The 72,089-nt window shown below is 41.4% G+C and overlaps 2 protein-coding genes across 5 annotated transcripts; one reads left to right on the top strand and one right to left on the bottom strand.

The window, feature by feature from the left end:
- Window positions 1-15,547: 15,547 nt before the first annotated feature.
- Window positions 15,548-29,410, bottom strand: cdpf1 (cysteine rich DPF motif domain containing 1). Of its 4 annotated transcripts, none has more exons than XM_055650268.1 (4): window positions 29,117-29,252; window positions 23,526-23,653; window positions 20,750-20,861; window positions 15,548-18,355 (listed from the first exon to the last, which is right to left on the bottom strand). In XM_055650268.1, exons 1-4 carry the CDS (start codon window positions 29,135-29,137, stop codon window positions 18,299-18,301), a joined length of 318 nt encoding a protein of 105 aa, XP_055506243.1. In that variant the 5' UTR covers window positions 29,138-29,252; the 3' UTR covers window positions 15,548-18,298. The 4 variants fall into 4 exon arrangements, with proteins under 4 accessions (XP_055506243.1, XP_055506241.1, XP_055506242.1 ...); XM_055650266.1 differs by lacking the exons at window positions 15,548-18,355; window positions 29,117-29,252 and adding exons at window positions 19,689-19,951; window positions 29,285-29,410; XM_055650267.1 differs by lacking the exon at window positions 15,548-18,355 and adding an exon at window positions 19,689-19,951 and having other exon boundaries at window positions 29,145-29,282.
- Window positions 29,411-29,496: 86 nt separating this feature from the next.
- nampt1 (nicotinamide phosphoribosyltransferase 1) lies at window positions 29,497-67,087 on the top strand. The gene is made up of 11 exons (XM_055650269.1): window positions 29,497-29,682; window positions 37,150-37,306; window positions 38,987-39,090; window positions 46,470-46,598; window positions 46,754-46,912; window positions 49,488-49,624; window positions 50,906-51,131; window positions 53,507-53,626; window positions 57,033-57,173; window positions 60,890-61,024; window positions 64,036-67,087. The coding sequence occupies exons 1-11, from the start codon at window positions 29,629-29,631 to the stop codon at window positions 64,138-64,140; spliced, it is 1,467 nt and encodes a 488-aa protein (XP_055506244.1). The 5' UTR covers window positions 29,497-29,628; the 3' UTR covers window positions 64,141-67,087.
- The last annotated feature ends 5,002 nt before the right edge of the window (window positions 67,088-72,089 follow it).

Below are 72,089 nucleotides of genomic sequence, written 5' to 3'. Positions count from 1 at the left end.
TTTACATATAAACTTGCTTCTTGGGATGTCTTTAATCAAATTATACATTGCGAAAATGTGATTTGGGCCCCATATGAACCGGCAGTGTTTTTCCTGCCGATATGGGGTTCAAATTCATCGCAAATGCAATGTTCCAATCGATCGTGTTCCAGAAAAACCCACTCGCAAGATGATTTAAATGCTTTTTTTTGGACAATCATGTCATATGAGCATCTAAATCGTCTATATTTTGTGTTATTGTCTACCTATAGTCAATATATTTATACTAAATATCAGTTTTAGTCCCATGTATTGTGCAAAAAATTTGATTATATTGAGTGGATGTTTCTAGATTAATTTATGGGAATTAAACATCAAATTCCTTCCATCTGGCATATGAATTCATGACAGTGAGATTTAAAAATCATGTTATATTGTGAATTCTTGTGTGAATGGGATTAGTTTGTTATTTGGATACTTAGGCTATTTAAAAAAAATATCCTTTTCTTAAGAAATGGAATCTACAGGACATTCTTAATGGGAAAGTAGTGGACAGAAAGGCATGTCATGCGTAGTTTGAAGAACAAAAACTTGTAGTTTACAATGCCAACATTGAAAAGTTGAGGAAATACAAGGTGTACAGAGTTGCTTATAGATTACAATCTGAAGAGTATGATGATGCTACTGATTATGATATGCCAATGTACCAGCTGGCAACTGATCTTCTCCATAAAGGCCGTCTATTGCTAGAAATTGTAATTTATTTACGGACTTACAGCATATAATACAATAATATTAAAGTTATTAAAGTAAAATATTAAAGCGAATGGTATGTTAGCTTTCATTGCAAAAGGATTTGAGTATAGGAGCAGGGAGGTTCTACTGCAGTTGTACAGGGTCTTGGTGAGACCACACCTGGAGTATTGCGTACAGTTTTGGTCTCCAAATCTGAGGAAGCACATTATTGCCATAGAGGGAGTGCAGAGACGGTTCACCAGACTGATTCCTGGGATGTCAGGACTGTCTTATGAAGAAAGACTGGATAGACTTGATTTATACTCTCTAGAATTTAGGAGATTGAGAGGGGATCTTATAGAAACTTACAAAATTCTTAAGGGGTTGGACAGGCTAGATGCAGGAAGATTGTTCCCGATGTTGGGGAAGTCCAGGACAAGGGGTCACAGCTTAAGGATAAGGGGGAAATTCTTTAAAACCGAGATGAGAAGAACTTTTTTCACACACAGAGTGGTGAATCTCTGGAACTCTCTGCCACAGAGGGTAGTCTAGGCCAGTTCATTGGCTATATTTAAGAGGGAGTTAGATGTGGCCCTTGTGGCTAAGGGGATCAGAGGGTATGGAGAGAAGGCAGGTACGGGATACTGAGTTGGATGATCAGCCATGATCATATTGAATGGCGGTGCAGGCTCCAAGGGCCGAATGGCCTACTCCTGCACCTAATTTCTATGTTTCTATGTTTCTGATCTTGAGAATATCATATTTTTGAATTTTCAAGGTGTGTTTATTAATATTTCTGTCACAACGGTCAATTTTGTAAATGACTACAATTAGGTAATTAACTAATTATATGCTATAATTTCAGGTCATCCAAGTAAGATTGTTTCATATTTGTTTCAGAATGCTTCAATCTATAATAACTGAAAAATTCATTAAATTCTCTTGATTTTTAAGAAAGTTATGGGCTTTTGACTGTCCTTGATCACAGCTTTTGTGTTAAGTCAATGGAAAAGCAATAGGGAACAAGATGCTAATTTTCGAGTATGAAAACGGCCATAACCTTTTTAATACTGAAGATATGAAAGTGAATTAGGTGTCAAATTAAACTTATTTTTATGCTTTATCCGATGGGATAAATTGCAGACTTGATTTTTAAAATCTCAAAATTTTGTAACATTGCTAAATATTGTGATCAAAGTGGTACCTCCATATTTGATGCATGTTAAACGGCTACCATTTTTCAATGGTTTTCAATGTATCCAGTGTATATGGATCTGTATAATCAATCAATCAATCAATCAATCAATCAATCAACCTTTATTGTCATCTTGCAAGCAACAGTTGTACAGTGCAAAATGAAAAGACGTTTCCCAGGGAATAGCGGAGCATCGCACATGAAATTTAAAATATTTCACACATAATAACACTAAAAACAATCCAGTCCCTGATGGAACAGTATAAATAGTTAAAAGCAGGTAAAACACAATGTTAAAATACAATAAACCAATCATAAAAATGTCCGGGGCAGCTGTTTTGAGTGGCCAGTGCCAGTTATTAAAGTGGCCAGTGCCAGCCGCAGAATCAAGTGACTGTGAGTACAGAGTGACTGTTTAACAGCCTCACAGCCTGTGGTAGGAAGCTGTTTAGCAGGCTTGTAGTCCGGGCTTTGATGCTTCGATATCTCTTGCCTGATGGCAGGAGATCCAGGTGTATGTGGAGGGGGTGCAGTTTGTCCTTAGCAATTCTCTGAGCTTTTTTCAGACAGCGGCTCTGGAACAGTTCTTGTACCGAGGGTAGGGAGACGCCAATGGTCCTCTCTGCTCCCCTCACTACCCTCTGCAGAGCCTTCCTGTCCGAGCAGTTGCAGGTGCAGTACCACGTGTTTATGCAGTACGCGAGTACAGACTCCACCGTACCCCTGTAGAAAGTCCTGAGGATGTTGGTGGGGAGTGAGGCCTGTTTTAGTTTCCTCAGGAAGTGCAGTCGCTGATGGGCCTGTTTGACGGTCCCAGTGGTGTTCCTGGACCAGGTGAGGCTGTCTGTAATTTGCACACCGAGGAACTTTATGCTCTCCACTCTCTCCACTGTAGTGCCACTGATGTTGAGGGGTGTATGCTTTGGCTGCGCCCTCCTGAAGTCGACAACCATCTCCTTCACTTAAATTAAGGATCAGCATAAAACTAAAACTAATAATTAAACCGAGAAAATTATTGGGTTGGATATAGTTACAAACACTTGAAGAAATAGTGTCTGTGCAATAACAGAAATAACATTAGGGACGAATGGTATACAAGTGGTTTCACATTTAATACTACGGCATAAGCAATACAAACTGGAGATTATTACATTAGACTTCTATGCAATAAAAAGCATTAGTGCCTTTTGTTAATTAATTCACACTGCTGAAGACTCATTTGAACTGCAAAATTTGGCATTTTGAGATACATCATGGAAACAGGCCCTTCAACCAACCAAATCCATGCCGATCATTGATCACCCGTTCACACTGGTTCTATGTTATTGCACTTTCTCGTCCACTCCCTCTCATCCACACTAGGGGCAATTTTCCAAAGACAAATTAACCTACAAACGCGCACATCTTTGGGATGTTGGAGGAAACTGGAGCGCCTGGAGGAAACTCACGCAGTCACAAAGAGAAACGTGCAAAGTCCACACAGACAGCACCGGCGGTCAGGATTGAACCTGGGGTTCTAGACCTGTGAGGTCGCAGTTCTACCAGCTGCAACACTGTGCCGCCCTTAGGCAGTGACTTCACCCACTGAGATTATGAATTTGAGAGTGACAGTGACCTAAAGCCAATGGTGCCAAACTGGACCTCAGCAATGCTGTTTTATCTCTATGACTCAAGGCATTGGAAAAGTTTCACGGATGCTGTCTCCACAAGATTCGCCAAAGTCACTGGAAAGAACAGCAAACCAAGGTCAGTGTCTTCCCTGAAGCCAACATCCTCAGCACTGAGGCCCTGCTTGTAATCAGTCAGCTACATTGGGGAGGGCACGTTTCTGTATAGACTCCTGACCAGGACACTTCCGGGCGGACAGATGACTGCTACTGAACGGTTTTCCTTCCATTATTTATTATGTAAAGGTATATGTGTGTTATGATTGTGTTAATAATAGTTTGTTTGGTTGTTTGTCTTTTTGCACAAAAGTCCGCGAGCATTGCCACTTTCATTTCACTGCACATCTCGTATGTGTATGTGACAAATATACTTGACTTGACTTGACTTTAGTCAAGGATGTACTCATTGAAGAAACAACAGTGGGCACAGAGTGGCACAGCGGTAGAGCTGCTGCCTTACAGTGCCAGAGACCTGGGTTTGATCCTGACTATGGGTGCTGTCTGTACGCAGTTTGTAAGTTCTCCCTGTGACCGTGTTGGTTTCCTCCTGTTGCTCTGGTTTCCTCCCACACTTCAAAGATGTGCCGGTTTGTAGGTTAATTGGCTTCTGTAAGTTGTCCCCAGTGTGTAGGGTAGAACTAGTGTACAGGGTGATTGCTGGCAAACTAAACTAAATGCAACCAGCCCAGTGACTCCTGCGAATCCCTGACCCATGACCTCTCAATCGAAAAGAAGATGGAATTGAAAACCTCATCTATGATCAAAGGCGCACAGAAACCCTGCTGGAACAGTGTACCATTTCACAAATTATGCAGGAAACACAAGAGGAGACATGAGGAACTGCAGATGCTGGAATCTTGAGCAAAAAAACATTAAGAGCTGGAGTAACTCAGCAGGTCAGGCAGCATCTCTTGGGAACATGGCTAGGTGACAGGTCAGAACCCTCCTTCTTATTGATTGTAATAGAAGGGAGAAATCTGGGAGAGATGCGTGGACTGGATAAAGCCAGGTAAGTGTTAGGTGGATACATGTGATGGGAGATGATTAGCAGATGGGTGAACAAAGATCAGAGGTGAAAAGGAGACAAAGGCTGTGAGATAAGGAGAGAAGAGGCATGAAGTGTGAGGCTAGAGGAAGGGATGTAAGTGGAAGGGGACAGTGGAAGAGGGAAAGGTGCAATGGACTACATATGCTGGAACCTTCAGCAAAAAACAAAATGCAGGAGGAAATCAGCAGGTCAGGCAGCATCAATGGAGGAAAATGGACAGATGACATTTCAGGTCAGCACCAACGATCACTTGTCTATCCGGTGAAGCACCTTGTGCCCCAACTGTGGAAGTGTATGCTGTTCTCACATTGTAGAAAGCAGAATGTGCAAGAATTATTTCGCAGGTCAGGCAACATCTGTGAAGAGAGAAACAGAGTTAAGGTTTCGGGCGAATGGGATTTTATCCGAACAGGTCAAATTAAGAAAGAAGACATGTTTAAAGTTGCAGAGAAGGGCAAAGGACGGAGGAAACAAATGAGATAAATGTGGTAGTGTGGAGGACAGGAGAAGATAGATTATATGGTGTGATGACAACTGAAAGAGGATGCTGGTGGTTTGGCAATGGGAGCTTGTTTCTATTTAGTAGAGACTTCTTCTTCTTTCGTGTGGCGTGCACAGCCTAAAGTTGTAGGACAACTTGTTCTATTTGATCTTCCGTTTGTGCACGTCGAGTTGATTGCATTAGTCTTAGATTAGATTAGATTGCATGAAACAGGGCGGACCACGTGAAGGTTGCAATCTTCCACCCCTTAGTAGAGATGTAAATAGAGGAAGAAAAAAGGGGAAAATACAGTTTGCACAGGGCAGCAGAATTGAAGGAAGGCAGGTACTACTGTTATAAAGGCGGTGGCTGGTACAGACAGAGGCAGGGACAAACTCTTTGAGGATAGAAAAAGACAAGTTAAAGTTTTTAAGGCAAGACATCTTCCATTGGATCACTTCAAATTTTAGGCATACACATTTTCTTTTTAGAAATCTCATGTTATTATTTTTAACTAGTGCTTTTAGAAATGCAATTAACTTATGAGTGTCCTTATTGTTTGCAGAATGAATGGCATATTCATGGCGACATCAAATAATTTCCTTCTGTGCTTATGCCAGTTTTGCTTTATGATTTGTTTCAAATTTCTCAGGAGTTGAAAGCAATCTTTGAAAGTTTTAAAATTTGAATGTACAAGTTGCAGACGAAAAGAGTTAATGGGGTATGCGAATGATCTGTCTTCCTGATTGTAGCATGGAAAATAATTCTATGCTATTTTGCTACTACTTTCTGCTGTCTTGTCCTTCATAGCTCCTTTTTAATCCTGTCATTCTTTATTTTTCATTGATGTACTTTAAAAGAAGAAAACAAAAGGTATGAAGGGGAGACTAGATTTGTGGAGGGAAGTAAGCGCGGAGGCAGTTAAGACAGTTGAAAGACAGTTGTATAAGATGTTGGTGAGACCGCATTTAGAATATTGTGTTCAGTTCTGGGTACCATGTTATAGGAAAGATATTGTCAAACTTGAAAGGGTTCAGAGAAGATTTACGAGGATGTTGTCAGCACTAGAGGGTCTGAGCCATAGGGAGAGGTTGAGTAGGCTGGGTCTCTATTTCTTGGAGAGCAGGAGGATGAGGGGTGATCTTATAGAGGTTTACATAATCGTGAGAGGAATAGATCAGGTAGATGCACAGAATCTCTTGCCCAGAGTAGGAGAATCGAGGACCAGAGGACCTAGGTTCAAGGTGAAGGGGAAAAGATTTAATAGAAATCTGAGGGGTACCTTTTTCACACAAAGGGTGGTGGGTGTATGGAACAAGCTGCCAGGGGAGGTAGTTGAGGCTGGGACTATCCTAACGTTTAAGAAACAGACAGGTACATGGATAGGACAGGTTTGGAGGGATATGGACTAAGCGCTGGCAAGTGAGACTAGCGTAGCCGGGACATTTGGCCGGTGTAGGTAAGTTGGGCTGAAGGGCCTGTTTGCACACTGTATCATTCTCTGTGACTATGACTTACAGGAGGCAAAATTGAAATGGAACTTGTTTATTATGTGTAACATGCGTCAGTGAGAAAGCATCCAGAAAAGGTTGTTGAAACGTTGAAGCAAACCTATTCCTTCTATCCAGAGATGCTGCCTGTCCTGCTGAATTACTCCATTTTATGTCTTTCCTTCCTGCACAATTGTTGAAAAATGTCCACGAGAGCCCTGAGTGCCTACAAGCGGCCATTACCGTAATCTCCAAGTTCGAATCAGGGCAAACTCGGAAGAACTCTTGAATGAACTCGTACAGTGGGAGAGGGCTTAAACATAAGTTTGACTCCTGCTCCCTCTGCAGGATGGGGAAAGCAAAGACCGACACTCAATTGATCAAGGAAACCTGAATTTCTCGGGCTGCTAGCTAATGCTGTAGAATTGTTCCGACTGCCGTTCTGTGAATTTTTTTTTAAACCGAGGGACAATTTCAGCGCTGGAGAAAAATAAAAATCCGCTTCTAATGCTGTCAATGTCGACAATGGGACAGATCTCCCATACGGAACAGCTAAAGGTAAGCCATTTATTTTACACATAAACATGCATTTTAGGATTACCTTAATCCAAATTTTACATTGCGAAAAGGTGATTTAGGCCCCATATGAACCGGCAGTGTTTTTCCTGCTGATATGGGGTTTAAATTCATCGCAAACCGCAACGTTCCAATAGATCGCATTGCACAAAATCCCACTCCCACATTCCTTCCATTTGGCCTATAAATTAATGACAATGAGATTTAAAAATCAAGTTATATTGTGAATTCTTGTGTGAATGTTATTTGAACACTTTGGCTATTTAAAAATGTTAATCTTTTCTTAAGAAATGGATAGATGTTTAAATCTAGTAATTGAATTTTGTAATTAGGTACAATTAGGTAACTAACTAAATTATATGCTTTAATTTCAGGTAATCCAAGTAAGATTGTTTCATATTTGTTTCAGAATGTTTCAATCTAAATAACTGAAAATTTCATTCAGTTCTCTTAATTTTTAAGTAAGTTATGGGATTTTGACTGTCCTCGATCACAGTTTTTGTGATAAGTCAATGGAAAAGCAATAGGGAACAAGATGCTAATTTCCGAGTATGAAAATGGCCATAACTTTTTTTTAATACTGAAGATATGAAAGTGAATTAGGTGTCAAATTAAACTTCTTTTTGTGCTTTATCTGATGGGATAAATTGCAGACTTGATTTTTTAAATCTCAAAACTTTGTAACATTGCTACACTGAGTCCGCGCTGACCAGTGATCACTCCGTACACCAGCACTATCCTACACACTAAGGATTTTAAAGGATGCTAATACTCAACACAGCTCTTTAGATGTGGTCTCACCAATGCCCTCATTATGTCACTCAGCAAGTTTGGCAGCATCTGTGGAACGAGAAACCGAGTTAATGTTTCAAGTTAAGATTCTTTACCAGAACTGGGAACGTGAGAAAACAAGTTAGTTTTCAGTAGCAGGGAGAGTGGGAGAGGAATAGGTAGGATGATGAGAGTGTCTTAGAATGGTTAAGGATAGCTAGGGTGATGGCAATATCCATGATCTCAGGAAACTCATTTAAAACATTGATTGAGAGATAGACGGTACACGTGACAATAAAGTACCATTGAACCTTTGAGATTCCTAGATTTAAGGGTTGAGACCCCTCCTCCCTAACCGGCACGGTGACGCAGCGCAGCGCCTTACAGCGAATGCAGCGCCGGAGACCCGGGTTCGATCCTGACTACGGGTGCTGTCTGCACAGAGTTTGTACGTTCTCCCCCTGACCTGCGTGGGATTTCTCCGAGATCTTCGGTTTCGTCCCACACTCCAAAGGCGTACAGGTTTGCAGGTTAATTGGCTTCGGGCCTGCTTCCGCCCTGTATCCCTAAACTGAACACGGAGTTAGTGATTATTCTGTGATTTTGCTCCTTCTATGAATTGATGTTGTCAAGCCTCCCCGTGTTCATTGCCCGCTAATATTCTATAATCACTCCCATTGAACAGTCGTGAGGCCAAATCAGACCACTTGCCTTATGTCTCCCACTAAATTCCTTCCATTTGGCCTATAAATTAATGTAAATTAGATATAAAAAATCATGTTATATTGTGAATTATTTGTGAATAATCTTTGGACACTTAGGCTATTTAAAAAATGTTAATCTTTCCTTAAGACCCAACCCGTTACCAACATTTCCGAGTTCTGCCTTTTTTTAATACTTGAAATATGAAAGTGAATTGGTGTCCCAGGAATAAAATTGCAGACTTGATTTTCTCAAGTCACTGTCTCTCTCACTCTCCATCCCTCCCTCTCCGCTAATATTCCCTCCCATCTCTCCAAATCAGACCACTTGCCTCCCCAACTCCCTCCTTTTCTCTCCCCTATTTCCCCGTCTCCCTCCATCCCCCCCCCCCCCCCCCCCTCCCTCCCCCCCTTCCCCCCCCCCCCCCCCCCCCCCCCCCTCTCTCTCTCTCTAGCAGATCCATACTACCGTTTATGTCCACACCTGCCGTCCAGAATATCGACATTTCACTTCTACTGTTTGGGTAAGGGGCCGGAGTGGATTTAATTTGAGTTGTTATTTAATTTGAACTGAGCTCACGTACCGTTCACTGTGCGTTCGCCGCTTCAGTGGTTGTGTGTGTGTGTGTGTGTAACCTGCTCATGTTTAATCTGGACGAGATGCATTGTGCGTAGAATTATTGCACGGTCGGTATTCCTGGAGGGCAGCGTTGAACAGGCTGACACATCAAGCAAAGCCTCGGTGCGTTCCTGAGTTGTATAAATCGCCAAAATTAACCCGCGGGAAACAAAATAAACTGCAATGCTAGAATCTTGAGCAAAAAAAAAAGCCAAAGTACTGGAGGAACTCATCGGATCGGGCAACATCTGCGGTAAGAATTGGATCGAGAACAGTTCGGGTCGACACCCTTCTTCAAACTGATGGAGTAGAGGTGAAATGAAGGGAAGAGGTAGCGGGATTAACTTTTACACTGAATCTACATCGTGAAATTGGACCAGAATAAAACGCAGGTCTTCACCATTCCTGACTGACCAGTTTGTGATTCGAGGTTTGTAGATGGTGGTTTGCTGTTTGCAGCATCTGGGGCTTGGTGAATGGTTTTAGAGAATAACACGGTAGAAGGGCTCGGCCGGGTCAGGCAGCAGCGTGTGTGGAAATGAGTCCGGGGTTAGATCATAGCCCAGGTAGAGAAACCATGTGTTCCCCTTTCTACAGTGATGTATGGAGTGCAATGGGTTGGGACTCTCTCTGCAGAAACAAATCATAGCCGACGAGGGTAAGTGAAGACGGTAAATAAAGTGGCGTTATGAAAGGAAGGAACTGCAGATGCAAATTTCCAGCGAAGATAGACACAAAATGCTGGAATAACTGCGAATTAAACCATTTATCTCCCCACATCCGAAAGACCAGTATCGCAGGCGAGATAGTCAGTCTTTCAGCTACACCGGATTTTTCAACTTGCAGTCAATGTGATCTTGTAAGTTTAGAGATACAGCGTGAAACAGCGAGTCCGCACCGACCAGCGATCCCCGTAAACTAGCTAAGAGGACACAGGGAGACTGCAATCGGATGTTGCTGACTTAAATGGGAAGCATTTTGCTCAAGATTGGAGCATCCGCAGTTCCTTGCGTTCCTCAATCCTCAGAGTTATAGAGCGTGGGCCCAACTTGCCCACATCGACCAACATGTCCCATCTACACTAGTCCCACTTGCCCGCGTTTGGTCCATAATTCCTCGAAACTTGTCCTATCCATGCACCTGTCCAATTGCTTCTTAAACCTTGTGATAGTCCTTGCCTCAACTACCTCCTCTGACAGCGCGTTGTATACATTTCGTGTGGGTGAAACTTGGTTAAAGTGGAATTGTAATATTTAATTTGGTTACGCCATGAAGCTACAAAGCACACATCGAAGGAAATGATGTCGTAAAGAGAAACGGGAAGCATTGGGAATTCTCAGAAGTGATAGATGAATGTCAATGTGAAATAGCAAAGCTTAAAATGAATGTGAATCCTACATCAAAAAGGGAAAAGAGTGAAAACGTTTAGAAATCACGAGGTAAACGTTGGCATATTAAAAACAAAACAAACATCAACATTAGACACTAGGCAGTTCTGATGACCGGTGAATATTTGAGATGCAGGAGGAAATTTGCAAGTGCAAATTCCAAAGAGCACTGTCTAAGGTCAGGATTGAACCTGGGACACTGGAGCTGTGAAGCTGGGCTTCTTTTTAAACAGTAGACGGACACGACACAGTGGGACAGCACAGCACAGTTGGAGGGGTGGGTTTCGGAGGTAGAAACAAGGACCTGCAGATGTTGGTTTGCGAAGAAAAAGGATACAGTGCTGGAGTAACTCGGCAGGTCAGGCAGCATCTCCTAAACTCAGCCACTCAGCTGATGATAAAAATTTGGCTCGGACCCGAATGTCTGACCTGCTGAGTTACTCCAGCACTTCGTGGTCTTTTGATGTTTCAGAGGAGGGTTTAAAAAAAAACACTGAATTCCAGATAAATATATTTTCTCATTTTGAATAAGATCAGTGCTATAGTGCTCATGGCACACAAAAATACAACTATAATCGTTTAACATTAGATCAGCAACATGTTCTCCTTGGGTCTTTAGCAAACAGCCCTTTAATCTCTGAATGCCCATACTAAATCTTATGGGAGTGGAGTCTGAATCATAAGAGGTGGTCCTGGAGCGGAGGATGCTGCTCAAACTGCGGAGCATCTTGGACAATACAGCTCGTCGCCTCCTTGTCACACTGGTCAACCTGAGGAGCACTTTCAGCAACAGACTGGTTCCACCAAGATGCAGCACAGAACGCCACAGGAGATCCTTTTTCAAGTGGCTATCGAACTGGACAACTTCTCCCCCTTCTGTTGTGGGGACTAGACTAAATCCAACTCCCCCAACCCAACCCCCCCCCCCCCAAACCCAATCTTTGCACCTCTGCAATCTTTGCACAGTCCCTTTTCTGGACTTTCCACTTGTCACTTTAATTTCATGTTTCATGTATCTTGTGTTTTATGACTGTTGACAGACCAATTTCCCTCCTGGGATAAATAAAGTTCTATCATATCGCATCCCACCTAAAGCCTACAAAAATACACTCCTATCCATATTCCCCAGAAATGCTGTCTGATCCACAGAGTTACTCCAGCACTTTGTATTTTTTTTTCTAAACCAGCACCTGCAGTTCCGTGTGTCCACCTAAAGCCTAGTTTTACTGTGTACAAATTTGGGGTTTTAATAATTAATTTGGTTGCGCCTTGAAGCTACGAAGTGCACTTCCAATGAAATGAAGTCAGTAAAGAGGGACAGAGGCATTGGGAATTCTCAGAAGCAATACATGAATGCTAATGTGAAATAGCCAAGTTTGAAATGAAGTTTAAGATCTAAAAGAGAAAGGGTGGGAACTTGTGGGCAATCATGAGGAAAATGTTGGTACTGTACATTAAACACAAACGTACATCAATATTGGGAACTAGGCAATTCTGATGACCCTAGGGTGAATTTGGGTTCCTCTGTGTGAACTAAAAAGACAATAATGACAAGGACACACATCTAAATCATGCCAACATAAACAACACCGACTTAAGAACCAGGAGAGCAATACGTGCCCCAGGGTGAAGGTGGCTTCATCAAAGATGTTAATCACCAAGACAGCATAACACCAGTGTATTCCAGCAGGTGATATGAATTTTTATGTTAAAATCAGATACATCTGTTGTTACATCTCCAAAATGATGACTGGTGTGAAACATTGCAATTTAACATGCTGGATCAAAATAAAAACACAATGACATGCAGATGTTAAATTGTCATAAAAATGCACACAGTACTCAATGCCCTGTAGGGAGCAAAACACTATTCTTGTTGCAAGTAACATTAAAAATTACCTCTCAATTGCTCTACAACCTTGTTTAGCCACTCAACTAGACGTTTGGCTGGGTAACATCAGAGAGTATGCATAAATGGTTACTTTGCTGGTTAACAAGATATAATAAAGTGCTAGGGTCTCAACGTTTTACTATTTATCGTAGACACAAAATGCTGGAGTAACTCTGTGGGACAGGCAACATTTCTGGAGAGAAGGAATGGGTGACGTTTCTGGTCGAGACCCTTCTTCAGACTGAGAGTCTATCTTCGGTGTAAACCAGTATCTGCAGTTCCTTCCTACATATTTACCATAAATAACTGGGTACATGGGGGACGAAAGGTGGTGGTTAAGTTGTTAAAGTATGAACGGTGAGTTGACTGAGACATAGATCACAAGGGATTTAGGATGCCCGCGCCACCCCTGGCTTCCCCCACTGCATAGACATCGACTGCTCACACCATCCCCAGCACGTGCCATCTCCCCGCTGCTTACTATGCCGGCCGTTCACACCACCCCTGGCTCACACCAGCAGGCCAGACGCATCAACTCACCTGGATTCCAGGCCCAAAGTCTGAAGAAGGGTCTCAACTCACCTGGATTCATAGAGAAACATAGAAAACAGGTGCAGGAGTAGGCCATTCGGCCCTTCGAGCCTGCACCGCCATTCAATATGATCATGGCTGATCATCGAACTCAGTACCCTGTACCTGCCTTCTCACCATACCCCCTGATCCCTTTAGCCACAAGGGCCACATCTGACTCCCTCTTAAATGTAGCCAATGAACTGGCCTCAACTACCTTCTGTGGCAGAGAATTCCACAGATTCACCACTCTCTGTGTGAAAAATGTTTTTCTCATCTCGGTCCTAAAAGATTTCCCCCTTATCCTTAATCTTTGACCCCCATGCTCTGGACTTCCCCAACATCGGGAACAATCTTCTTGCATCTAGCCTGTCCAACCCCTTAAGAATTTTGTAAGTTTCTATAAGATCCCCCCTCAATCTTCTATACTCTAGCGAGTACAAGCCGAGTCTATCCAGTCTTTCTTCATATGAAAGTCCGGACATCCCAGGAATCAGTCTGGTGAACCTTCTCTGTACTCCCTCTACGGCAAGAGTTTGAAGAAGGGTCTCAAACTGAAACGTCACCTATCCATGTTCTCCTGAGAAACTTGCTGCCTGACCTGCTGATCCAAACGCTGAGTTATTCCAGCACTTGTGTCCCTTTGTGCATTAACCAGCAGCTGCAGTTCTTTGTTTCTGCTACTATTCCAATTATACCTTGCTCGGTTATAGCGGACAAGTGGCAATAACGGGCACCATTCCCACCCCCTGTGGTCCGTTATAATGAGGGTTTACTGCAATTCCTTTACTCAATGTCTTACTATTGGATGTGGCCAATTTCAGATGCTGCTGCAGTGTGAACATACTCACCAGTTTAAATCCTCAGCTGGTGCAGCACAGGGCGACAGGGGTTGGCCATGACCTCCAAACCCATCGCGGTTAAGTAGACAGAGTTTGCATCCTTCCAGAGAACCGGCAAGAACTCCCTTCTCATTCATTAAGCTGATGTGGGTAAATAACGTCCCAGTTTAATCATGTACTATGAGTTGAGGCAAATTGGATTGTTATATTCAGGGGTAATAGAAAAGAGTAGGGCTATCAGGAAAAGGGATGAAAGATTTGGATGTGGATGGAAAGGTTAGAAAGGGGAAGATAAACATTGATTGAGTTCAAACAGAGCAAATTAGCTTTTGTATTTTTTGTCTGTAGAATCTAAACTTCAAATTGACACATCCACTTCACCAAGGTCAAAGACATGAGCCAATATTCCTCAAGAATGATCCCTGAAGGCGATCGTAAGCAGCAGTGTCCTTTTCGTAATCAATGTTTAACACTCGGGAATACAGCAAAGAATCACTTTTGGTTTAAGTCGTCCATGTATATTTGATTCCACTGGAGTTGGTTTCTTTGATGGCGTTAATGCTTTACTACAGTTCCAAAGGGGGTGAGCAATTTCAGGTTGTGAAGTACAGGTTAGGCTGTTGGCACTGATTACGGGGGAAATGCTTCCTCTCCCACTGGGAGTAATACTACTATTTTCTTTGTGGAGACCTCCAAACGAACCAGTCCTGCGTTTCTGACCACATGTTCTGTGGAGTCTGCTGCAAGGTCCCACCTCACATCCAAAGTTGTATTTTTCATTAAGGGTCTTTCAGCTACAGGCAGTACGCACATTCTTGGAAGGGTCTTTCAGCTACAGGCAGTACGCACATTCTTGTGGGAATATTTTACCAGAAACTGAACTGTTTTCCCCTTCGATGTTGAGGTGATCAAACTCAGTATCAATAGATTTAACTCCCTCTTAAAGAATGAACTGGCTTTCTGTGGCAGATACTCCCACTCTGTGTGAAAAAAGTTCTCTTTGGTAAAGGATTTCAATCCTTAAGCTGAACCCCCATGGTCTTCCTGGCAACCCTATCTCATACCAATCTCCTAAATCGCAGATCCAGCTTTCTTCATAAGCAGTCAGGAATCAGTTGCCATAATGTCCTTCCTCAGGGGAAAAACTATGGTGGGGTCTCACCAATTTACTTGGACACTGACATCATTGTTCTTAAAAACCTGCTAAATCTCAGCGACAGCATTGGCAGAGAGCAGCGGCATTTAGTAAACACTGCCTTCTTGGCTTTCAATCAGCACCACAACTTTATTGGGCGTTGTTTGGAGAATTTTGTTGAACTAGGCACCACTTTGTGTTGGTCTATCACATAAAATCCCAATAAAATACATTTACGTTTGTGGTTGTAACGTGACAAAATGTGGAAAAGTTGAAGGGGTATGAAAACATTTGCAAGCCACTGTAAGTTATTAATCTCATGTGTGTAACTTTGACAATAAATAGTGTCGTTTGGCAAAGCCAAATTTTGTTTTTTAAGAAGAGCATTAAATATTTGAGACATTACAAATTAATTGACAAATTCTAATTCTTAAAATATCTTTACTCGGATTGTTACACTTAGTTTACAGTCTTTGCTCTCTTTAACTTGCAGAGCATTGGTGTAATTCTCCATGAATATGTTTAATGGCTTGTTACCTAGTGACATTTTTACTGTTGGATGAAGAATCCCAAAGATCCACACTTTGAGGGAAGAAATTATTTTGCAACCGAGTCTGAAATATATATTCCTAAATACCAATATTGTCTTTCTTGTACTTGATTTCCCCCCATCAGGGAACTATCTTCACGCCTTCTACTTTTTAAAGCCCATCAGAAGCTTGTGGATCAATGAGATTGTCTCTCATTCTCTCAGACTTCAATGAGTGCAAGCTCAACTTTGTAATGTAACGCCTTCATACCTAGAATCTATCGAGTGAATTCTTATCCCACTGGGACTCCAGGGAACATATATTCTTGGAAAAGGAGAACAACGCTGTATGCAGTAACCCATGTGATTTCACTAAAAATAAACCTTTTTGACTATTGTATTCCACCCATTTTCTAATAAAATCATAAGACATGGGATTAGAATTATACCATTTGGCACATTGAGTCTCCTTGCCTGATCTTTTTCTACCTCTCAATCTTATTCTCTTGCCTTCTCCCCGTAACAATTGACGCCTTTACTAAGCAAGAACCTATCAAACTCCGCTCTAAAAAATGCCCTGATCGGCTGCGGAATTTGGTGGGCCGAAGGGCCTGTTTCTGCGCTGCATCTCTAAACTAAACTAAGCGACACCTTCTTTTGGCTGAGATATTAAACCAACACCCAAGCTATAAACACTAGAATAGAAGCCATCTGCTTCTTTTGATATTTGATATGGTTTGATAGGTTCTAAAGTCACATTCTATAAGTTACCCTTTATCAATATCTGTGTAAACATTTGATTGCCCATTGAATGACGTGTTTGTGGTCTGTTACTCACCATGGTCCATTACCAGTTGAGAAACATTGGTTTCTAGGTCAGTGACAACTGAGAATATAACTTCAATCTTTTTCAGGGTCAAAACTGTGTCATCCTGGAATGACATAATTGTAACTTTTCTTTCTTTTGACGTAATGAATTGATTTCTCGCTTCTGCCCTTTTTTTTGCAGAAAAAAAGTTTCCTTCGTTTTGACGTGCTCGTGTTTACAGAGACAGATTGTCACTACAGAAACTGAACCCATTTCCACCTGTACATTAAACATAAACTGCACCGGGAAAGATTGTGCAGTGCGTGTTTTGAAATGTTTGTACCGATTTCCGGTTGAATCCCAGTTGGGATTCACCCTGTTGCAGCCTCAGCCCCGTACGTCATGTCCCAGGGACAGATACTGGATCGAAAGGTCGTGACTGTCCTTGACAGTTCATTCACAATTAAACAAGAAATATCTCACACGTCAGCAACCACTGAACCCCCGTGTTGATTTCCATGTGCTGTCTTTTACACGTAGGCAACACCGATAAAGACTGCAGGGTCACATATTGCAATCCAGAGATCCAAAGGACATGATCTGATCTGCTCGCTCTAGTGATGGGAGACTGGTGGGGTTGTATTGGTATAGGAGCCTTGTCTCAGTGCTCTTCCCACATTTTACTTCATCTCCACAGCAAATTTGCCTGTACGGAGTTTTCAAGTTCTGCCTGTGACTACGTGGGTTTTCTCCGGGTGCTCCGGTTTTCTCGCCCACTCCAAAGACATACAGGTTTGTAGGTTTTTAAGAAGGAACTGCAGATGCTGGAAAATCGAAGGTAAGACAAAAATGCTGGAGAAACTCAGCGGGTGAGGCAGTATCTATGGAGCCAAGGAAATAGGCAAAGTTTCGGGCCGAAACCCTTCTTCAGACTGATGACACCCGAAAACTAGACACAAGATAAAAAACTATCCTCTCTGTTCTCTTGTGGCAATTTGACAATGTTTTCCAGGCAAGATTTTATGCTTAAGTACTTCGAAATCTTCGAAAGACTCGCTGCATCTTACCGGATTCCTCCTCAATCTAGACACCCAGCAAAATTCTATGTACACATCTCTACTAGGCTGTACTAGCATGAGGAGCACATAAAACCGATCTGAACAGCAGGTCTGATCCAGCACAGTCCCAACCCATGTCCTGACGTGCTGTGCATTTGGAGAGAAATGTTAAAAGCAAAACTGTGTTGAGACTTTGCTGCCACCTAATGGTGTCAATTTATTGAAACTTTGAAGCTTTGTTTTGTGTAAACCAAACATGCCCTATCCTGAACACATAAAATTAGAAGCAAACTTGTCAAACCATTTACTCATGAATGAAAATTGTTTTTTTGAGGTGAAATTTAATCTTACCCTTTAAGTCCTTTATTTCCCTTCCTGTTTCTCGGTACACAACAAGGTCAGAGGTGAACAATTCTCACATTTAGTGTTGATATTCAGCTGGGATGGATAAGTCATGAGCAGCAAGGTATAATGTGCACAAATTCACATTTGACTGCTCTGGCATCCTTTGCCACACCAACATACATTGCCTTGAAATTATTTAATGTTATTCTTTTTGAATTTATAGTTAGTCTTTTCTCCCATTTAGGATTTCCTTGCAGTTTTATCTCATGGTATATCATCATAAACTGCTTCTGTGTAACCAACCATATATAAAAGCAGTGGGTCTCTTTCTTCTACTTTTTCCATTACATTGCCTTGTTGCACTTATCAAATTGTTCACAATTAAGCATAATTTTCACAATAGTTCCAGTTTCCTTCTGAAATTGTGGTTTGCCTGCTGGACCAGGTCTAAAGGGAGAGTTGTGCAAACGCTAAATATAGAGTTCTGCAAGAAGATATTCCATCCAAATTGACCTATAAAATGTTGCCTGTAAGATGAAAATGTTGATTACAAGGACTGCCAAATCACCTCGGGTATAAATTTTCATAATTAAGACAGTTTTAGCAACTATGTTGGGAAATATTCCAACAGACTTAATCATGTTGTGCCTGACCATACTGTTGAACATACTTTCACATTGTATCAGCTTGCGCCTCTTTTCTTCTCACCTTCAAGACTGTGTGTTTATCTTTCCATCATGCTCATTAAGCCATCCCTGGCCAGGCTTTTCTGTTTGTGAATTGTTCCTCTTTGCATCTTGCGATTGAATTCGGATGAGGTGGATCACTCCATCGTCTTTCATTGACTTGCCTGATGCAGCTAAGTCAAGAAAATATTGTGGATAGATGGCTGAATGAAATGCAGGTCGTATGTTTGGATCTCTTACTGTGCCCAAATAAATTTGTTAGAAATACTGACCTCATTTAATTCTTCATAATGTCGCTATACTTCGAATTCATTCCTCTCCGTAGATTTTTTTTTCTTATCAGGACTTTCTTTGTAGCTGTAAAACTATATCCTGCTCTAGATTATTTTCTTTTGCACTACCTGATGTTTTCATGTCTATGATTTCCCTAGTCGTACACAAAACAAAGTTCTTCACTGTATCTCAGAACACGACAGCAATAAACAAATACCTTATGGATATTATCTTTGTAGAGTATGCAGCTGCTGAAAACATCTCTTAGACTGGCAGTGTGGCTTCATTGCTTCAGATAATATTTTTAAATACCAAAATCACTTTATTATCAAAGGAATATATCATCGGCGTTGCCGATATTCACACCATTAATGGTATTCCTTTGGTAATAGAGGCTATTTTGCAAGAGGTTGTGAACCATAAGAAAACTTTAGCATTGAAAGAAAACTTATATTAGAAAACTTCAGCATTGCTGGTGATCCAATATATCTTATTCCGAACAGTATTCTTGCTCAGCACCATTTTCATATTCAGCAAGTAACAGTTCTCATCAATTCTGTCATGTTGGTGCTATCTGTCATAATAAAGAGATCAGTTACTAGTAGTTTCTCATGCACTCTGTGCATGAGTAAAAGCATGAAAGGAGTATGTGGAATAATAGTGATGCAACATTGCAAACCATGCATTGCAGATAAACATAAGTTTTATCCCTCTATTGAACCATAGAGCTGTCTTTATACTTTTTAATACCTTTTTAATACTTTGTAATTTCTGTCCATTGATTGGAAGTAAATATTCCTATTTACATTTGCAGCAAGGAAAAATGGTTCTGTTTGGTTCATTCATTTATTTGTTCCTATATATATGAAATCATTTATAACAATCTTTCTGCCGATGTTATATAGCATAATTTTTATAGAAATTGTTTTAAAAAGATAGCACAATCCGTTGAATTTGTATTCACAAAAGAAAAGCTTCAGTGCAATGGATCGGCTCCCAAGGCTTCTTGTTGAAGCCAATCTTGTGCTGTGGTCAACTGGAGGACTGAGGGTTTTGCTGGTGTTTTTTCTTCCGTAGGTCCGATTGAATCTCTTCAGGGAATTGTTCAATGTACTTCTTAACACAGGGAATACAGAAACGCTTTGTGTAGAAAAGGCTACATTCCTAAAAGGGATTATTGAACAGTAATTATGGAGAGAAGTCAGAAAGTTGACAGCAAGTTTTTTTTAAGCATATGATATTGCACCCCTGCCCCATCATTCTATCTTTTCCCATTTACACACATCTATGTTTACTGACCAAGGTATTCAAGGTATTCTGATTTTTCAAGTTTTGAATGGCTGAACTCCTTACTGTTGTGCTATGTGCAGTCCTCTGAACTCTTGTTCCAAATGATTTTTTTTTTAACTTTACAATGCATCAGACATTAGTTAAAGTTTTGATTTGGAAGAACTGGAGTTTTTTTTTAAAAGGTGTCATGGTACCATGGGCGGAAATCCCCGGGACAGACAGACAGACACAGACACACACACATGTCCCCTCCATGTTTTGAAAGATGGGGGGACAATCCCTATTAAGAAGGGCATGTTTTTATGCTGTATCTAATTTAAACTAAACAAATGGTGCAAATAGACAAGGATAGAAAAGTGACAAGCAAATCCTGAGAAAACCCTCCCAAGTTGTCAGGGCAAACAATGGCCATTAGAGTAATGCAAAGCAAGGTCAATATAAGGGATTCCAAAGAACAAGGCAAACCCCTGCACGGCTTTTGTAAAAACCAAGTTGGGTTGTGCAAAAAAAGGGTAAGGAGAAATAATGAGAAGGCATAACTTCAATCCTAAATCACCAAAATACCAACAGGAGATAGGAATAAGAGTCATGGTACACTTTCAACAATATATTCTATTATGAAGTAAGTGACTTGCAACCAATGATGAGTAAGTAATGATGCAATATACTTACTTGCCCAACACATACAATTTTGTTGCACAGACTACAATGAGATCCAATTGTAAGAAACCTGTCCTTTTGAGAAATGAATGGATCATTCATGGTGTAGCATTTCTCGAGTAGTCTATAGAAAAAAAGGACATAATTTGTACAAAGCCTAAACTGGATGAGTAAACTTTTAGTTTTAATTCAGCAGAAATCACAATTTTTTAGTAATGCTAATTTCCAAAGTTGGTTTGGCTGGTATACATTAAGCTAATGCTACTAGGTCCATTACTTATAACTGTCATTATCCAGCCAGCCTAGTTACCTAGCATTATCTTGTCCAATAAAGACTATAACAATATTTATCAATGGGGTTATATTCATCCTGTCCATGTCTTTCATGGCTAAATACCCCTTTCACAATAAAGTTTCAAAATAATTTATTCCTGACATTTATGGCAGGAGTTTATCACTATGAGGTTCTGATGCAGACAAATAAATGTCACCACTATAAATCTATATGATCTATTGGAAGAAAATGGAATATCATGCATTCCAGTTTTCTGAAGATTAAAAAATTAAAAAACGATTTAATAATGAGGTGTGCGTTTTTCCCAAGTGCACATTTACACTTTTTTATTCTCACACTCTCATCAATTCTTCCTGGATTTTATCACTCGGTTATATACTATGGGTAATTTACAATGCTAATGCTGATACCTTGTGAAAGGAAACCAGAGTACCCAGAAGAATCCCACATGGTCACAAGGAGAACATGCGATACCCATGCAGACAGCAGGAGTGGTCTGCATTGAACTTGGGTCATAGGAACTGAGAGGCAATAGCTTGATTACCCATATTGATTAGTACGCGTGTTAGAGGTTATGGGGAGAAGGCAGGAGAATGCGGTTCGGAGACCGAGGTAGATCAGCCATGATTGAATGGCAGAATAGACTTGATGAGCCGAATGGCCTAATTCTACTCCTAACACTTATGATCTTATGAGCTGCATGACTGCCTGTCTCCACAGTTACTGCAATTGTGCACACAACATTTTCACAGGCAGTCTAGGTAGGAATCATCCTACTACAGGTGCACAACCTTTTATCCGAAAGCCTTGGGACCAGACACTTGTCGGATTTCGGACATTTTCGGATTTCAGAATGGAAGATTTTTAGCGTAGATTAGGTAGGTAGCGCGGGCGGCTTGAAAAGTCTGGAGCAGCTGCCTCCTCCCCGGAGACCGGGAGAATCATTGCATAAATGTTAGTCAGTTAGTTTGGAGGGATTTTATGTGGTGGTGGTGGAGTAGGGGTGAAGGGGGAAACTTTAATTCTTAGTCCCCTACCTGGTCGGCGACTCCCAACCTCGCGGAGCTGGGGGCTGCGTCCGGCCGCGGGCGGCGCCGGTTGGAGCTCCGACCCCGGCAACTCTACCCCTGGCTGCGTGGCTCCAAATCCAGCGACGCTCCGCGAACGTTGGGAGTCGGCGGCCACAGCGCTCCGGAGCTTGCCGCACGGCGACCCAGTAAGGCATTGCCCGCTCCCCGCTGGTGTCCCAGCGCTGCGACGCTGCTGACTCCCGACATTCGCGGAGCTGGGGCGTCCGGCTGCGGGCCGCGCTGGATTAGGAGCGCCTCGCAGCCAGGGGTAGAGTTGCTGGGGTCGGAGCTACAACCGGCGCCGCCCGCAGCCCCACCGGCCACAGCGCTGCGGAGCTTACTGCACGGCGACCCGGTAAGGCATTGACCGCTCCCCGCCTCTCCGACCAGGTAGGGGACTAAGAATTAAAGTTTACCCCTTCACCCCCCCCCCCTTCACATAAAAGCCCTCCAAACTAACTGACTAACATTTAAGCAATGATTTACAGATGTTTAAGTGTCTCCCGGTCTCCGGGGAGGGGGCAGCCGCTACAGTAGTACAGACCTGGGTTGACCGTGGGTCGTTTCGAGTCAAGTTTGGCGCCAAACGCGAGCTTTGGTGCGCAGACGACATCTGGAAAAAATGGCCGGTTTTCAGAGTTTTTCGGTTTCCAGAACTCCGGATAAAAGGTTGTGCACCTGTACAACTAGAGAGCAGCCCTGAGCTGCTATCAACCTCATTGGGGACCCTCGGACTATTTTTGATCAGACTTTATTGGAATTTATCTTACACTAAACGTTATTTACATTTTTTCTTCATCATGTATCTGTACACTATGGTTGGCTCGATTGTAATCATGCATTATCTTTCCACTGCCTGTTAGCACGTAGCAATAGTTTTTTCACTGTACCTCGGTACATGTGACAATAAACTAAACTCAAACCTATCACCTATTCCTCAGCCGTTTGTATTATTGCTGTGCCTTTTGACAGTTATGCAGCAGGCCATCAGGCATCACAAAATCCGCGCTGTTGGAAAACCACAGCGATCCTCCAAAGTACATCATTACAGGACATCAGGAGCTCAAGTGCAGCTGACATAGTAGAATAAAGGCATCATCAGCGACACTGTGAAACCAAGTACTGACCCGAATTAACAATTCTAGCGGTTATGCCGAAGGATTTAATTTATTCACAATTTCCAAACTACAATGTGCAGAGTTAATGGCACCATGTTGCAGTCTTACCAATATGGAGTTTGGCTCCATCAGTCCATGGATACCATGAACACCATTATAATATCCAGATGCTACCTATAGTGCCCAAACAACAGATGGAACAAATCCATAATTTGCATCTGTGATGTCTGAATAGCAACTCTATGCTCTACATCGATGTTAAGAGACTGCACAGTGTTTGGCCCTAAATTTCAAAAGTCACTCACACAATAGAACGTGCATTTGGAGGTTTTTGTCCATAGTAGTTACACGGTGCTCTGAGTCCACATAAGCTGCATTCAAATACCCCTGGCCCTGGCTCTGACTTTGGCACTTGCTCTTCATCGCAATTCATCTGAAACAAAGATATCAAGAATCATTAATACTTAATTATATTTGACACTTAATCCGTTCAGTGCCACCCCAGAGTACACTCGGGTCAGAGTATACAACTCTTCGCAATATCTTGCTCTTCTATTCAGAGCTGTTACCAAACCACGGGGATCCTTTCTACCATGTTAAAAAGTTACTCAAGAGTCGTTGGGGACATGCCAAATTTCCTTAGTCTCTTGGGAAAGTCGAGGCATTGATTTTCTTGGCCCCAGCGAAAATGCCGTTGGTGATATTTACACTTAGGAACTTGAAGATGTCAGCCATCTCCTCCTCAGTACCATCAAGTATACCACCAAGTATACTCAGTACCATCAAGTATATGGAGCGAGTATACCATCTCGTTTTAACATAAGGTATTTGCTCAAGATTCCAGCATCGGCAATTGTTGTGTCTCCAATTGCCCCTCTATCTTGCTGTTAGCTTGACACCATATTACTAAACTCTCTATCTCATTATTCAAGATCCAGCCCATGATGTTGGTGTAATCTGCAAACTTGTAAATGGAGTCAGAACAGTATCTGGCCAAATATTTGTGAATGTATAAGGAGAACAAAGCAAGGAAATGCACAAATAATGAGAGGATGCTGAGAGATTAGGAGGAACAATCTTGTTGGGCGATACCACAGATTGCTCAGGTGGTTAATGTGTGAGACACAGAACCAAACTGCCTTTTGATTGTTAAACCATTAACCCTTACGAAGGTTTGATTCACAGTGGTCAATAATCCTACCAGTTCTATTTCAGGATGTAGGCTGTGGGCCGAGGGGCTTTTTCGTTCAAGTTCGGGACCCAACTCACGGAACTACCTGAATTTTTAACATATAGTGTAAAAATATTATATAAATCATACCTGAAACTCGTCAAGACCAAAACCTGCACTTTTTTTTTTAAATATGGGAAAAACTGCCAATTTTCCGAGTAGTAATTGTCCAATCGTTGCACGTGTGACATTGAGGTCGGACGCAAATTGACCAATCCCACACTTTGTTTTATGGTCGCTAGGCAGCGAGCACTCTGGGATCATGGCTGCCTCCTAATTACATCAAAACAATAACAAGGTTTCCAAGGAATAAAGGTAATGCTAACCTTGCTGATAATTTTGTTTTTCAATTGATTTATCTTTATAAAGTTATGATGTGAACTGTTAAATAAAAATGATAAATAACAAATGTAGAGCTAGGATTAGGATTAGGGTCAGTTGGTAGGCCGGTGAATGCTGCGAAGGGTCGGTCGGGCTGTCGGCCGTTCGGTGGTGTTGCAGCGAGTGTGCGGGCGGAGCCGACGCTATGCGGCTGAAGGTGGCCCGGGCAGCGTGCAGGGCAGTGCTGCTCCCCACCATCATCACCACGATGATCCTGAAGGACATGTAGGCCGAGGTGGACTTGCTGAGCGGCCACACATACGGAGCCTGCAGCCGGTTCCAAAGCGGCTCCAGCTCCAGCCATGGGCAGCTCTGGAAGAGGGGAGAGTTAGGGTTAGGCATTTTCCTCTCAGTGGAAGATGCATTAGCCTTCCCCCAGCCTGGCACTGCCCCAGTCCCACTATGGCCGTGACCCCCACTCTGCTCACTGGCAGTCAGTGGGGTTTAGTAAACGGGTGAACTGTCCTCACCCATTAATTAGGCTGGTTCAGGAGCCGGACCTCTGCCATATAAAAATATATGGTTTAAATAGACTGCAACACAGAAATAGGCGCCCCATGATGTAATATGGGCATTGGACACTAGATGGCGCTTACTTTTTGATCTAATTTTCTAATTAGTTTAATTAATTAATGTGCAACTTTTGGCACCGACGAGTTATGACTTCCTTCTCAATTATATTTTATTTAAATCTGTGCAAAATGTCATGTATTTCCGAGAACATGGGTCACAAAAGTTGATTTCTAGACACATTTTTGATGCTCGGCCCACAGCCTAAGGAAATCTACACAGTTATGGGGAGAATGCAAACTGCACAGTGATAGCAAAAGGTTTTGTTCAATCTCAGGTCCCTCGAACAATGTGGTAGCAGCAATACCCACAGCACGACCCAAAATGCCTTGATTGAAAATAAGAGAAAGGCTATTCAATGAGAAATGTCTTTATTCCAAGGGAGGTGATTTTTTTTTTTGATTTCATTACCTCTGGAGGACCATGGAACTGCAGTCACACTAAACTCAATATCGAGATAGCTAGATCAGAGGAATAGAGGGCTATCTTTAAATGGCAGGAGAGTGGGTTGATGATGTTATATACTATTGAATGACCTACTCCTGCTTCTCATGTTCTTAACCAATCTGCAAAAAATAAATAAATTGCCCCCGGAGGAAGCAGCTTTTTGCAGCTCTGCTGTTAACCCCGAGGTTTATTAAACTTAATAGAAATGAAAAGTGATAGAAATGATTAAAAAAAAGAGCAGATACTGGTAATTTGACTTGATGTTTTATCTCCGTTCTGCTCCATAAATGTGGTTTGGCCTGATCTGACAAGTCACAACAGCCTCCCTCAAGTTCAAATGGCAGTCCTTTCAATTTCAAACCTTGAGCAAAAAAAAAAACAAAGTGGTGGAGCAATTAACAGTAAAGATAGCATGAGGAGGGAATGGATAGGCGGAGCTTAGGGTCGCTGTGTTACTCGGTAACCTTGCTCTCAATGTCAGTGAAACCAAGGAACTGATTTTGGACTTTGAAAGAGGAAAGACGAGGATCTACAAAACTGTCTTCATCAACAGGATGGTGGTGGAAAGACTCAAAAACATCAAATTCCTGGGCATGCATAACTCTGAAGATCTGTCCCGCACCCAGCACATTGATGCAATTGATGGAAGTAGAGGCCCACCATGCTTCTACTTCCGGAGAATGTTGGGGAGTTCCAGTATGTCACTGAATACTCGAACTTCTACAGGTGGACAGTAGAGAGCACATTGACTGGTTGTATCACGGCTGCAAAAAGCGGTGAACACTGCCCAGTCTATCATGCGTACTGACCTCCCCACCATACCAGACGATAGAACTTTATTTATCCCAGAGGGAGATTGATCAAGGGGTCTATAGGAGGCACGCCCTCCAAAAAGGCAGCCAGCATCATCAAAGACCCACATGACCCTGGCCAGAGTCTGATTTGACTCATGCCATCGGGAAGATGAAATATATAGGAGCCTGAAAATTGCAACATCCCAGTTCAGGTGCACCTACCTCCCTGCAATAATCAGGCGATTAAAAACTCCAAATAAGCTCCAAACTATAGACTTGGGGACATTGTTTTTGCACTACAATTGTGTGTGTGCGCGTGTGAGTGTTTTACAGATAAACATACAGATAAATAAATATTTTTTGTTGCATATTATGTGATTTGCAGAGTACCCTGTTTACATAGTTGTTGCTTTATTGCATAAGGATTTAATTGTCCGGTTTCGGTACTTCTGGCAATTAAACACTTGACCATTGACTCCAATACTTTGTATCTTATTTTTTCCAGACTGAGCCAACTATTCCCAGACACAAAAAGCTTGAGTAACTCAGTGGGACAGGCAGCATCTCTGCGGACGTTTCAGGTCGAGACCCTTATTCAGACTGGTATGGGATAAGGGAAATGAGAGTTATAGAGGATGATGTGGAGAAATAAAGAACAAGGAATAGCCATTGTTAGCTGTTTGTGGGGTGAAAACGAGAAGCTAGTGCAACTTGGGTGGGGGAGGGATAGAGAGAGGGAGGGAATGCCAGGGCTACCTGAAGTGTGAGAAATCGATATTCATACCATTGAGCTGTAAGCTGCCCAAGCACTATGAGATGCAGTTCCTCCAATTTGTGTTTAGCCTCAATCTGACAATGGAGGAGACCAAGAACAGAAAGGTCTGTGTAGGAATGGGAAGAAGAATTAAAGTGTCCAGCAACCTGGAGATCAGGTAAGTTCAGGCAGGCTGAGCAAAGGTGTTCCGCGAAACGATCGCCCAGTCTGAGGTTGGTCTTGCCAATGTACAAGAGTCCACATCTTGAACAACGGATAGAGTAGATGAGGTTGGAGGAGGTGCAAGTTAACCTCTGCCGAACCTGAAAGGGCTGTCAGAGTCTCTGGACAGAGTCGAGGGCAGAGGTATAGCAACAGGTGTAGTTACAGGAAGGGGGTGGTTTGGGTGGGGAGGGATGATTATCCAGGGAGTTGCGGAGGTAATGGTCTCTGCAGAAGGCGGAAAAGGGAGGAGATGGGAGCATGTGGCTAGTGGTGTGGTCCCGTTGGAGATGGCAGTAATTTCGGAGGATTATGTGTTGTGATAAAAGTCCATGACTTCTGCATGGGTGCAGGAGTTAGCGCCAATGCAGACATAAATGGATGAAGTCCATGAGTTCTGCATGGGTGCAGGAGGTAGCACCGATGCAGTCATCAATGTTTGAAGTCAATGCGTTCTGTATGAGTGCAGGAGGTAGCACCAATGCACTCATTAATGTTTAAAGTCCATGAGTTCTGCATGGGTGCAGGAGGTTGCGCCGATGCACACATTAATGTTTAAAGTCCATGAGTTCTGCATGGGTGCAGGAGACACTATTCCCATGTGTGGTTCCTCTCCACACCCCCTACACTAGGTATGTTACAAAACCTACCTGAATCGTCATTAGGAATCTGCCCTCAGCCATGTCGGCGATTTTGGCGCTGTTTGGAGGGGGCGGGTTTAAAACGCGATTTTTACTAGGCTGTACTAATCGCACATGTTCAGCCTAGTAAATCATTAACGAAAAATCGCTGCAAGACCCGGTCGCAAAAGGTATTATTAGTTTTATAGGCCTCGATAATATAGTTCTAATAGTTTTAAAATTACTGTCTGATTCCGCAACCTCTCGCAGCCCCAGGGTTTTATAGAGCAAACAATTAAAGGTATGTACCTTATTTTTACATTAAATGGGGCATATATATAACCCTGTATATCAAGTTATCTATAGCGAGTAGCTCATTTTGGGCTTTTTATATCCCGCAGTATTTTTCTCGGCATTTGAGGGCACTAATCCAGCGCTATGTCAACGTTCTAAACCAGCGCATTCCACATGAACCCACTAGAAAGCCGATTTAAATGGGCATTTATTTACAGCAATTGAACACTAAATTCCTTCCATTTGGCCTATAAATTAATGTAAATTAGATATAAAAATCATGTTATATTGTGAATTATTTGTGAATAATCTTTGGACACTTAGGCTATTTAAAAATGTTAATCTTTCCTTAAGAAATGGGAGTTTGACTATCCAAGATCACAGCTTTTTTGTAATGTCCATTGAAAATCAATAGGGAACAAGATGCTAATTTCCGAGTATGAAAATGGTCATAACTTTTTTAATACTTGAGATATGAAAGTGAATTTGGTGTCAAATTAAACTTATTGTTATGCTTTATCTGATGGGATAAATTGCAGACTTGATTTTTTAAATCTCAAAATTTTGTAACATTGCTACCTACACTTTCTTCAGACTGATGCATTGCATACCCCTCATAGATGTTGCCGGAATCTTTGAATTCCTCCAGCGATGTGTTAGATTTTTTTGTGTGTGCTTTATATCACAACTGCAGTGCTCCCTTTTTCAAAGGTTAAACTTCACACACATCACCGTGCTGTCAGCTTCCTACCTGCGGCCCGACAACGCCGCCATTTTGCGAGCCCTGATCACATCCTCCCTCCCACGCGGTGCCAAGACGTCATGCCGTCCCCGATCACGCGTGACGTCGGGTGGCTTGAGGGTGGCGATACGTGACGTCGGGTGTTTTTGGGCGTGGCGATGCGTTACGTCAGGCGCCCGGGGGCGGGCGACGCCGTCTCGCGGTAACTACGTGCGTCCTCCCTCCCTCACTCAGGAGACCATAGGCCGATGCTGGGCCATTCAAGGTAGCGGCGTCAAGTGGCGGGTCGGTCGGCTTCTCTCTCTTAGCTCTTGAGCGGAGTGGCCAAACCGGTTGCTCGCTCTCGGCCTGAGATGGACAGCCGCAACGGGGATTTCAACATCCTGCTGGCCACCGACTCCTACAAGGTAGGGTGGCCGGGAACGGGGCGCTCGCTGCAGGTGTCGCTGAACTCTCACACCCTAGGCCGCGGTGCAGAGGTGAAAGCACCATCGGTCAGGCCAATCCTTCCTCAGCCGCCCCAAAGCTCTCGGGATCCGGAGGGTCTAGGCCATAGCTGCCCGCCCACCCATCCGTCCGTCCCTCCCCGCCCATCCATCCATCCCTTCCCCCCCCCCCCCATCTCCCCATCTCTCCCCCCCCCCTCTCTCCCCCCCCCCCCCTCCCCCCCACTCTCCCTCTCCCCCACCTCCCTCCCCCCCCCCCCCCCCCCCTCCCCATCTCCACCCCCCCATCTCCCATCTCCCCATCTCTCCCCCCCCCCCCATCTCCCCTCCCCCCCCCCTCCCCATCTCCCCCTCCCCCCCCCCCCCCCCCCCCCCTCCCCATCCTCTCTCCTCCCTCCATATCTCTCCCTCCATATCTCTCTCACATCACTCTATCCCACTCACTATCTCTCTTACTATGTCGCTGCCCCCATCAAGCTGCGATGGGGATACGACAGCTATTACTCTATGCTGCCGCGATTCAATGAAACGCAGTAGGAAACGGAGTCGGGGAATCAAAACCGAAAGCTCCAGATTACCGAATAACATGCGACTGAATCATGTAACTCGCTTTCATAATGAATCTTATGCCAGAGGAAGAGGATTATTGTATCATAGCATGTATTGAAACAGGGTCCCGACCCGAAATGTTTCCTGTTTACATGGACTACGGTTTGCGATCTCTCGGTCAGCTGAACTTGAATGACACAAAACGAAAGTTATTCACTTATTTCGCTGAGGGAGGATATTCGGAATTTCGGTAATGTAGTAAGAATGAAAATGTAGTAAATCATTATATAAAACAAAGTCAAACATTGCCACAGTTTAAAGATCGATTGAAAAGTTAAGAGTATTGATGGTTGTACCATTTATTTTACCTCAATTCAGAAAGACGATGAGACCATTTAAAAAAGGGCAGAGTTTCCAATTCCTACGTGCCCAGTTACTGGTACTCGACCCACATGGAAAAAAGTTGCCTAACCTTAAAATCCCGTAACTTGCCATGCGGAGGCAGTATTACTGTTTTAGCACATTTTATTTAACATACAAAATATAAGCGTTATGGGTGAACCCATGCATTTTATTTCTACCCATAGATGAAATGTTATGCCTTTCATTCATTCATAGCATGGGAATTATTAATTCACACTTTTTTTAACTTTAAATCTCCTGTGATTCTCACTACGTTATAATAAAGTGTAATGCATTTTTCTAAAATAGTTTAAATACCATTTTTTGTTTGTTTCCTTATCATTTGCTCAATATAGATGCTCTCTCATCACTGTCACTTGTTTTTTTTGTGTAGGATTGGGTTGATCATTCAAACCCCTTTTGAGGGGAGTTAATATACTTTGATTTAATTTAAAGCACACTTGGTGTTGAAAAGGAAAATACACATTTCTGACATGCTTAGGAAGTCTAATTTTCTGCTGGTATTTCTTGTCTCCACGAGGGATTCGTTTAGCCACATCCAGAATGTTTAATTGCAGGCTTCTGAGTCAAGAAACTTAAAGTTCATTGCTGGAATTTATTCACTGGAATAGATTGGTATGATTCTTTGTCCCACTCATTAGGGTACAGGCTTACAAGGTTTGTGTAAGGAGCTGCAGATGCTGGTTTAAACCAAACATAGACGCACAAAGCTGGAGTAACTCGGCATGACAGGCAGCATCTCTGGAGAGAAGGAATGGATGATGTTTTGACCCTTCAGACTTGTTCTGATGAAGGGTCTCGACCCGAAACGTCACCCATTCCTTCTCTCCAGAAATGTTGCTGTAGCTTTTTGTGTCTATCTTAGGCGTGCAAGGTTTATTGTTTACAATGTAGCATTTTTGTAAGTAGTCTTACTCATTACCGCCTTTGATATAACCAGTTTCCTACATGTTTAATTCTAGTGTTAAATAAAAACATAGAACAATGCAGCAAAGGAACAGGCCACACAGCACAATATTTGTGGCGCACATGATGCCAACTTAAAATAATATCTTCTGCTGGCACATGAACAATATTCATGTGCCTATCTAAAAGCTGATTAAACGTCACAATCATATCTGCCTTCACCACCAACCCTGGCAGTGCATTCCAGGCATCCACCGCACTCTGTAAAAACATAAATGTCCACCTTAATCCTTAAGGGGACCATTACTACCTTCTCCTTGATCTCAAAATGCCCTTGCATATTGGTATTCCCCACACTGATCTCACTCTCCCTCCACGTCCTTCTCTTTGGTAAACACCAATGGAAAGTTCTCATTTATAACCTCTCCTGTGGGTGGTTCTGCCATCCTTAGTTACCCTCTTGTTTTTAATATATGCATAAAAAGCCATGGGATTTTCTTTAATTCAGCTTGCCAGTGGCATTTCATGGCATCTTGCAGCATTCCTCAGTTCTTGAGTTCTTGTTTTTTATATTCCTAAAAGGCCCTGTCTGATTTCAACTTCCTAAATCTTAGATATACTTCCTCTTTCATTCTGACCAAATTTATCACTACTTGCCATCCCAGGTTCCCCGAGGCTGCGAATTGTCAGTTTAATTACGAGGTTCATTGTACTTAATTTGATTTTCAACTCCTGCTCTGGGGAGGATATCTTTAAAATGTGTTTAAACTGTCACTAGCATTTACCAAATTGTTTATCATTGTATACTTACTTTTGGTAACATAGAGAGAATATACTAGGTATTCTTTGATCGCCAACTTGACCTTCTGCATATCTGATGCCAAATATTGAAAACTGTGTTTGTGTGCAAATAACTGTTTAATCCAGCGGTTTAATGATCTGAGAAATATTCAACTTTTTACTTACAAACCAACAGATTGCGTGTATCTCTTCTCTCCCCCCCCCCTGAGAATAAACTTATGATTTGTGAAAGCTATTAGTTTGATCCCAGGTCATGGATGTGGAGTGGTGGACATCTATCATTCATACCCTCATGCTCATTTTTGGAATACAGACCATTTTGAGCTAATAGTTCTTGGAAAGTGTGGAATCCATTCCAACTACTGATTTACAAGTCACCCGAGGGCTCCAACTGAAGAATGGTCCCGTCCCAAAATCTACATTTAGTAAGCTACATTACAATTTCAACCAGTGAAGTGTCTACGCAGCTGAGGAAAGTTACTATTGTTTGTTCCCCTGGGACAGATGGCAAAAGCTTCAGATGGGGTTGAAGAAGGACACGCAGTGCAGGTCAGGCCGCGTCTCTGGAGAACATGGATAGATTTCGGACTGGACCCTTCCTCAGTTGGAGTCCTCTGGTTAATGGTCAATCAGTAGTTGGAATGGGTTCCACACTTCTCAAGAACTATTTTTGGCTGATATGTCACATTTGGAGTTGCCCATCACTCTACTTTGAATCTTCTAGATTGAGTGAAAACCATTGCATCTCCAGGGAGTGGGCCAGTGGCAGAAATTTTCAGAAGGTGGCAATTGTTTAAAAAATTTGTCCTTTTTACGTTTAATATACTAAAGTAGCCAGTGCATAAGTGATCTTTGGCAATCCTGTCTGACATTTCCATCTGAAGAAAGATTGTATAGTATGCTTCGGGTTCTGAGTATTGCAAGGAGGTGCTAACGTTTGCTGTGGACATTATTTTCCTAGCAAGTTTAGGGTTTATGTGGAGCCAACAGTGGAGTACAAATTTGCAGCAACTTCCTAGTATTTGAGTGGATCTAGGGACAGAGAGACCATTCATTTGACTGAAGGGGAACAATTGCAAGGAAGGGATTTTTTAATGGCCAAGTATCTATACATAACTAAAGCTTTGATCTTGTGCTCTTCCGGTTTGCAAGTACTTTCTATTTGCGCGAAATGGTACGTGATAGCACTATGATATTTTGCCAGGTTACTCACCTTCTCCTTTGCTGCAAGTGCAACATTTTTCGTTCTGATCCGTGGTATATTGTAAAAGTTATTGAGGTTTAAAAATCGTTTGTTTTTTTTTAAAAGAGTGTGCGCAGATTCCTTCTGTCAGTGCCACGCAGATTGGTCTCTTCTGTCAGTCAGCGCCACGGCCGGGATGGTAACGCCCCTTCCTGCCCCACCGGCTGTGGCCTGTCCTGCCTCACTCACACTCCTCTCTCCCCTCCTCACAGTAACTTGTCTACCGTCCCCACCACCACTGGCGGCGGGGGGGGGGGGGGGGGGGGGGGGTATGGAGGTGCCGAACACAGACTCCATTCTCCCCCCCCCCCCCCCCCCGCCCCAGGTGGCGACAGTAGGCGGATGGGCAGGGCGGGGATGGGCCGAGCGGCAGCAGCGGGTGGTCAGACAGGACGGGGATGGGCAAGCGACGGCTGAACCAGAGTGGGCAGAGGGAGGATGTGAGAGACAGGTTGCAAGGCGGCCGAGCAGTTTGCGCGCAGTTTGAAACGCGTGTGCACGCACAAGACCTAAACTACAGCTAATAATGAATGACCTGTGGAGGAAGGAACTGCAGATGCTACTTTTTATGGGGGGGAGGGATTATGGGTAGGGGGAAGTGAGGGAGGGAGAGGGGTAAGATCCTGGAGAGGTGAGAAGGGAGAGTATGGAGGATTTATTTTTATTTTATTTACTTATTTTTATTTATTTATTTGCCACTCAACCAGGGTCAGTGGAATTTGGGTTGTCTGCAGCAGTACAATAATAAAGAACACACAACCACAATAAAAATGTAACACAAACATCCACCACAGCATTCATCACTATGGTGGAAGGCACAAAATCTTGCCAGTCCTCCTCCATTCCCCCCCCCCCCCCCCCCCCCGCGGACAGGACCAGAGTCCAGAGTCAGTCCAGTATCGGCTCTTCCTCACCGGAGACCGTGGCTTTAAGTTGGTGTAGGCCGCCGCCGCAGACCCCCCCCCCCCCCCCCCCCCCCCCCCCCCCCCCCCCCCCACGAGAGATCCCGGGCTGTAGACCGCGACTTCAGGCTGCCGGCTGCCCCGGGCCAGCTAAACGGAGCACTCCCCTCCAGCGAGCCCCAGCGAGTGCTCACCAGCTCCATGACGAGAGTCCACGCTGCGCCCGCCGCTGAAGCTCCAAGAGCGTCTCCGGGAAAGGCCGTGCCTATCATTGATGTTAGGCCACGGGGGAGGCGACCTGGAAAAAGTCGCCTCTCCATGGAAGAGGCGACCAAAGCGGTTTCGCCCTTACCTCCCCACACCCCCCCCCCCCCCCACACAAAATACACCGAGAAACATCAAACACATACTTTAAAACATACTTAAAAAATAAAAAAAAGTTGAGAAAACTAACGCGCTGCTGACATGGCTGCTGCCAGAGCAGCACCCCCTACATCCCTCCATACAGGGAGATGAAGGGGGAAAGTGGGGAAGGAGGGGAAATAGAGGAAGTGGAGAGCGGAGGTAGGGAGAGGGTGAGGAGGGCAGTGGGGAAGGTCAGGATGGATAGTGGGGGTGAGTAGAGGATCGAGGGATAGGAGGGGGGTAGGGAGGGGTGAGTGACTGAGGGTAGGGGAATGGAGAGGGAGGGAAAGGTGAGGAAGGGATTGGTCGAGGGGAGGAGGAGAGGCGGGGGGGGGGGCAGGGCCGGGGGATGAGGGGAAATGAGCCGTGCCTGGGCATTTGGGGGCTATGCGTGACTGGTGCAATATTGTGTTGGAGGGACGGGTTGCATTGGGGAAACGGGTGAATGGTGGAATATTGTGTTGGAGGGACGGGTTGCATTGGGGGCCAGGCCTCCTGTGTGACAGGGAGCCAACAGGTCCCACTTAGTCTGGTAGTTAAATATTTTCCAATCATTTCTGTCTCTTAATTTTATCATGCAAGGCCCAGCCACAGCATGGTGCTTTGCTATTAAGGAGCTGGCATGTTTAGAAATGCAAATCAGTCGTGGTGGATCCAGAAATGGCAATATCACACATGCCATGCAGGTCAATGATGAGTTGGCAGCAATTACTGACCTTTGCATTTCGCTCTGATCTCTGTACCTAACTTCAAGAAGCAACGTCAGAAAAAGCCTTCAATTCTCTGCTATCTCTAAAATCACATTATCCACTATTTCAGAGTGAGTGAAATTAAAACCTGTTATTTTTAATGTTTATACATCTCTCACTGCATTAATGCCACTGATCTGGTTGATTGTTTTGGGACCTACTGGATTTAAAAATACTTAAAACTGGCTGAGGCACAGATTAAGTCACTAAACACTGCCAGTGATTGGTTCTTCCAAGATTATCATTATTGTTCTTCCGAGCTGCTGGCTTGTAAGTTTATTTTTGCAATTTAGTGAATATCACCCATCTGTCGCCAATTATTTGCTGGGTGATGGCATTAAACTGGTCTTTTAATTAATGGATCTGTTCAACATAATATACAATGCCAAACATTCCTCGTTAGATGAAATATTTCTGAACCATTGTGTTACAAATCACATTTTGCCTATTATTCCAAAGGGATCTTGTGTGGTTGACACACTGTTTTAAAATAGTTATGGAAAGGAATGGGAGTTTTAGGACAAACTAATCAATTTGAGGGTAGTAGGCCGGGGTTTTCAGGGGGTGTTATTTGCAAGTAAAAGGTCGTCCGGTAAGTGCGAGGGCTTTAAACGTGATTTAATGAGGGTTCACAGCCAGCATATTCCTGTTAGAGTGAAGGTCAAGCTGGCAGGAGTGCGGAGCCCCGGATAAGGGGGATATACGGAAGCTCTGTCAAGTAAAAGTACTTCAGTAAAAAGTACAAGTAAAAATTTGACACTGGTCTCATATTAGGTTATACCTGTTATTAATGTAATCCTGATCCCTATATATCAATATCATTGTTATGTTTATCATTATTCTTTTTGCTCTTTTTTATGTTTTATTTTTGTTTTTTTGAAAAAGAAAACAATAAAAAGATTTTAAAAGAAAATTAGTCAGCATTAGGCAACAGGGATTGAATGAACCTTTTGAGGAATTGAGTTTTACTGAATCTCATTGGAGACCCTCAGACTATCTTTAATTGGACTTTACTGGACTTTATCGTGCACTAAAGATTATTCCCTTTATCCTATATTTGTACACTGTGGATGGCTCAATTGTAATCACATATAGTCTTTCCGCTGACTCGATACCGCACAACAAAAGCTTTTTACTGTACCTCGGTACACATGACAATAAACTAAATTAAGCTAAAGTACTCCACCCCGCTTCCTGAAAGTGTTGACCAGCTCCTTTGTTTGCTAACATTGAGGGGCGGGTTGTGAACTTTGCTTCATTTTATTTTTGGCATCTGTTATGTTGTAAATGTAATATGCAATATGAAATTGTAAGGAGTGATAGCTCTGAATCCAAAGATATTTACAATAAGGGGGGAGTAGGTGCAACATTTCTTGTTTTCATACATTTTTTTGACAATTTATTTTCTGTATTTATATACTGTATTTACTGTCTTCCATTGCATCCATAGGTGACTCACTATCGGCAATACCCACCTAATACAACCAAGGTCTATTCTTACTTTGAATGTCGTGAAAAAAGGACAGAAAATATTAAATCCAACAAGGTGCAATATGATGAAACTGTCTTCTATGGTTTGCAGTACATTCTGAAGAAATATTTAGCAGGTATGACTTTTGAAACATGATCTTGTCAAGTCTGTGAAATGTTTTTTAAACCTGTATTTGTGTGTGTGTGTGTATATATTATAGTCTCTTGATTTGACCCTGTGGGAGATGACTTTATTTTTCCAGTTGCATTCAAATTAGCAATCTTGATTGATTGTTCAAAGGTGCAGGTATTGGAGCCACTGCCTCATGTGCCAGGGACTTGGGTTTAATCTTGACATCCGGTGCACTCTGTGTGGATTTTGCATGTTTTCTCCTGTGGCCACGTGAAGTTTTTCTCCAGGTGCTTCAGTTTCATCTTCACCCCAAAGATATGCGAGTTGGTAGGCTAATTGGCCACTGGAAGCTGGCCCTTGTGTGTAGACTAATGTTATAAATTAAGGGAGGGGAGGAAGTGTTGATAATATTGTGAGAATAAAAGTGGGATTTAATGTAGCTGGATGGTTGCTACGTATCTAAGATAGGTTATTTACTAGCTCCCCAAGAATCTCTTTGTATTTTGCTATAAAAATTTACGTTCCTTTTAATTTATCATAGATTTCCAGCGTCTGCAGTTCTGTTTCTTGATTTATTTGATGGCCTTGCATTGTTTGTTTTGCCACAAATTATAATATACTTCCTCGATCAGATCAAACTAAAGCTTAATCATTTTTAAGATCTCTTAGCACGGCTTCCTTTTTATAGAAATAAACCCAATTTGTTTACCTTACTGCAATTTAGCAGTTGAGGGTATATCGCAGCCTGCGAACGTGGAGTGTATCTTTTGATTTCAAGGCTTAACTGTAGAAGTGCAGAACACAGGAAGTTGCTATATGATTTGCCACATCATGATAAGTCCCCAGAGCGCTGTCATTATATAGAACAGTAGGGGCACTGAACCAGGTGTTTTGGCCCACATAAGGTAAAAATCAATGTCAAGTCAAGAGTGTTTTATTGTCATATATCCCGGATGGGACAATGAAAATCTTACTTGCTGCAGCACAACAGAATATGTGAATATTGTGAATATGTAAACATAGTACATAATGAGGGAAGAGAAAAAAAGTTCAATAAATAACAAAAAATAGTGCAGTAATAATAGTCTTGCAGTTCAGAGCTCAGAGTTTATTTGTTGTGTTTAATAGCCTGATGGCTGTAGGGGGAAAAAGCTGTTCCTGAACCTGGACATTCTGGCTGATCCCCTTAAATGTGCACCATTGCATCTCAACTGACTGATCCCTGAACGTGCCAGTTCACTTTCACCATCTTTGCTTTCATGCTCTCAACATTTCCCCGATTTAAGTTTAAAATTCTAAACATCTGTCTTTCGTCCAATCAATTTGCTTCATAATTTTCCTCCAGTGTTTATTTTTAACTTTCCTTTATCATTGTGCATTCTGATTTGTTTTTTGTGGAATGATATTTGTGTCTTGAAGTTCATGCAGAATATTGATTCACATTCCATGTGTCATATTCATTTTGAATATGGTAACTTGAATTGTATGTTTAATATTCTGATTAAGTGTGATAAATATCTTGACTGCTTACTTTGTTGCCTGTTTAATAATTCTATTATGGAAATAGCTCTTGGAACATTTATTTTTGAAAGTTTGATCTCAGCAGCTTTAACGTAAGCACATTGGAAATACTCACTTGGATCAATCTCAACATGAAAATGCTTTCATCTAAATTTTTTAACAGGCAAAGTTGCAACAAAGGAAAAAATTCAAGAGGCAAAAGAGGTCTACCGGGAACATTTTCAACATGATGTGTTTAATGAAAGTGGCTGGAATTACATCCTGGAGGTAGGTACCTTGTCGGAACTGAATTGGCAAGAGATAGTTGATTTTTATTTGAACCAACTTTAAGCTGTTGATTTGATTATTCACCGTTATACTTTCGCTCCCAAACCGCCACACACACCTCCCTATCTCAAATCATTTAATTAGTACTAGAATACAAGTCTTGACCATTGCACAGATTGTTTTGCATACGCAAGACTTTGTAGACATCCTCGGCTCTTTGATAAAATAAAACGTGGCAACATTAATTACTCAAATCTAGATAATCTTTCTTGACAGCAGTTGAGTTTAATGGTACTCAAGTGTTTTGGTTTACCCTATTATATGCTTAGTAAACAGTTTGTTGAGGTCATTGCACATTTGCTGTCGTATTTAATATTGTTTATTTCTGCCCAGAATAAGGACCTGTCCTTGCTGATGTTCACTCTATATAGTTTATATTTACAGATACAGGTCCACCCATTTTTCTGGCACCCTTTGCTCCAGAGCTTTTCTGAATTATTATCTGTTTTGCCAAACCAACATAGGTCATGGCCTCGGCGTGATTGAACGGTCCGCCTAGCTGAGGTACCGGCCCGCAAGGTCGGTGTCAGAAGTTGGTTATGGGAATGGATCCGCCAGCTCTGGTCGGGCCGGAGTTCTAGGGCTCTGGCAGCAGGGGGGGCAAGGTTGACCTGCAAACTGAACGCGAAGTTTCAATGCGGTGGAGATCAACCGCCTCACCTGGCATAGGTGCACATTATTGGAGAAGGGGGGTTACAGATAAAAGGAGGTGCCAGACCATCAGTTGCCGGAAAATTTGTGGTGGACATGTTTCTCAGCATCATTGTGTAGATCCTTGATATTTATTTCTTGGAGTTTTCCCTTTAAACAAACAAGTTTATTTTTGTTCTGGAGATAATATCAAAGAATGGACTTTAAACATGAAACACTTGAATGTGCAGAAGCACTGGGTTAAAAATTGGTGAAGTGGCACGTAAACTAAGCTCGGACTGTACTCTTGTCACTTGCGCAAGAAACTGTTTACTTTTCAACAAAAGGACAACTTGCATTTTTCATGATCATGAATGTTCCAAAGCTGTCTGGCCTAATTAATTCCTTGCACTGAGTCTTGCAATGGAAGAAGTGCTCATGTAGTTACATTAATTCCCACAAACAGGTGTGCAATAAAAAACAATACTTATTTACTAATTTTTCAATTGATGAAAAAATATTATTTGGGACATTGGAGATAATTCTACTCTTAAAATACGACACAAAAGCGGGCCATTAGTGCCAATCAGATAAGAGCTTCCCAACCTAATCTCACCTTTCACCATCAAGTATGGAAACCTGCAAGTCATTACTCCAAATGTTCATACAATTCCTTTTTAAAATCTGCATTAATGATTTAAGTCACAATGGAGTTAACATGGTAAGTAAATTTGCGGACAACCCAAAAATTAGTGGGTGAGCGGACTGTTGAGGGAGGCTGCCAGAGTTCACAAAAGGATTTTGATCTCTGGGTGGGCCAAGAAATGGTAGATAGAATTTAACTTGTGTGTGATGATGAATTTTGGTAAATCAAACCAGAGTAGGACTTAACCAGAGTAGGACAGCAAATAGTACGGTCCTGGAATTGTAAGAGTGGAGAGACCTCTGGATGCAGTTACGCATTTCCCTCGACATGGGGACACGGGTAGACAAGTGGTGAAGAAAGCTTTTGGAAAGCTTGCCTTTGGTCAAGGTATTGAATGTGTACAGGTTGGTGTAGTCAACGACTTTGTTGAGTGGTGAGGGCTGAGATCACAGGCTGCAGCTCAACACTGACAAGACTAAGGAGTTAGTGGTGGACTTTAGGAGGAGAGGAACGCCCCTGTCTCCATCAATGTGGATGTGCAGTGTACCAGGGAGTACAAATACCTTGGAGTGTACCTGGACAGTAAACTAGACTGGTCCAGGAACACTGAGGCTCTGCACAAGGGACAGAGTTGGCTGTACTTTTTAAGGAAGCTCCACTCCAACGATGCTACAGATGTTCTACCAATTGGTGGTAGTCGGTGCCACCTTCTTTGCTGGGGCAGCAGGGTGAAGGCCGCGGATTCCAATAGGAACGAAACTGATCAGGAAGGCTGGCTTCGTCCTGGGGACGGAGTTGGATTCATGGGAGGTGGATTTGGAGGAGAAGACGCTCCTCAAACTGCAGAGTATCCTGGACAATACAGCTCACCCCCTCCATGACACACTGGTCAACCTGAGGAGTAGCTTCGGCAACAGACTGGTTCCACCAAGATGCAGTATAGAATACTATTGGAGATCTTTCTTCCCTGTGGCTATCAAACTACAACTCCCCCTTCTGCTGTGGGTAGATTGACTCCCCTCTCCCCCCTCCAATCTTCGCACATCCCCAATTCTTTCCAATCGTCACTTTAATTTCATGTATTTTGTGTTTTATGACTATTGGCAGATCAATTTCCCTCCTGGGATAAATAAAGTTCTATCGTACCGTACTACGGTGTTGGGACATTATGTCACAGCTGTACAAGACATTGATGAAACTACATTTGGAGTACTGTGTGAAAATCTCGTTGCACTGCTTGCAGGAAGGATGAAATTAAGAGAGTGCAGAAAAGACATGCTCCGATGCAAACAGAAATTGAGTTATAAGGATAGGCTAGATAGGCTGGAGGCTTTCTTCCCTGGAGTGTAGGAGACTTAAGGCCTTGGAGAGACCTTGTAGAGGTATATAAAATCACGAGGAGCAAGAATGAAATGAATGGCTGCTGTTGTTTCCCAGGGCAGAGGAGTCCATAACTAGAGGACATAGATTTAAGGTGAGAAGGGAGAGATTTAATTGATCTGAGGGCAGAGGGAGGTGCACATATGGAATGAGCTGCCAGAGGAAGCAAGAGAGGTGGATGTAATGGTGAAATTTAAAAGACCTTTAACAAGTATATAGGAAATGCTTAGAGGGATGTTGGCTAAATGCAAATAGATGGGACGAGCTCAGCTGGTTGGCATGGATATTGGACCAAGAGGCCTGCTTCCATGCCGTGTAACTAGACGTGAAGAGGATTTATTTGCGCTCCTTTCTGGGTGGAAAGGCAAAATTCCAAATGTACACTGTATCCTATTATCACTAAATCTGTGTCCCCTTGTTTTGATCCTTTGCAAAAGGTCAGGTCTCTCATAGTTCAAAATACCTTGACCGAGAATCCCCACAGCCTCCTTTCATATCATTTCACAACCTCATCTAGCATATTGCGTAGACTGAAGGCTGATAAATCCCCAGGGCCTGATGGTCTGCATCCCAGTGACAAAATCATGGACGCATTGCTGATCATTTTCCAATGTTCTATAGATTCAGGATCAGTTCCTGTGGATTGGAGGGTAGCTAACGTCATCTCACTTTTTAAGAAAGGTGGGAGAGAAAAAATGGAATTATAGACCAGTTGGCCTGACATCGGTGGTGGGGAAGATGCTGGTCGAGTATAAAAGATGAAATAGCGGCACGTTTGGAAACAGGAACAGGATCGGTTCGAGTCAGCATGGATTTACAAAGGGGAAATCATGCTTGACTAATTTTTTGAGGATGTAACTAGGAAAATGGACTAGGGAGAGCCAGTGGATGTTGTGTACCTGGACTTTCAGAAAGCATTCGATAAGGTCCCACACAGGAGATTAGAGCACATGGTATTGGGGGTAGAATACTGATATGGATGGAAAATCGGTTGGCAGACAGGAAACAAAGAGTAGGGATTAATGGGTCACTTTCAGAATGGCAGGCAGTGACTAGTGGGATACTGCAAGGCTCGGTGCTGGGACCACAGTTATTTACAATATACATCAATGATTTAGATGAAGGGATTCAAAGTAACATCAGCAAATTTGCAGAACTGAGGAGGATGCCATGTGGATGCAGGGTGACGGACAGGTTGGGTGAGTGGGCAGATGCATGGCAGATGCAGTTTAATGTGGATAAATATGAGGTTATCCACTTTGGTGTAAAAAACTGGAAGGCAGATTATTATTTGAATGGTATCAAGTTGGGAAAAATGGAAGTACAAAGAGATCTGGGGGATCTTTGTTCATCATTCACTGAAAGTAAGCATGCAGGTACAGCAGGCAGTGAAGAAAGCAAATGGCATGTTGGCCTTCATAACAAGAGGAGTTGAGTATAAGAGCAAAGAGGTCCTTCTGCAGTTGTACAGGGCCCCAGTGGGACCACACCTGGAGTATTATGTGCGGTTTTGGTCACCAAATTTGAGGAAGGACAATCTTGCTATTGAGGGAGTGCAGCGTAGGTTCACGAGATTAATTCTTGGGATGGCGGGACTGTCATATGTTGATAGAATGGAGCAGCTGGGCTTGTATACCTTGGAATTTAGATGGATGAGAGGGGATCTTATTGAAACGTATAAGATTATTAAGGGATTGGACATGCTAGAGGCAGGAAACATGTTCCCGATGTCGGGGGAGTCCAGAACCAGGGGGCACAGTTTAAGAATAAGGAGCAGGCCATTTAGAACAGAGATGAGGGAAAACTTTTAACCCAGAGAGTTGTGAAACTGTGGAATTCTCTGCCTCAGAAGGCAGTGGAAGCCATTTCTCTGGATGCTTTCAAGCGAGAGTTAGATAGAGCTCTTAAAGATAGCGGAGTCGGGGGATATGGTGGGAAGGCAGGAATATGGTACTGAATGTGGATGATCAGCCTTGATCACAGTGAATGCTGGCTCGAAGGGCTGAAGGGCCTACTGCACATATTGTCATTCTCTCCTGTTTTTTCACCCTCACAACATCTTATAAATCTCCACTGCACCCTCTCCAGTCCAGTTGCATTGCTTATATAATGTGGCCAGAATTGTGTGCAGCACTTTAGCTATTGTATATAGTTAGCCTAACTTTCCTGCTCTTATTTCTCACCTAAGTAAGGAAAGCAACCAATTTGGCACTTCTTTATTCTATGTATCTTTCCTACAGTTTAACGTCCCTTGGTTCTTTCATCACATTCAATATTCAGTAAATGGCAGAATATTTGTATGCTTTGTACCATCTTCCATAATATCTTTTTACTAAATATTTTACTACAATTTCTTTTTCCACTCTTCTGACAATTGTGGGGGAAATTAGCATCTTTCTGCGTTGTAAAGCTTTCTTCTTCATTGTCAACCATACAACCAGTTCTGTACCATCTGCCCCTTGCCAGGCTAGTAACATAATCCTTTGTATTCGGCTAAGAAGACAGGTGGAATCTTAAGTTCGATAATATGCTTAATTTAGAGTTACAGCATGGAAACAGCCCCTTCGCCCCACTGTGTCCATGCCGACCATTGATCACCCATTCACTCTTTCTATTTTATCCCCTCCTTGCAGACTCAAACGCGATGTTTCTCATCCACTCCATACACGCTAGGGACAATTTTTACAGAGGCTAATTAACCTGCAGATCTTTGAGGTGTGGGAGGAAACCGGAGCACCCAGAGGACACCCACATGGTCACAGTGAGATTGTGCAAACACCACTCTGGGTCTCTGGCATTGAGGGGATAGATTTGTCCGTCTAGATTTTATGTTCGTCTGAAACCTGTAGCCTTCGTAGTTGAGAGGGAAAAGTGCTACTCATTGAGCCACAGCTGGTATGTGAAAATGATAATGTTACTGAAGTTGTACCTGTGCATTTAGGTTATATTTCAGATAAATATTAGCCAGGACATCCCTAATGTGATCATCTAGGTTCAGCTGAGAGATCAGATGGATCGTCAGTTTAACATCCAATGCAAAAGTACACACACACACTAAGGAATGTAGCATTAAAGCTGTGAACACATTTGAAATGTTGCCTGTGGTAGTGGGCAACCGTGACCGATAATGGTTTGGTGGTTAAAATTCTACCACAAGCACAATATAAACAGAATTTAAAATCATCAGAAGCAGAAGCAGTTACAGGCTATTTATTCTTTTTTCTCCCCCACCATTTAGCACAATTATGAGCTAATCTTTTACCGCCACTTTCCTACTCTAATCCCATTATTTTTTGATTATCATTTAACATTCACAAATCAACTGCTCTCTTTTGAGTGAGACTCGTAGGCCTCCTGGGCAGAAAATTCCAAATGTTCATTACCTACTGAGTGAGGAAATATCTTCTCATTTCAGTTTGAAATGGGTGACTCCCTTTGAGACACTGCCTCCACGCCCCAGAACTATGTGAAATATTACCTCGCATCTACCTTCAAATTCCATAATGATTTTTCACATTTCAATTGAATTACATTATTCTTGACTCTGGAGAGTGAAGGCCAATTTTACTGAATCCTTCCTAATGGGGAAAAACGATAGTGATTAAGTAAATTGGGCCTATATTCTCAGGAGATCAATCTGGTGAACTCTTTGCAAGTAAGTATTTCCTTCCCTGAGCAGTGGCTAAACCTATACATCCAATTCCTAGTGTTTTCTAGACAGGCCCATTCAAATGCAGTAAAATGTCTTTACCTGTGTATTTAGATTGTCTGATAATAAAAGCCAACACACTATATGCCTATCTAATTGCTCGTGGTATCTGCATGTTAGCTTTCAATGGTTTGTGTGCAGAATCCAAGGTGCCTCTGTGCCATCATTTTTTAATCAATCGACTGTCCCAGATATAAGTTTTAAAAATCCTTAGTGAACACACCCATATTAGTTCTTTTGATGTACAAACGTGTATATGGGGGAGGAGGGGTCAGGTTCAGGTTAGGTTCAGCTCCAACTCAATAAAAAGTCCGCGAGCATTGCCACTTTCATTTCACTGCACATCTCGTATGTGTATGTGACAAATAAACTTGACTTGACGATGATCGATGTCGTATTTGAGACATGCTGAACTTTCTGTGATAATAAGAATATATTTTTGAATTGGGAAACAATAGTTTAACATCATTGTAAAGGGCTATTGAGGGTGTTGCAAAGTTTGGCAGTACATGTGTCTGTTTTTTGTTTGAGAGAGCGGAAAGGGATTGGCTTCCAAAGAAAACGATAGTGGCCGCAGAGAACACCAATTGTGCCAGGTTTATGTTTTAATGGGAGCTAAGAATGACAATTTGGTCATTAACAATTTACTGTAACTATCAAAATTGATAATTCAATGAAGTAGCTGAAAGTTTTTAACCACTTCTATTTTCACTTCTTGTAATGGCAAATTTTAAAACTTTAACCGAAGCATTGATTTTGATTGTTTGCCCCCTGGAAACCAGTGAACAGAATGTTGCTGATGGAGCAATTGTATTTGGCTTATATTTTTTTAAAAAGCATGTTTCAGAATGTTTTCATAAAAAATTCAGTGCATTAAAATAATGTGTTAAGTTTGGATTGTATTTCAAAAATGCTGAAACCTTGTTGCATTTGGATTTTGATTCTCCATTATAGAAACACGATGGTCACCTTCCAATAGAAATAAAGGCTGTTCCTGAAGGAAGTGTCATTCCTCGGGGGAATGTTCTCTTTACTGTCGAGAATACCGATCCAGAGTGTTATTGGCTAACTAATTGGGTTGAGGTATGTCTGCAGTTTATTTATTACTTTATAAGAGTGAAAAATACTTGCACCACATTCAGGCTCCCAGATTTTTGTTGATTTGTTCTGTATTTTGTCGGCACGCAAAACATTGTCTTTTGGGAGCAGTGAACTTGCAATTTCCCCTTGGTTTCTAGACATGTCTTGTTCAAACATGGTATCCAATTTCCGTGGCTACCAATTCCAGAGAGCAGAAGAAAATTTTGGCCAAGTATTTAATGCAGACTGCTGGTAATTTAAATGGACTGGAGTACAAACTTCATGATTTTGGCTATCGAGGAGTTTCCTCTCAAGAGGTAAGAATATTTTTCAAGGAATTTGAACTGAATAATCAAAGGCTTGTCTAAGAAATCGGCCAGATTAACAAAGTATTTGAGGTTCAGTTTGCAAAAACTTTGTGCTTTTTTATTTAACCAAAGAGTGAATTGTGGTCCCACCTGCCTGTGCTTGGTCCATATCCCTCCAAACCCGTCCTATACATACACCTGTCTAATTGTTTCTTAAATGATGGGATAGTCCCAGCCTCAACAACTGCTCTGGCAGCTTGTTCCATACACCCACTACCCTTTGTGTGATAAAGTTATCCCTCGGATTCTTATCAAATCTTTTCCCTTCATCTTGAACCTATGTCCTCTGGTCCTCGATTCCCCTACTCTGGGCAAGAGATTCTGTGCATCTACCCGATCTATTCCTCTCATGATTTTATACACCTCTATAAAATCACCCCTGTGCTCCAAGGAATAGAGACCCAGCCTACTCAACCGCTCCCTATAGCTCACACCCTCTAGTCCTGACAACATCGTCATAAATCCTTTCTGAACACTTTCAAGCTTGACAATATGTTTCCTATAACATGGTGCCCAGAACTGAACACAATATTCTAAATGCGGTCTCACCAACGTCTTATACAACTTAAACATGACCTCCCCACTTCTATACTCAATACTCTGACTGATGAAGGCCAATGTGCCAAAAGCCTTACCAACCTGCTGTCGTCAAGGAACCATGCACCTGCATTCCTAGATCCCTCTGCTCAACAACATTCCCCAGAGGCCTACTATTTACTGTGTAGGTCCTGCCCTTGTTAAACATCCCAAAATGCAACACCTCGCACCTCTCTGTATTAAATTTCATCAACCATTCCTCAGCCCACCTGGCCAATCGATCCAGATCCTGCTGCAATCTTTCACAACCATCTTTACTATCTGCAAAACCACTCACTTTTGTATCATCAGCAAACTTGCTAATTTTGCCCTGTATGTTCTCATCCAAATCATTGATGTAGATGACGAACAGTAATGGGTCCAGCACCGAACCCTGAGGCACATCACTAGACACAGGCCTCCAGTCCGAGAATCAACCTTCCACCATCACCCTTCCTTCCATGGAGTCAATTTGCTCTCCATTCCACTATTTCTCCTTGGATCCCATGCGATCTAACCTTCCAGAGCATCCTACCATATTTCCTTTGAATATTTGATCATCTTTTAAACGTTACTACTGCACTGGGCTGGAGCCAAAATATGGCTTGGTCATGGGTTCTTACTATAAGTAGAAACATGATGGGATCAGTTTCTTGGAAATAGCTGTTATTGCCAACATCCTTAAATCTCCCTTCCCCCATCTGGTGCTGAAAGCAGGAGGCAGCCATTCAAACAGAAGCGTACAAAGAGATGGCAATGAATGCATTGTCAAGTAAGGTGCATAGAAGACATGTCAATTGGTAGCGAAGTTATGCATTCTTGTATATCTTACATGAGTATGATCATCGTAGGCCCCCTCGTTCATGACTGACCATGGGTGATGCATCCTAGTTGTTGGTCGGATGCAACCCTGGGTGTTGTCATATGGAGGATAGGCTGTTGCCCATGCAGCATGTCCCCCTTCTCCACGTCGCTGATCGATCCAAAGGAACAGCAGGGCTGTTACAGTTTGGCACCAGCGCTGTCGTAGGAGCTGTCAGAGCAAGGTTGTGAATAACAACGAACTGCCTTAGGGGCACTGACTCCGGATTTTCTTGAGGTTTACTCCTGGAGCATTTTCCATGGCTGGGTATGACCTCAAGGCAGTGGAGGTTTTAAATCAGAGTTTTCCCTCTCCCAGATGGACTGCCTTCCCAGGCTGACAAACCCCATCTGCCCGAGACTCATGGGGCGGGAGCATCTACCTTCCCGTGCAGGTCTATAGCACCTACCCACTGCCCGCACATGAGTATGACCGCACATAAAAAAAACATTTTTTTCAGCAAAATGTCACTGGGTAAAAATACTGATTTTCAGGTACGAGAATACTGAAATACTGTGACAGAACTTGGCAGCTCTGGCTATGTGTACCATGTTGCTTCCTGACGTTGATCACTGTCTCCTTTATCTTGCTTTTTAAACTATAATCTAAGATACTTGGGAATGGATTTATGTCCCTTGGATCTACCATGCTTGGCCTCAAATAATTTTTTACATTCCATTTGCTGCTTATTCTTTATTCCAGAAAATAGGCTTAGTATATTCCTATCAATATTTGTATCACAGACCCACAATCCCAGAAATAATTTTGCTGAATCTTAGTTGTCATCGATGCAATGCAGCAATGTCCTTTTGTTGGTAATAAGTCCAAAATTGGTACTCCAGGTATGGGCTCACTTAGGCCAAACATAATATTACAGCATCTTTCCTGTTGTATTCTCTTGCGATAAAGGGCAACATACTGCTTTAGTTGTTGCATCGGCGTTGATGTTCATTGACGGCTTGCCAAGAACACGGGTTCCTTTGAACCTGAAATGTTTCCCACTTTAAATACGTTCTAAAACAAAGTTTATATTTTGCATGCTTCAGTATGTTTGACCTGGTATCACAATAGAAGTTCTCCTTTCAGACGGCAGGTATTGGGGCATCTTCTCATTTAGTAAACTTCAAAGGAACTGACACAGTTGCAGGAATCACCGTAATCAAGAAGTATTATGGAACAAAAGACTCCGTGCCAGGCTTTTCAGTGCCAGCAGCTGAACATAGGTAGGCATATGTTAATTGAACTTAAAAACATTTTTGAGCAGTGCAAATAGTGTTTTATAATGTGTTGTGAAGGGGATTTTGCAAAGTATTTGATACTTAACTCTATCTGCTTATTATGTGGGGAAAGATGATGAAACCTAACACCATCCTATGTTGAATTAAATGATAATATTTGATTATCAACTCGTTATTTGAATCTTGAAAGAATACTTGTAGTCTTGCCAAATCTCATTTTAATAGATATTAAATTTGCATTTGTAGATTAATATTAAACTTTCATTCTTGTCAGACTAAGTTTTGCTATTTGGAAATCTCAGAGTAGAGATGAGTTGTTAATTCTGTCCTTTGAGATGAGAATATTGTTGTAGTAATATTCATTTTCCTTTTTAAATAGAGTTCAGATATGGCATCAATCTTAACAATACCTTGTTTTGACCACAGATTTATAATTTGTGTTTTTTTTATAGTTCTGTCAATTTATTTAGTAAAGTTCTGACACGTTCACTTTTCGCTTTGATATATGTTGTACATAGCATTGGCTCACTCTCTTGCATATGTTCTGAAGAGCTTAAAAGAAGACTTTTATATTGCACCTTTTTGATACATTCAAGATGTCTTTAAATGGTTTGCAAACAATGAGGTATTTGTGAACGACAGTCACAGTACAGAAAATATAGTAGACAATCCATGCCCAGTGATAAATACAACAGCAGTGTGATATTGACCAACTAATCCACAAGCAATGTTGAATTGAGGCAGAAATAACATATGATTTTTGTGTTCAGCTGAGAGAGCATAAAGCGGTCAATTTTAAATGAAATTGAATGAGAATAACGCGACATCTCATTTTTTTAAAAAAGGTGGCACCCTCATTACACAGGCGTGTCAAGTCTCTGGAGTAGGGCTTGACTGAATGACTATTACCAGCTGAATCAAACCATGTACCCGAAAATAGCTGTTAATGCCAACATCCTTAAATATATATTTCATTTATTGTAATTTTGAGATTTCCCTTTTAACCAAATTCTCATAAAACCAAGTGAATATTGAACTTCAGGAAAGGCCAAATTTTGGTCAGAATTGCTTGTAATTCAACAATTACTTTTTAATTTGTTATTCTAAAGGCAATACTGAATATTGTCCAGTTTTTTGGGGGGGTTTTTCCCCTTGCATGTCGTAAAAAAATGTCATTTAGGTATGTTCTTTAACCTTATCTGTTCACAGTTGTCTATCATTTTGGTTGCTTCTTGAATAGTTTCTGTATTTCCTTTCTATGAATAGTACCATTACAGCATGGGGAAAAGACCGCGAAAAAGATGCCTTTGAACACATAATGAAGACGTTTTCTACAGTGCCTGTATCAATTGTCAGTGACAGTTATGATATATATAACGCTTGTGAAAAAATCTGGGGTGAAGACTTAAGAGATTTGATAGAAAGAAGGAGTGCTGATGCTCCGCTCATTATTCGGCCAGATTCGGGAAATCCACTTGATACGGTTTTACAGGTAACTTGTTTCTCTTCTTAGTTCCTAGTTTAATGGTATTTATGTTTCGATTAACTATAACAAAAATATGTTGCTAAAATAAAGCACACATCAGAAGTATGAAAAACACACCTTGAATACATCTGCATTGGAACTAAAATGGTAAAATATGCGTGGGCGGCACAGTGACGCAGTCGTAAAGTTGCTGCCTTACAGCGACACACTCTTGTATCATCCCGACTGGGTGCTGTCTGTACGGAGTTTGTACATTCCCCCTGTGACCTGTGTGGGTTTTCCCCGGGTGCTCCGGTTTCTTCCCACACTTCAAAGATTTACAGGTTTGTAAGTTAATTGGCTTCTGTAAATTATAATTTAACCCTAGTATGTAGGATAGTGCTAGTGTACGAGGTGATCACTGGTCGGTGTGGTCTCGGTGGGCTTGTTTCCACTTTGTATCTCAAGTCTGAGTAAGAAAAACAATTTAAATGCAAAAATTCTGGCACTGTTATGATTTTGGCAGATTTTCTAAACTATTGGATGTTACTCCTAGTATGTGAATACTTTTATTTCGCATTCTGTTTGTTAAAAGTAATTTAATAAATTTTCCAGAGTGCCCAGTGAATTTAAAGGGAGCGAGAATTACGTAAGTGCCCTGGACCCAGGTACCAGTCACAAACGTATCAATGTTCCTAATCCCTGACGCTCCAGACCCCAATACTAGTACATACCTGGCCCATACACTGGATCCTGGCTGCAGCCACATTCTAAACACCAGCTTTGGACACCTGTCCTGTTTGCATTCTAGCTCATTCCTGATCTAATGAGTGAGCTCAATTCCAGACCATCAGAATGTTTAAACAGTGGTGCAACGGTGCTGCAGCTGGTTGAACTGTTGTATCACAGTGCCAGCGACCCAGGTTCAATCCAGACCTCGGGATCTGCCTGTTTGCACATCTCCTTGTGACCGCATGAGTTTCCTCTGGGTGCTCCTGTTTCTCCTCGCATCCCAAAGACGTGGGTTTGTAGGTTAATCGGCCTCTGTAAATTGCTCCTAATGTGTGGGGAGTGGATAAGAAAGTGGAATACATAGAACTATTGTGATGGTTGGTGTGGACTCAGTGGGCTGGAGAACCTGTTTTCATGCTGGATCTAAAATGGGATGCCAGAATATTGGAGTATTATTGTTAGAAATACAATGTATATAGATAGATGTTTAGTCTTTGTAAGAATTTTATTAGACTTCCACTGATATGGTTCTACTTGCTGTTTGGTTAGTTCTAATTGCCTGGAAATTCCTATCTTACTTACTGTAAGCAGACAGCTCTTACATATGGTCCGAAGTTGAAAAATAAAGTAAACCTGAACCTTGCACCTACAAAACGTGAGATTTTTCTCTCATGAGTAACAATGCTTGCATTTCAGTTTAAGGAGGGAGAACTCCAAGGCGAAACTAGATGATATTTGATTGTTCTATCCTGGGAAATGCTTCGATCACAAGTAATTAATGTGTGACTTAAGAATGAAAAGAAAAGTACTTGAATGTTTGAATAGTCCATGCGTTTGAGGAGGAAATGCAAAATGACTTTGGAGGCGTACCCTTCCTTAGAGATCAGAGGGTGCGACCAAAATGTCAGAGCAAATCTTGTCAAGGGTGATGCACGAGACTAGAGATGAGTAATATTAAATGCAGATAGATGGCAGCCTCGTGTTTGATTTTGAAATCCACAGATATGAACTATTTTCAAGGAGATAATACTGAATAACTGCAGAAATGTTTGAAAGTAACTAAATTGTGGAACAAAATTGGAATTTAAAGTTAACATGATTTTTGGAGGCCAATAAGAGCAGATTCTGTTGTACTAACTATCGTATCGATTTGATTTTTCGAGTGGATATTGGAGCTGGATGCTTGAAGTCCAGATTTAAGTTGTGCATGAAAAGTTTCTGTGCAAGGATATAATACCAATTAGTTTGGGTGGAACTTGCTGATAAAGAATCGACTGACGGGGATGAGTGAGCTAAAAGGAATGTTGGACTTGAGAGTTGTATTCAGCAAAATACTCAGAGTCCGTGCTGAAAGGATTCTTTTGCATTGCGGCAGAGTCAATGTGAAGATATTGAAAGGGATGAAGATATGTAAAATCAACCAACTGCAGAATTGGCTAATTTCCTATTTCCAAAATTAACTATTCTGAGCTCTCTCAAAATAAACGACCATTAGGGTCAGTTTTGAGTTGAATTGTTTGAACCATAGGTTTTTCCTGAAGATTAATTGCATAACTCAATACTAGTGTCTAATTTTCAAACAAGCATTCATACCATTGATGTGATTTGTTGAATAATTGATCTTTTGATTGTTATCTGTTGAGTTATCAAAATCTTAATTGTTTCATCAGGTTCTTGAGATTCTTGGAAGGAAATTCCCACCAACAGAAAATTCTCAAGGTTATAAAGTACTTCCACCGTACTTAAGGATCATTCAAGGAGATGGCGTGGATATCAACACTTTACAAGAAGTAATAATGAACAGCCCAGAAAACTAATCACTCCGTACCCTTTTGCTTTTTAGCTGGTTGATTTCAGACATTGCAGCTGAGTTCCTTCCCAGCTGAGATCCTTTTCCCCAGCCAACAATGAACCATTGTGGATTTCACCTTTCTTTGATCATTGTTGCTGGCTTTAATTTGTTGATTTCATGCCTTTCATTAAATTGTTGGGTTTTTTTTGTACCTTTTCATGCCTCTAGTTTCCCTCTCCCCTGATTTAGTCTGAAGAAGGGTCTCAACCCGAAACTCCACCTTTTCCTTTTCACAAAAGATGCTGCCTGACCCGCTGAGTTACTCCAGAATTTTGTCTATCTTCCTTCATTACCAACATGTTTAGTTGATATAACTGCTCAAATATGTATCAACCAGATAATTTTGAGGTTAGTGACTTCAACTTGGTTGGAGTTGGTTTTAAGGAAGGCTTAATAGGATGTAAGAAAATGGACCAAGAGAATCAAAATGACCCCATGCTGTGCAGTCCAAAAGTGTGGTGAAGGCTTTTTAACTATAGCTGATCAATGTGGAGGAGATGTAACTAATGGCAGATGAGCAAATATAGAGAAGGAAAAAGAAGCAAATAAAGGTGGAACTGGGAGATTGTGCACGCAGGTGCAGAAAATGCTCACCAAATCAAGCAGGATTGAAGGAGAGAAAATTGAATTCCTGTTTGAGATTGCCTTGCATCAGAAGTAATCAATTTTGACCCTGTTGTGGAGTTTAATATTGAATTCCAATCCTATACAGACAGAAGATGATGATGTTGTTCCTCGAGCTTCAGATGAGCATATTTGAAAGAATAAAGCCAGCATGGGAATGGGATGGAGAATTAAAACGATGGGGAACTAGAAGCTCGAGGTCTTCTGGACTGAATGGAGATATTCTGCTGTGGTCACTCTCTCTGATTTTAGTTTCTGCAATGTGGAGTTCTTGAGATTCTTGGAAGGAAATTCCCACCAACAGAAAATTCTCAAGGTTATAAAGTACTTCCACCGTACTTAAGGATCATTCAAGGAGATGGCGTGGATATCAACACTTTACAAGAAGTAATAATGAACAGCCCAGAAAACTAATCACTCCGTACCCTTTTGCTTTTTAGCTGGTTGATTTGAGACATTGCAGCCGAGTTCCTTCCCAGCTGAGATCCTTTTCCCCAGCCAACAATGAACCATTGTGGTTTTCACCTTTCTTTGATTATTGTTGCTGGCTTTAATTTGTTGATTTCATGCCTTTCATTCATTTGTGTTGTTTTTGTACCTTTTCATGCCTCTAGTTTCCCTCTCCCCTGATTTAGTCTGAAGAAGGGTCTCAACCCGAAACTCCACCTTTTCCTTTTCACAAAAGATGCTGCCTGACCCGCTGAGTTACTCCAGAATTTTGTCTATCTTCCTTCATTACCAACATGTTTAATTGATATAACTGCTCAAATATGTATCAACCAGATAATTTTGAGGTTAGTGACTTCAACTTGGTTGGAGTTGGTTTTAAGGAAGGCTTAATAGGATGTAAGAAAATGGACCAAGAGAATCAAAATGACCCCATGCTGTGCAGTCCAAAAGTGTGGTGAAGGCTTTTTAACTATAGCTGATCAATGTGGAGGAGATGTAACTAATGGCAGATGAGCAAATATAGAGAAGGAAAAAGAAGCAAATAAAGGTGGAACTGGGAGATTGTGCACGCAGGTGCAGAAAATGCTCACCAAATCAAGCAGGATTGAAGGAGAGAAAATTGAATTCCTGTTTGAGATTGCCTTGCATCAGAAGTAATCAATTTTGACCCTGTTGTGGAGTTTAATATTGAATTCCAATCCTATACAGACAGAAGATGATGATGTTGTTCCTCGAGCTTCAGATGAGCATATTTGAAAGAATAAAGCCAGCATGGGAATGGGATGGAGAATTAAAACGATGGGGAACTAGAAGCTCGAGGTCACTCTTATGGACTGAATGGAGATATTCTGCTGTGGTCACTCTCTCTGATTTTAGTTTCTGCAATGTGGAGGGGACTGCATCGTACCATTGCCTTTCTAATTGCTGGTTGAATTAATAGCATGCTGATCTTCATCGCAAGCGGATGTGTGCACAAAGGAAGAGACTTGTAACAGAGTCTTGGTGATGCTGTATCAATAACACTGACCAGTCACGTCTCCCTGATAAGGAAGGATGCATTTACAATAGAGAGTGCATCATATTTATCCTTGGTAGGGTGAGTTTGTCATATGTAGAGGTTAAAGGATTTGGCCTTGACTACCCTGAAGCTTTCAAGAATGAGGGGGATCTCATTGAAATTTTCAACTTTCTTCAGGGACGAGACTGAATAGTCATGCAGTTAAAGTTTCCTCTGGTTGGGAAATCAAGAATTGAGGGTCATAGTGTTAAGATAAGATTTTGGCTGTTTAGGAAAGATTTGAAAATAAATTCCTCCACACAATGGATAATGAATCTTTGCAATTCTCTACCCAGGGGGGGCTGAGGAGGCTCAGTGTCTGAGTCCAACACCCTTTGTCTTGCATCGAAAATTAGAAAAACATCTAATTGAGTCTTGAAGACTGAAATGTGTTACATCCTTCAAGACTTTTTTTTATTTTTTTATTTTTTTAATCTGTAAACTAGCCTCTCCTGGACACTGTCCATACTGTCAGATCAACATCAAATCATTTTTTCTCTCGGCAGATGCCGACCTTATTTGCAGCATTCTCAATTCAGGTTTTCACCCGTTATATTCAACACCTGCCATCACTTTTCCCTCACCTCTGTCTGCTCACCTTGCCATAACTGCATCTTCTACTAACAAATTACCAATCATTTAACAAACCTTCACCCCGAGCAGCATTTGTCAAGTGGCAAGTTTAGCTTTCATCCTGCGAAAGAGACAAAGTGCTGGAGTAACTCAGTGGGTCAGGCAGCATCCCTGGGGAGCATAGATAGGTGATGTTTCAGGACAGAACCCTTCTTCACACTGGCTTTCATCCTTTTCTTCTCACCATTCTTATCCCTTTTCTGCTGTTTTAACATGGTTAATATTTCACCTTGTGTCTCCACACATGCTGCCTGATCTCTTGAGTATGTCACAACATATTTTATTTCTGTTTTTAGCATTGGGGGTTGGAGTTTGTGCAGGACATAGGGGCCAGTGCTAATGGCTGTGTAGAAAATGGCCCATTTTATTATCAGGGATATATGCATCATTTACACACCTATATTTAATGAGCACATTCTCTGTGGCAAAAAATGTGAATTGTATTATTGGAGTTTTCGTAATGAAGTTCTAACCGGTGGATACATCTACTTTTAAAATGAGCTAAATATGTCTAATAGTCTATATGTATTGTACTGCACCATATGTAAGTGGATTAACAGAAGCATGCTTTGTTTTTTAGATTGTACAAGGAATGAAGGAGCATAAATGGAGCATTGAAAACATTGCCTTTGGATCTGGTGGAGCTTTGCTGCAGAAGATGACAAGAGATCTTTTGAATTGTTCCTTCAAGTGCAGTTATGTGGTGACCAATGGCCTTGGGGTATGTTTTATAAAGTTGTTGGATAGTATTTGAAACCGTTTAGTAGGTTCTGTGAACTTTTTTTAATATCTGGGTAGAGAAATTAATTTGGGCTTGATATCCACGTGTTTGGCTTGTTTGAATAGTTAAAAAATAACATCATGAAGCGAATCTGGTAAACAGGGTTTTAAATGCAGGGTGGTTATTCATTATGTCCACTTATACAGTGCAGTATTACATTTTGGATTTAATTTCATGTTTAAGTTGAATTATCTTAAAACTATAATTAGGATCATAGAATATCTCACAGAAGATTAAAATCTATTTGTTTTCTCATCTGTTGAAATCTAAGATCACTGTTCAATTTAAGAAAGAACTGCAGATGCTGGAAAAATCTAAGGTAGACAAAAATGCTGGATAAACTCAGCGGGTGAGGCAGCATCTATGGAGCGAAGGAATAGGTGACGTTTTGGGTCGAGACCCTTCTTCAGACTGATGTGGGGGTGGGGGGGGGGGGGTGGGAAGAAGAAAGGGAGAGGCAGAGACAGTGGGCTGTGGGGGAGCTGGGAAGGTGGGAGAAAGCAAAGACTACCTGAAATTGGAGACGTCATTGTTCATGCCGCTGGGGTGTAAACTACCCATGCAAAATATGAGGTGCTGTTCCTCCACTTTGCGGTGCGACTCACTCTGGCCATGGAGGAGGCCCAGGGCAGAAAGGTCGGATATGGAGTCGAAGTGCTGAGCCACCGGGAAATCGAGTTGGTTAATGCAAACTGTGTGGAGGTGTTGGGCGAAGCGATTGCCAAGCCTGCGCTTGGTCTCACCAATGTAGAGCAGTTGACAGCTAGAGCAGCGGATGCAATAGATGAGGTTGGAGGAGGATTAATTTAATATTCCTCTTCAAAGAGAATGCATTAAAAAATATATTTATGGACTGAAATCTTGGATAAATGTAGCAGGCAATTTATATACTGATGGCAAAAGTAACATTCTTTTGGGGAGTTCCAAACCAGTAGAGTGATAATTTATTTTAACCCATTGATAGCTGTCTGCAACTAAATATTCTCAGTTCACTGTCATATTAGAAAATTGCATGGATAGTCAAAAGTTAATTGGAAGATATTGAAAAGGACAATGCTGTCCTTTTCTGGAAACAAAGTAATGTTCAAAATTTATTTCCATGTCCCCGCCAAGTAATTAATTGGTAACTGCTGCTCAAAAACCTTCTGAATAGTATAGATTTAATAAGTGGCAAGTGAGTTCATGTCTGTAAAAAATTCATTTCATCATCTACTGGCGATGCCATGCCAGGAAGAATGGCATTTATTGTCCTTCATGTATCGCTCTTGTTTTCCAAGGCCATATTGCAGTGCCTTGAATTGAGCACAGACCAAACCACATAAGAATTACAAATTTCCTTAATTTCCTAATAAAGTGAAGCAGATGGGGTTTCAAGGCATTGGTATTTGTGAAGGTGACGATTATTTATTCTGGCTCTTCATTTTTGATTTTTGTTAATCAGCCAAATTTAAAATTCAGCTGCTGCCATGCTGGGATTTGAAAATGTCCTTGGTCATTGTCTCAGCAGTCTTGACTAGTGATCTAGCAATGTAATCATTCTTGCCATTCTCAACATGGAGACGTACAGCACAATGTCCATGCCCAACATGATGCCAAAATAAACTAATCTCGTATGCATTCAGATTATTATCTGAATGGTGTCGGATTAGGAAAAGGTGAGGTGCAACGAGATCTGGGTGTCCTTGTACATCAGTCACTGAAAGTAAGCATGCAGGTACAGCAGGCAGTGAAGAAAGCTAATGGCATGTTGGCCTTCATTGCAAGAGGATTTGTGTTTCGGAGCAAGGAGGTCCCACTGCAGTTGTACAGGGCCCTGGTGCGACTGCACCTGGAGTATTGTGTGCCGATTTAGCTATCTAATTTGAGGAAGGACATTATTGCTATTGAGTGAGTGCAGCAGTAGGTTTACCAGGTTAATTCCCATTTGGCAAGACTGACATATGATGAAAGAATGGGTCGACTGGGCTTGCATTCACTGGAATTTAGAAGGATGAGAGGGTATCTTGTAGAAACATATAGAATTGTTAAGGGATTGGATAGGCTAGATGCTGGATTGGGAGAGTCCAAAACCAGGGGTCACACTTTAAGAATAAGGGATATGCCATTTAGGACTGAATTGAGGAAAAACCTTTTCACACAGATTTGTGAATCTAGAATTCTCTGCCACAGAGCAGGCAGTGGAGGCCAATTCACTGGATGTTTTCAAGAAAGTTAGATAGCTCTGAGTTAAAGGAATCGAGGAGTATGGGGAGAAAGCAGGAACGGGGTACTGATTTTGGATGATCAGCCATAGTCATATTGAATGACGGTGCTGGCTCAAAAGGCCGAATAGCTTACTTCTGAACCTATTTTCTCTGTTTCTATATCCACGTGGTACTTAAATACCTCAACACCTTCATCGTCTCTGCCTCTGCGTTTCAGGCACCACCACGCTGTGTAGGGGAAAAAAACTTGCTTCACATCTCCTTGTGCTCAGAATATTTTTATAGCAGCAATTAATAAGTATATTTCCAATTTGTATTTTTTTTCAATGGTATACGGGCAGTCTGATTTGAGGTGATTATGCTAAGCAAATTATCTAGCAGCACATTAACTGAGAAGAAATGCGACCAGTATATTGGTAATCTAATTGCTTTATTCCTTGCTAAGGAGGCTTTAATACTTATTTGCAGTAATTCTAATTAATTGCATTGCATCACAGTGATGTCTGATAAGGTTATAGGATGTACAGTGCCCTCCATAATGTTTGGGACAAAGACCCATTTATTTATTTGCCTCTGTACTCCACAATTTGAGATTTGTAATAGAAAAAATTGCATATGGTTAAAGTGCACACTGTCAGATTTTAATAAAGGACATTTTTATACATTTTGGTTTCGCCATGTAGAAATTACAGCAGTGTTTCTACATAGTCCCCCCATTTCAGGGCACCATAATGTTTGGGACACAGCAGTGCCATGTAAATGAAAGTAGTCATGTTTAGTATTTTGTTGCATATCCTTTGCATGCGATGACTGCTTGAAGTCTGCGATTCATGGACATCACCAGTTGCTGGGTGTCTTCTCTGGTGAGGCCCACATTTCAGCCATCTTTAGCTTATGCTTTGGGGGCTAGTCCCCTTCAGTTTTCTCTTCAGCATATAAAAGTCATGCACAATTGGGTTCAGTTCGGGTGATTGTCTTGGCCACTCAAGAATTGACCAATTTTTAGCTTTGGAAAAACTCCTTTGTTGCTTTAGCAGGATGTTTTGGATCATTGTCCTCAGATGCTGAGAGCTATCTTGTACCTGCATTAAGAAGGCAATTAAACACACGTGAGCAATTTCACGAAATATGAAATCGACATCGACAATTGTAAAACCAATTTTATCCCAAACATTATGGAGGGTGCCGTATGTTGTTTTCTGTCATTGAGTGTTTTTTTTTCTCCCGCTAAGTTTGATTTTTTTTTAGTCTTTGGTGTGAATGGAGATTGGTGATGCTAGATTCTTTTAATTCGTGCATTTCAGTTAGAAATGTCAAACCTTGCAGATTTTTTTACCTTAATGTTAAAAAAAAAAGTTACTTGTTGGACAGATACTTAAGTAAAAATTCTTAACTGCTGAATTAATTAAGATGAAGGCAATACGCCTCTAAGCAAATCATTCTTGTATTTAGGTAAATGTTTTCAAGGATCCGGTTATGGATCCAAACAAGCGATCCAAGAAGGGCCGTCTGTCTTTGCACTGCAAGGCTTCAGGAGATTATGTTACACTTGAAGAGGGTAAAGGTGAACTGGAACCAAATGGTCCTGTAAGTAACTTTGCATGTTTATTTTCCACACTGCCGAATACACAGAACAGGTTATTAACTGCAGTATTAATTAAGAACCATTCCTTAATATTACAAAATTACAAGGTTAATTCCTGGGATGGCAGGACTGTCATATGCTGAGAAATTGGAGCAGCTGGGCTTGGGGGAGTCCAGAACCAGGGGCCACAGTTAAAGAATAAGGAGTGAGCCATTTAAAACGGAGACGAGGAAACACTTTTTCTCACAGAGAATGGTGAGTCTGTGGAATTCTCTGCCTCAGAGAGTGGTGGAGGCAGGTTCTCTAGATGCTTTCAAGAGAGAGCTAGATAGGGCTCTTAAAAATAGTGGAGTCGGGGGATATGGGGAGAAGGCAGGAATGATCAACCATGATCACACTGAATGGCAGTGCTGGCTCAAAGGGCAGAATGGCCTACTCCTGCATCTATTGTCAATTGTCTAAAATGGCCCTTGTCATTTGATTATTTAAAAATCAGGCGGAGAACCAGAAAACATAGATATGGCCTTGTATGTAGCTTTAGTAAATCACGTCAGTTCCTACCTCGCGTATTATGATTTTAATATCTTACGTTTTTATTTAATCACTGAGATCGGGTAGATTTTAGAATGGTTGGTCATGTTGAGACTTATTATTGAAGAGCTGGTTCATGTGAAGGACAGGCAATGTCTGGATCTCCAGGGGTCTTTGATGTAAATTCCTGCCGAGAGGCCCTCAGTTGATTATTAAACCATGTAGAATTGTATAAATTGGCTGAACAGTGAGAAAGGATAGGTAATCAAACTGTTACTTGGTGACAAATGGTATTCTGAAAGAATCTGTTCAGTCTGCAAATATTTTAAATATCTTTAAATTACATTTGATGATAAAGATTAGGAACCATTTTATTTTGCCAATCATACCAAAAAGCAGCGTAAAAGAAAGAAGCATTAGGTTACAACGCTAATAAACTGAGTAGGCAAAACTGGCAATAGATTTCGATAAAGGCAAAAATAAAACATATGAACATTATGAACCTTGAATTTTCCAGCTTCAGTTGAATTTCCCTTTTATTGTTTTTCATTATCATGCTTGTGGCTTTTGCATCTAATTTCTGTAAAATGACCGTGCGTTAATACTCGTGCTTCTTTAGCTTAGAAATACAGCCCGGAAAAGGGGCCTTCGGCCAAACGAGTCCACACCGACCAGAAATCTCCATTACACTAGCACACACTGCACACTAGGGACAATGTACACTTTTTACCAAAGCCAATTAACCTACATGTAATGATGGCGGCGCTGCCTTAGCAGCTGCGGCTCGCCTGCAGTCCGTCTGTTTTTTTTCTTTTTTGTTGTTCTTTTGGCCTGTTTTAGTTAATCTTTGGTTTATTAGGTTGTGTATGTATGTGGGTGGGGGGGAGAAACATGTTTTTGGTCTCTTCCTTCGGGGGCGGGGGGGGGATGCGACTTTTCTTGTCGTATCCTCCGTCTCTGCCAAGGCCTAATAGCGGAGCTGGCGGCCGCGGAGCTGGGGCAGCGTTGCAGCGGTCCGACTTCGGAGCTGTGGAGATCCGGCCTCGGAGCTGCGGCAGCGGCCACCCGGCCATCCAGCCTCGGAGCTGGGGCAGCGGCAGCGGCGACCCAGCCTTGGAGCTGGGGCAGCGGCGACCCAGCCTCGGAGCTGGGTCACCCAGCCTGTTCTCCAGAGCTCCCGCAACAACAGCTGTGTCCGCTGGACTGGAAAGCCGCAGTTTCGACCACCCCGGGCCGCGGCGTTGAACCGGCTCGTTCGCGGAGCTCGGATTCAGCCGTGGGACTGACATTACTTACCATCGCCCGGCGGGGTCACAACATCTGAAGCCTGGATCGCCTCGGCGCTGAGGGACAATAAGAAGGGATGAGACAAAGACTTACGACTTTTGCCTTCCATCACAGTGAGGAGGAGCCTGGTGAACTCACTGTGGTGGATGTTAATTTGTGTTTATTGTGTGTTTTTGTCATTTTGTACTATATGTAGGACTGCAAGGCAACAAAATTTCGTTCAGACCACAAGGTCTGAATGACAGTAAAGGCTACTTTGACTTTGAACCTGTACGTCTTGAGTGTGGGTGGAAACCAGAGCACCCCAGGATAATCCACATCGTCGCTTGGAGAATATACAAGCTCCATACAGACAGCCCACTTAGTCGGGATCGAACGGGGTCTCTGGCGTTGTAAGGCGGCAGCTATGCCATTGATTTGGAAGGCCAATTCAGAGCCATGCGTTTTGCAAGTGAAAATATGCTTGCAGTTGTGAAAGATATTAGGGATTTGGAATTGTTGTGCAAAAGGCAATTGCTGCTAGGTCAGTTAATAATTATTAAATCGGACATTTTATTTTGTTAACTATTACTGTTAAACTAATTTAGTGGGAGAAAGTGGGGATGCTTGGGAAAGAGATTAGTGTGTGAGTGATAAAAGTATGGAGGAAGTATGTGAGTTGGGCGGCACTGTAGCGCAACAGTAGAGCTGCGCCTTACAGCGGCAGAGACACACGTTCAAACCTGAACGCGGGTGCTGTCTGTACGGAGTTTATACGTTTTCCTCGTGACTGGATGGGCTTTCGCTGACGGCTCCGGTTTCCTTGCAAATTTCAAAGAAATGAAAGTTTGTAGATGAATTGGCTTCTGTAAATGATCCCTAGCGTGTACAATAAAACTAGTGTGCGAGTGATCATAAAACTAGTGTACAAGTGATTGGTGAACGTCATGGATTCAGTAGACCGAAGGGCATGTTTCTGCAATGTGCCTCAAGTTGCCAGGTCGCAGTATCACAGTACCTCTGCTTTTATCAGCAATTGCACAATTGGGTAGGGCATTTAAAAAAAAACATGAAGAAAGTCGTCAAACTTTCGGCATGTGGTCAATCGCAACCTGACACTCTGATCCTAAATTTTAGCTGATCCACACTGGGTGCATTGTTATTTTCTGGATTGTTTGTAATTGAGCATGACTCTTGAATGTTTATATTTTCACAGGATCTACTGCACACTGTTTTCAAGAATGGCATAGTTGTAAAGAGTTATACTTTTGATGAAGTGAGGGAAAATGCTCAACTGAAGAATAAAATGGAAAACTTATAAATCTGAGTTTATTTAAAATAAATAACTGCAGAACGATGTCCTATGTCTATTGCGGATTCGGTGCACAGATGTGTGTGTGTGTGTGCGTGTGTATATATATGCAGTTTTAATTTACCTATTAAATCTAAACATTTATAATTATATGCTGTGTCACATAAACAGCAAATGACGATCAAGCGAAAAGTAATCATCCAGTGTGGTTTGTATTTTTAACACTCATTGTACACGGGGTTTGAATAATCTGTTGCTTTAAACAGCTGCTATTTGTGTTTTAAAATATAGATTGTGAAGTATAATAGTGGTTACTAGGAATTATGAAAATGTACAAATGTTCGACAATGTGTTTGGACTAGATCACTTTCAGTGATGAAAGAAAATTGGCCAATATTGGAAATAATTTTAACACATTTTTTAGTGTGTGTATGTGTGTATATATATAAATATATATATATATATATCGAGCTCCTTTATGATCTTCCTTTTTTTTTTTAAATGAAGGTACAGTCACAGTTCCAATTTGGGAATTAGGGCAACTTTGGAGAATAAAGTATCGGGGCTGTGCCAAATCACCACAATTGATCAACTAAGCCTTTTTTCCCCCACACGTTTAGATTTTGAAAGGATGGATAGTTAGTGGTGTGCTTTTAGCTATAGATGCGTGTGCTGAAAAATGCACGCTTTTTAAGAGCAAACAAGCAGGAAGTATCAAGTCTCAACTAGAGTTGTTCTTTGCAACAATCAGAAGTGATTTTATGCAAGAGGTTTTTTTTTGTCAAGGATATTGATATTAAACTTTCAATGCACTGAAGGAGCTTATAGCTTTTATTTCCGAAATAGGAAGGTGACTTCCTTTGAAATAACACTGATTTGAGCTTTTTCTTTCATACAATTCCATTTTTACTGACTCTCACTACCAGTTGTTCATATATCAATGGAAGAGGAAATTCAATGCCTCAGTAAATGTGAATGTAAACCCAACCTGTCTCGGAGCCAGAAGAAGAGGTGTCTATGAAATATATAACTATATAGGAGTTGCTTTAAATTTGAACTCTTGCCCCATTGCAGTTCTGGATTCTGGAGATGGTTTTATGCACCAGCGGTGTATAATATACTTTGTTTTCTTTGGTTTGACGTCTCCAGTTTTAGGTGATACTTGGGTTTTTGTATATTCTTTACCATGGCAATTTACTTATATTAAATCTGAGCATAGGACTATGCTCTGGATTTTTTTAAATTGGTAAGTGAACATGATGATTCTATTCAAGCTCCTGAAAATAACACCTTTTTGGGTGGTGTTTATGTTTTATTTCCCCAAATAAGCATGAAGTAGAAGAAATTTTGTTATTTGTTGTATTGAATATCTCATTAAAAGTGAGCAGGTTCCAGTAATTTGTTCTAAGATCTTTGGTTTTCTTTTGCAATTGGTGCCACAGTGATGATAGTCTGTCAATAAAAGAATGTTGAACAAGTGTTCAAAACTTTGATCAGACAGAATAGCAAATAGAGGGAGCAAGATTACAGGTGATCATTGGAACATTTTTTTTTATTATCCACTGTGATTTAATTTTAAAAATGCCACTAAAATGTTTTTGTATAACATTACTGTTTTCAATCTGCTTTACATTCCGAAAAAAGGTAGTTGTATTTAATAAAATACCAACCTTACCTGCCAAATATAAACAATCCATTCACATATAAATGTTACATGGGAATTTCTGCAAGGAACTCCCCTTAGGAATTAGTCACTGCATAAAATAAACAATGTTCTGAAATTTGCAGACTTTTTATTTTCTGGATGCAAAAACAAACTGTTGTGTTGTATACAAAATGTTGCTATCTGATTTTTATGGTTGATTTACAGATGTTAAGTAATAGGCTTGAACATGTTCCAATTCACAGTCCAACGATCTAAGAATTGAACAACCAGAAGGGAAAATCTGGAAATCAACAATAGTTATCCAATGAGGAAAACCTCAGATGTAAGCCAGGTGGCTTGCCTTTTTATTACAATGCAGAAAGAGGCTATCGGGTCCATGCCAGCTCCCAGCAGACCATCCCTTACCCTCAGCCCTGCAATTTTCTCTCTTACCCATCGTTTTCCACTGGTCTGCAACAAGGGGTAAATTTCCACTGGCTTGTTAAACCACACACACCCCCCTTTGGGATACGAGTGGAAACCTGAGCACCTGACAGAAACAAATGCAGTCATGGAGAACGTGTAAACGCCACAGTTGGCACCAGAGGTCAGGATCAAACCTGGGTCCCTGGAGATGAAGAAACAGCAATAACTACTGCACCAATGTTCAGCCCAGTTTTGTTGTTTTCAATTCCGACTCCTAAATGGCCCAGTTAGCCTGAGTAGCATTTTGGATTCAGACCAACTGTTGATCTAGTGTTAGCTTATAGCACTTCTCATCTTTAACCAGATTAATAAGGCAGCAACTTGTCTTCATAGAGGAACATCTCTTGGAGCTGCTAATCCGATTTTCAATGGAGTATATGCATATTTTGGATATATTTTAGTAATGGTTGAATGCACCTTTAAAACAGTAATGTTGTCACATTTCCTAAAGCTTACAGAAATGTTGTAGGTACAACAGTCTTGTTTTCAATATAACTAGACATTTCTGTTACTTTTGTCTATAAATTTGAGCCTTTACCCTTTTATAAATGTTAAACTTGTCTACAACACCATTTTAATTCTATCATATCTGAATTTGAGGTGGTTAGCTGTCCTAGATACTATTTTTAAATTGATTTCCTTGTATTATCTGATCAAGAGACTTTAAATAATAAGGCTTTGTTTTTACACAATGTGTACTTTGTAGATTGGAAAATCTGTCAGTGCATCTGTAATTCAACATCATTGCTTGCTTTTGCTGAACTTGACGCCATTTGCTGTTTCCCAATTTCTCTTATAAATTATATATTTCCCACAAACCTGAAACCTATTGGAACAATATTATTAATAAAATGTTTCTTTTGATCCCTCTTGTTGCTGTCAGCAGTGTTTCCTAAAAGGTGAAATATCAGCATGACGATAAAGTGGAATCCAGCTGATGTTTCTTGGATTTAGAAGTTCTTGAAGTTGCTTTTCAAGGGGCAGGGAACGGAGAGATATGGTTCGTGTGCAGGCAGAGATTATTAGTTTAACTTGGCACCATACTCGGCACAGACATTGTGCGCCAAAGGGTGTGTTCCTGTGCTGTAATGTTCTGTGTATCTGCTTCCATCGCCTCTCCAGGCAGTGTGTTCCAGCCATCTACTGCTCTCTGTAGCAAAATAAATTTTCATCGCACCTCTCAATTTTCCCACACGTTAAAGCCATTTAGTATTTCATATTTTCATCCTGGGAAAATGTTTGATGTTCTTAACACTACATTGCACTGAACCCCATGCAATGGTGCTTGAAATAAGGAAATTTAGCAGTCGCAGATTAAGTTTAATAGCCTGGATTATGGTCAATGGCAAACTAAATCAAAAATGACAATAGAAAAGGAATTTCCATCTTCTACAGGAATGGGATTCTATAGCAAGGCAATAACTTTACCAGCAAAGGAGTTTGGAAATCATGACTCAATTATAATTCATTGCACAACCTCACCTTTCTGGTTTGTGTAGTAACTGGTGCTGTATCACATGTCCGTAAAATGATGTGCTGGAGTAACTCAGCGGATCATTATGCATCTCCAGAGAACATGGATAGATTGTGTTTTGGATCTGAACCCTTCTTCAGACTGACCTGAAGCAACCTATCCATATCTTCCAGAGATGCCGCCTAACCAGCACTGTCTTTTTAGTAAACCAGCATCTGCAGTTCCTTGTGACTTCATTTCATGTTCTTCCATTACACGTTACTGCCATGTGTGTCAGTGCAGCGCCTGAATGGCAAAGATTGTCAAGGAGCTGAGCAAATTGAACAATAACTTAATGGTTTTCCTTGTCTAATCCATATATGTGAACTTGGTTGTAATCCAATTTGATGCATGAACGAAGAGCATTGTTAAAATAAATTCCCATGTACTCGCAGGACTTGCGAAACATGTTCTTTTACCTATTCCCTTCCCATCATTCTGGTTAAGCAGTAATTGATTTGAACTTTTTATAATCTAGAGCAGTGTTTCTTAAACTGGTGAAGTGTTCACCCAAGGGCAAAATGAATTCTTTTGGGGTGAAAAACTAGGGTGAATGAAATGTGAATGACTTAATTTATTCAATTTTTTTTTCTATACTTAAAAAAGGCAGTGCCATTAAAGTGGTTAGTAAGCTCTTATTGGCTTTAATGGCAATGGAGCAGGAAATTTGATATGTTTTTTTTCTCTACCCATGGTTTTCTAATTTCAAAGTAGGATATTTCCCAAATTTACTGCAATATAACCTTAGGGAAGACCAGACGAGCTAGTGGGATCATAAACTTATAAATGGCAACACTGGATGATCGCTGTAGGCAACTGTTGAACTGTAACTTTATTTTGTGTAGAAATTTAGCTACCAAAGTTGATATTTGGTGGCATTGTGAGCTTTTGTCGGGGAGAGTTATAGAAAATTATATTAGTTGGATACTAATATATTAAATCACACACTGGTTTTTTTGAGCTAGTTTTCCAAGACAAACACTGCAGTAATCAAATCCTGAAAGGGTAGGATGGGGCTGAAGCCCAGTGTTTAGACATTGGAATGGTTTTTATCATTCTAACAGAATGATTTTCCAACTCCAGTGGTAATTAAAATGTTTTTCACTCTTAGTTTTCTTTACATATTTTTAGGATGTTCCAAAAGTTGAATCAAATAAACGCTTAAATTATGTTTTTTGCTCATGTGACAAATTAATGATATATAAAATTATACGCAAGGGAGAATAAAACAAAAATTACCAAAAAAAAAACCATAAGAAAATGTAGTCGATGAATGAATTTTGTGATACTCAAGGGTGAATGACACCTGAAATAGTTTTAAGTAACACTGATCTAGAGGACTGCATTAGATGCTGATAATGTGGTCTATACTGCTGGATAGTGGCGCAGTGGTAGAGTAGTGTCTTACAGCACCAGAGACCTGGGTTTGAACCTGACTATGGGAATTGTCTGTAGGGAGTTTGTATATCTCCCTGTGACCACTCTTGGTTTTCTCCAGGTGCTCTGGTTTCTCCCCCCCCCCCCCCCCCACTTTCCAAAGACATGCAAGTTTGTAGGTTGGCTTTTGTACATTGTCCCGAGTGTGTAGGATAGAGCTAGTGCATGGGTGGTTGTTGGTCAGCACGGTCTCGGTGGGCTGAAGGGCCTGTTTCTAACCTGCATCTCTAAACTAAACTAATACAAATCGGGTCACTGAGTATAGTACAGAGGGTGCCCTTAATGTTTGCAGTGGCCTGTCACTTTAATTCTCCACCCCACTCCAACAGATGTTTGTAGCCTCCTGCACTGTTACACGATATGCTTTAGAAACTGCACCTCTCTTCCCCCAGGGCACATTGCAGCCTGCTAGATTCAATATCAAGTTCTGCGACTTCAGGCAACTTTCTTAGTTTATATCCAAACTGCCAAATTATGCTGTCAGTCATCCACATATGATATGGACACAATGCATTTCTCTGCACTGACTTTCTGAACATTTTCCTCAACTTTGATTTTCGCAACTTTTGTCCTTTTTTTCCAAATTGCCCTTAAGCTTTTAATAAATATTTATATATTCCTTCTCTCTAACTAACATTATTAAATCGGCAATTGCATCGTCATCTCCAGCATGTCCCCATAGTAAACCCAATCTTGCCCTATCGAAATCGCCACTTTGTTCTATTCTTGTTCTGGAACCTAAAACTAGTTTTCCTGTCTTTTCCTGGTTCTTCTTCGTGCATATGGCGTGCACAGCCTAAAGTTGTAGGACAACTTGTTCTATTTGATTGTGCACACCAGGTTGACTGCATTCGTCGAAACAGGGCAGACCATGTGAAGGTTGTAATCTCCCACCCCTTCCTGGTTCGGATGACCTGCCTTCAATCTGAAATATTTATGCCATTTCTCATTCCAAAGATGATACCTGACATTCTGAGTATTTCACAAAGGGTCATATAGCATCTGTTGCCTGAATGTCTGCTGATAAAAAGGTTCTTGATTACAAACAATCCACTTTATGATTTGATAAAGATATATTCAGTAGAATTTAATTGGTTTGATGATCAGAGTCCAGACCAGGCTTTAGAAAAAATGAACAGATTTAAACTGGCAAATGATTTGTTTTACCAAAAAGCATCTTTATGAAGACTAGGCAAAATTAGCAAAAAAAAATACATAACTTTAAACTTTTAAGTTAGTGCCAAATTAAGTATTTATTGGAGTCATAAGTGCCTCTAAAAGTAGAAAACATTTCACTGACTATGGTGACAATGAAACCACTTGAGCCGAGTATATTATTAAATCAAAAATGTGATTTGCAATACAATGTCCGAAATGATTGTTGGAGGAGATTCAGTAAATAATTTCAACAATGTTTTTGAATATATATTTAGAAATTTTGCTCTGTTGAAACACGGAGAGGGATAATTTGGATGTCTCAAATCACTGCAGTGCAGGGCACAACAAAACAAAGTCCTGCAGTGTGGCATTCTATCTTTTGCCATTGTTACTTGAATTTTTACATTTAAAATTGACTTCCTTGAAACTTTTTTTTTCTTCCCCTCAACTACAAAAATTTGTAACTGGAAGCTATATTTCCATCAAGCTAGAGTTCTCTAATTTTTTAATTTATTTTTTTTTAAACTGCTGGTGAAACTCAGCAGGTCAGGCAGCATCTGTGAAAGAAAACTGACAGACAATCTTGCAGGCTGGACCCCCCCCCCCTCCCCCTTCACACATTGGGGCCACAATGAAGTGTAGGGACCCAAAACATAGTCTTGTCTATTTCCCACCACAGATGCGTTCCTCGAAGTTTGCTTTGACTAGCTCATGATTCCAGCATTGTGTCTCTTGTGTCCACTGGTTGTTTCCATTAATCTCAAATGGCAGTCGTATTTGAGACTACTATTTCACTTCCTCAATAAAATAGTTAATTCAATTATTAGATATCCTCAAAAAAGGGACATGCCAGTTCAGTGGGAAAACAACTGCGATGCTTGCTTCAGTGTACACGATTGAAACAATTTGGAATACCTGTGTACTAATTTCTTTATAAAGTTGCCAACCAAGTTTGATAGTTGCAAAAGGCACACTTTTTGGAACGAATGCCATTTTGGAAATGCTGCTTTCCTTTCTCATGAAAGTAAAAGATTAACAAAGAAGTTGCTGAAGTGCTTTCTCTTGATAATTCCCTTTACGAGTCAAAATTTAAAATTTTAAGTTGGTGCCTGTTTACAAAATGCATCCTTTTGCAAAATAATTGAATCAAACGTTTAGTTATACAGTGTATCTAGCAAGTCAATCTGTTATATCTGTCACAGGGCTACCTTTTATTCACTATCATTGCACCATTACAGTATGTCTTAAATACATTTTATGTCCACCACAGTTCTTTATCAAGTCTTTGACACAATTTAGTATAGATTCTGATTGTTTGAGGATTTTGCACCTTAATATCACAGCTGAATTACAGCCTCAAAGGTTCACTCTTGTGTTGCAATCCTTTCTCATTGATAACTCTGAATCTGATTCAGGTCAGGTGAGTTACCAGGCCAGTCCAAGATGCATATTTCCTTCTGCTGCAAAAAATAGGTAGTCATCTATGAGTGGCATGGTACAAGGCCTTGCTGGAATTTCCCAGTTCCATCTGGAAACGTCTTTGCAATCTCTAGCACCACTCTTCTCTGCAATACATCGATACGTCATAACAATCTCATTATTCCATCAACTGGGAGCAGTGGACCAACACCAGAGTACCTGGAATAACCCCAGAACATAGTATGTTCAGGATGTTTGATGTTTCTCTTCGGCTCTCTGACTCTTGTCTTTCTCCGATCC

Source organism: Leucoraja erinacea, chromosome 19 (assembly GCF_028641065.1).
Source record: "Leucoraja erinacea ecotype New England chromosome 19, Leri_hhj_1, whole genome shotgun sequence".
In the NCBI taxonomy this organism is placed as follows: domain Eukaryota; kingdom Metazoa; phylum Chordata; class Chondrichthyes; order Rajiformes; family Rajidae; genus Leucoraja; species Leucoraja erinaceus.
Note: the sequence above shows the minus strand (reverse complement) of the source record. Positions and strands in the feature narration are given on the sequence as shown.

Bases quoted from the DNA above. Each gene is read 5' to 3' on its own strand.
- nampt1 (XM_055650269.1), top strand. From the start codon at position 29,629: ATGGACAGCCGCAACGGGGATTTCAACATCCTGCTGGCCACCGACTCC. The intron at 29,683-37,149 runs GTAGGGTGGCCG...TTGCATCCATAG, and splicing joins TGGCCACCGACTCCTACAAG to GTGACTCACTATCGGCAATA. The intron at 39,091-46,469 runs GTAGGTACCTTG...TCTCCATTATAG, and splicing joins GCTGGAATTACATCCTGGAG to AAACACGATGGTCACCTTCC.
- cdpf1 (XM_055650265.1), bottom strand. From the start codon at position 29,137: ATGCATCAGTCTGAAGAAAGT. The intron at 23,654-29,116 runs GTAGGTAGCAAT...TCTTTGTTTCAG, and splicing joins TGCATCAGTCTGAAGAAAGT to ATGAATTGCGATGAAGAGCA. The intron at 20,862-23,525 runs GTGAGTGACTTT...TTTTTTCTATAG, and splicing joins CCAAATGCACGTTCTATTGT to ACTACTCGAGAAATGCTACA.